The sequence below is a fragment of the Cetorhinus maximus genome, chromosome 9, assembly GCF_964194155.1.
Source record: "Cetorhinus maximus chromosome 9, sCetMax3.hap1.1, whole genome shotgun sequence".
Taxonomy (NCBI): domain Eukaryota; kingdom Metazoa; phylum Chordata; class Chondrichthyes; order Lamniformes; family Cetorhinidae; genus Cetorhinus; species Cetorhinus maximus.
Window position 1 is genome coordinate 86,726,234 of NC_135887.1, and position 72,089 is coordinate 86,798,322.

General features: G+C 43.6%; 1 protein-coding gene across 2 annotated transcripts; it reads left to right on the forward strand.

The window, feature by feature from the left end:
• The first annotated feature begins 32,707 nt into the window (after positions 1–32,707).
• On the forward strand, positions 32,708–42,808 carry gal (galanin/GMAP prepropeptide). 2 transcript variants are annotated; one of them, XM_078547862.1, is made up of 6 exons: positions 32,708–32,841; positions 32,962–33,042; positions 36,104–36,161; positions 39,139–39,225; positions 39,704–39,781; positions 42,521–42,808. In XM_078547862.1, the coding sequence occupies exons 2-6, from the start codon at positions 32,962–32,964 to the stop codon at positions 42,577–42,579; spliced, it is 363 nt and encodes a 120-aa protein (XP_078403988.1). In that variant the 5' UTR covers positions 32,708–32,841; the 3' UTR covers positions 42,580–42,808. The 2 variants fall into 2 exon arrangements, with proteins under 2 accessions (XP_078403988.1, XP_078403989.1); XM_078547863.1 differs by having other exon boundaries at positions 36,107–36,161.
• The last annotated feature ends 29,281 nt before the right edge of the window (positions 42,809–72,089 follow it).

A 72,089-nucleotide genomic window follows, 5' to 3' on the forward strand; every position in this document is an offset into this window, starting at 1 on the left:
TGGCATCAAGGAGCCCTAGCAAAACTGGAGTCAATGGGAATCAGGGGGGGAAACTCTCCGCTGGTTGAAGTCATACCTAGCACAAAGGAAGATGGTTGTGGTTGTTGGAGGTCACTCATCTCAGCTCCAGGACATCACTGCAAGAGTTCCTCAGAGTTGTGTCCTCGGCCCAACCATCTTCAGCTGCTTCATCAATGATCTTCCTTCCATCATAAGGTCAGAAGTGGGGATGTTCGCTGATGATTGCACAATGTTCAGTACCATTCGTGACTCCTGAAATACTGAAGCAGTCCATGTCCAAATCCAGCTTTGGGCTGACTAGTGGCAATTAACATTCATACCACACAAGTGTCAGGCAATGACCATCTCCAACAAGAGAGAATCCAACCATCGCCCCTTGATGTTCCATGGCATACACAAGCAGCCTGTCTGTACAGGAGGGGAAGAAGGGAGGAAGAGCAATAGTAATAGGGGATTCTATAGTCAGGGGAACAGATTGGCGCTACTGTGGCCATCAACGTGATTCCAGGATGGTATGTTGCCTTCCTGGTGCCAGGGTCCGGGATGTTACTGAACAGCTGCAGGGCATCCTGAAGGGGGAGGGTGATAAGGCAGAGGTCATGGTACATGTTGGTACCAGTGACATAGGTAGAAAGAGCGATGAGGTCTTGCATCAAGAATTCAGAGAGTTAGGCAGTAGACTAAAAAGCAAGACCTCTCGGGTTGTAGTCTCTGGATTACTCCCAGTGCCACGTGCTAGCGAGCTCAGAAATAGGAGAATAGCACAGATGAATACGTGGCTTAAGAGTTGGTGCAGGTGGGAGGGTTTTAGATTCCTGGATCACTGGGACCGATCTGGGGAAGGTGGGACCTCTACAAGCGGGACGGTCTACATCTGAACCAGAGTGGGACTAACATCCTTGCAGGCGGGTTTGCTAGTGCTGTTGGGAGGAGTTTAAACTAATTCGGCAGGGGGAGGAGACACAGAATGTTAGCAGAATAGGGACACATCATAATACAGTAAAACAATCAAGTCAGAGGGAGTACAGCTACAATAAGCTTCAAGGGAGTAAGGCAAGGCTGGATGGCCTCTACTTTAATGCCAGGAGTATTACATGTAAAACGGATGAGCTAAGGGTGAGGACTGACATGTGGAATTGTGATATAGTAGCCATCACTGAGACGTGGTTCAGGGAAGGGCAGGATTGGCAGCTCAACATCCTGGGATATAGAATCTTCAGGCGAGACAGGGGAGGGGGTAAAAGAGGAGGAGGTGTTGCATTATTAGTTAAGGAGTCAGTTACTGCAGTAAGGAGAGATGATATCTTGGAGGAAGCATCGAATGAAGATTTGTGGGTAGAGCTTAGGAATAAAAAAGGGGCAATCACATTATTAGGTGTTTATTATAGACCCCCAGATAGTCAGCGGGAAATTGAGGAGCAAGTATGTGCACAATTTGTGGAGGTGTGTAAAAACAATAACAATAGGGTAATTATATTGGGTGATTTCAATTTTCCCAACATTAATTGAGATAGACATATTGTTAAGGGCTTGGATGGAGTGGATTTCTTGAAATGTGTACAGGAGAACTTTTTAGGTCAATATGTAGAGGGTCCAACAAGGGACGGTGCATTGCTGGACCTAATTCTGGGGAATGAAGCTGGACAGCTGGCTAAGGTGGCGGTGGGCGAGCATTTTAGCGATAGCGACCACAATATGGTACAGTTTAAGTTTGTTATGGACAAAGAAATCGACAAGTTGCAAAAATATGTTTTGGATTGGGGGAGAGTGGATTTTAGTAAAATAAAGCAGGATCTGGCCAAGGTAGACTGGGAACAGCTACTTGTGGGGAAATCTACAGAGGGACAGTGGGGGGTGTTCAAAAAGGAAATGGGGAGGGTACAGGATCAACATGTTCCCTCTAGGGTGATAGGAAGGAGTAACAAGCCCAGAGAACCATGGAGGACCAGAGATATTCAGGTTACAATGATAAGGTAAAGAGAGGCTTTTTAGCAGGTACAAGGGAAGCAAATCAGCAGAGGCATTAGTGGAGTACAGACAGTGCAGGGCGGAGCTTAAGAAAGCAATTAGGAGAGCAAAGAGGGGATATGAGAAAGCTCTGGCTGGTAAAAGTAGGGAAAACCCCAAGATATTCTAAAAGTATATCAATGGGAAGAGGATAACCAGGGAAAGAGTAGGGCCCATAAGGGACCAAGGGGGCAATCTATGGGTGGAGCCAGAGGACATCGCTAGAGTGTTGAATGAATACCACGTCCGTCTTCACCCAAGAGAATGAGGATGAATGTATCGAACTTGGGGAGAGAGACTGTGAGGTTCTTAAGCAAATTGATATAGGGAGTGACAAGGTATTGGAGGTGTTGGCAGGCTTAAAAGTGGACAAATCTCCAGGTCCGGATGATTTGTGTCCCACACTGCTGAGGGAGGCAAGAGAGGGGATCGTAGGGGCTCTGACCCAAATTTTTAATTCCTCTCTGGCCACGGGGGAGGTGCCAGAGGACTAGAGAACAGCTAATGTGGTTCCGTTATTTGAGAAGGGTTGTAGAGATAAGCCAGGGAACTACTGGCCAGTGAGTCTCACATCAGTGGTAGGGAAACGATTGGAGAAATTTCTGAAGGAGAGTATCTATCTCCACTTGGACAGGCAAGGTTTGATCAGGGATAGTCAGCATGGCTTTGTCAGAGGGAGGTCATGCCTAACAAGTTTGATTGAATTTTTGAGGAGGTGACCAGGTGTGTAGATGAGGGTAGTGCAATTGATGTAGTTTATATGGAATTCAGCTAAGCCTTTGACAAGGTCCCACATGGGAGACTTTTAAAAAAGGCAGAGGCACATGGAATACAGGGTAATTTGATAAGGTGGATTCAAAATTGGCTTAGTTGTAGGAGACAGAGGGTGATGACAGAAGGATGCTTTAGTGACTGGAAGCCAGTGTCCAGTGGCGTACCACAGGGATATGTGCTCGGTCCCCTATTATTTGTCATTTATATAAATGACATAGATGACTATGTGGGGGGTAGGATTAGTAAGTTTGTGGATGACACAAAGATTGGCTGGGTGGTTAACAGTGAGGTTGAATGTCTTGAGCTACAGGAAGATATAGACGGAATGGTCAAATGGGCAGATAAGTGGCAGATGGAATTTAACCCTGAAAAGTGTGAGGTGATACACTTTGGAAGGAGTAATTTGACAAGTATTCAATGAACAGCATGACACTAGGAAGTTCTGAGGAACAAAGGGACCTTGGTGTGTGTGTCCATAGATCTCTGAAGGGGGAGGGGCATGTTAGTGGGGTGGTGAAAAAGGCATATGGGACACTTGCCTTTATCAATCAAGGCATAGATTACAAAAGTAGGGGGGGTCATGTTGGGGTTGTATAGAACCTTGGTGAGGCCACAACTGGAGTACTGTGTGCAGTTCTGGTCGCCACATTATGGGAAGGATGTGATTGCACTGGAAGGGGTGCAGAGGAGATTCACCAGGATGTTGCCTGGGATGAAACATTTAAGTTATGAAGAGAGGTTGGATAGACTTGGGTTGTTTTCGTTGGAGCAGAGAAGACTGAGGGGCGACCTGATCTCGGTGTACAAGATTATGAGAGGCATGGACAGGGTGGATAGGGAGCAGCTGTTCCCCTTAGTTGAAGGGTCAGTCACATGGGGGCATAGGTTCAAGGTGAGGGGCAGGAGGTTTAGGGGGGATGTAAGGAAAAACTTTTTTACCCAGAGGGTGGTGACGGTCTGGAATGCACTGCCTGGGAGGGTGGTGGAGGCAGGTTGCCTCACATCCTTTAAAAAGTACCTGGACGAGCACTTGGCACGTCATAACATTCAAGGCTATGGGCCGAGTGCTGGTAAATGGGATTAGGTGGGTAGGTCAGGTGCTTCTCACCTGTTAGTGCAGACTCGATGGACCGAAGGGCCTCTTCTGCACTATGATTAAGTCTGGTAGTAGACTGCAGTGGATTGCTGGTTCCTTGAGAAGAGTCCAACGCTTTTGAAGGCTCGGACAACCTGCACATTAGTGTCATGTAAATGAAATTGCTGGTTTGTGCAGGTTATTATTTTGCCATATTATTCCAAAAACAAATGATAATCTACAATGAGAATTCACAATATAAACAAAATCTCTTTGTGAGCCATGGAGAGCGTCATGGTGGCAATATTTCTGAAAGTCCCTTTTTTCTGCAATGTAATTGAGTTTTTTTGGTGGATTGTAATTGGAAGAAAATTAGAACAGGTATGAACAGGTATGATGAGGGGGCTGGACAGAGTAGATAGGGGGAAACTGTTCCTGCTTGTAAAAGGATCGAGAACAAGAGGGCACAGATTTAAAGTGTTTTGCTAAAGAAGCAAATGCGATGTGAGAAAAAACTTTTTCACACAGTGAGTGATTCGGGTCTGGAATGCACTGCCTGGAAGTTGGTGGAGCCAAGTTCAATTGAGGCATTCAAGAGGGCAATAGATGATTATTTAAGTAGAAACAATGTGCAGGGTTATGGGGAAAAGGCAGGAGAATGGCATTGAGTCATAATGTTCATTCGGAGAGCTGGTGCAGACACGATGGGCCAAATGGCCTCCTGCGCTATAACAATTCTGTGATTCCAGACCCAGGTCACATCTGCCATTTTTTTTTCAAAAAGGTCCACGGGGTCTCCACAACACCACGAAGATCCAGCCGCTTAACTCTATTTTACTCTCCACTGATATGCCTGGCCTGCTGAGTATTTCCGGTATTTTCTGTTTTTATTTCTTACAAGTATTTTCTTACCCTTCCCCAAGAACATTAGTTTACACATTTAGAAACAGTTCAACAGGGCACTATCATATTATCAGCTTTCAGAGTAAAACTCCTTTTTCAGATCAGCAATTTTGTCACTAATGTTGTCAAGGTAATTAAGGATGGGCAATAAATACTGACCTAGCCAGTGACACCCACATCCCATGAAAGAATAACAAAAAAATTACCAATGGTTGAAATTTCAACTGTACTAAATCTGCCCCTTCAACAGCCATGCTATTAAACAGGGTTTATGACACCTGCTATGACTGGTTGAACTGTTCATCTATGTCAGGCTACTACAGGGAATCAAAATGTGTCAACTAGTGCTCAGACTCATGACACCCAGGATGACCTTTATGTTCTCCACCCAAATCTTGTGATTGATCCAAGCTATGATTAGGGAAATTATAGAAAGGCATTGAGGCATCTGCCCTGCCAGTGGGATTGACAGGTTGTCTAGGCTAATGCCCAGCTTCCCCAAGCCTGAAGCATCATTCCAGTTGTTCTAGAATGGAGGACTGACGATTACCTCCAGATAGCCCTGCTGAAGGTAACTCCAAGCATTTCCAAATAGATGGTCCATTTGTGCAACTGTACTTCTCCCCTCATGAACTGTCAGAAAACTCTGGAGTTTAGTCTAGTGTCAGGGGGCTAAGACTGCACTCTATATTTTTATAACATACATATATAAATCATCCTGGCTAATCTATAAAGTTATTTTTCTTAAAACTGTATAAAGGCTTTAAACTAACTGAAGCCATGACTGGCTATGACTCACACAAAAGGAATTTTTGGCCATCAGAACAGTAGCAACCTCGTTCTCTCTAAAGAGGCACTAATGCCCCAGTGACTGCAGAGATCAAATCCCCATGAATCATAGAAAGGCCCTTTAAATTTCTAAGGCCAGGCCCCTGGGCAACGGAGACTATCGGTCTAGGAGGGCAGAAGGCCCTAGAAACCTCTGTTGAACTTATTAATGGTTTGAGATATTAACCGTCTCAAGAATCTAGACCAGGAGTATATATCCTTTGTCCAAGCCAAGGTGGAGAAGTGGGAGTCATATCACATGACATCCTCTCCCACCCTAACCCCTCACCCTTCCCCACAAGCTACCAGAACCTGTAATATTGTTTTGTGGAGCTGTAAAAAATGGCAGACTGCCACTTTCCAGCTAGTAGGCAGCAGCAGAAAAAAAGCTCTGTCCAGGTTTTTGAATAGTGGTTCCCAACCTACACTATTTTCTACTGGAACTTCTGTACCTGCGCCTACAAGACTAAATCATCTCTATGTACCTATCCCATCGTGGAAGTCATCTCTGCTGGAAACAATAATTCTTATCTTCTCTGTGGTCTTTTCCCTGTACTTCTTTCTTCCCCTTACCCCTCTTTCATTATATGAATGCACCCAGTGACAAACCCTCCCGCGTTTTGAGTTTGTGTAAAGTAAGCTAACCCTTTTAGTTCATCCTAGCTCGAGTTTGCTGTGGGGTTATTAATAGAGAATTGGATCACACCAAACTGAGGGGTGAGAAAATATGCCACCACATATAAAGGGAGAAATCAAAAATCACCTGTTTATGGATGGGTGGTGAGGGGAGAAATCAGGGCTGTTTAAATTAAACCCACCTCCTGTCCGTAACACTAGTCTGCAGGATTATTTATTCAACAGACCACAGTTACGCTCACAGCCGAAGTATTAACCTTGGAGATGTGTACCCAATACTATTAACTGAGTAACATTTTGGGTGGCAGCAGCAGACCACTGGTCCATTCTAAATAGTCTTTCTTAGTAGAAAGTCAACCAAACTTTTTTTTTTTAAACCTACCGTGGTTTTCTGTTCTGCCATCCCACCAAAAATCTGTTGCATAATTTTATCACTCAATTTTACTAAAAACAATATTACTTAAAATTTCCTATTTTCTTTTGACTCCATTAACTTTAACTGTGTGTCCCCGAATCCTTAAATTCTATGTCAACTGAAGAATTTTTCTGAATCCTTAACACTAAAGATTTTCTCCATTGGAACAGGAATAAGCCATAAATAAGAATTTATCCCCTTGAGCCCATTCTGCCATTCAATAAGATTATGGCTGATCTGCAAACTAATTCCACGTACCTGCCTTTGTCCCATATCCCTTAATACCTGCGGTTAACAAAAATCTATCAATCTTGGTTATAAATTTAGCAAATGATTTAGCATCAACTGCTGTTTGTAGAAGATAATTCCAAACTTCTACTGCCCTTGCATGAAGGAGTGTTTCCTAATTTTACTCCTGAAAGGTCTAGCTCCATTTTTTAGCCTCTGCTCCTATACCTGGATTTCCCAACTGGAGAAAATAGTTTCTCCCTATTTCCTTTGATATGTTGAAAATTTCCATCAAAGCACACTTTAAATCGACCATGTCCCTCATCTTTCTCTTAGCCAAAGAATAAATTGTCGTTTGGTAGTACAGAACTTAAGTATTGCTGAAAAGAAGACAGCGTTTTTTTGTCAAAGCTTTTCGTCTTGCACTCATCAGGACATTTCACAAGAACACAAATCCAAGAGAGATAACAAATTTATATGGAACGAGAACTGCAGATTGGTTGACAAATTGGTAGGAGCATTGCCATGGAGAATACACCAGTTGATGGGGACTGGCAGTTAACTGTCAAGCATTGTTTAAAATTTACACCTGGCAGCTTGGCTCTGATTGGTCAAGGCATTGCCCAGAGAAATGAACTAGCAAATGGTTGTCACTTATTTTGTCTAGCTGAAACAGGCGCAATATGTGTATGTGTTCTTTCTGTCGGTAACGAAAATGGCCCTGTGCATTAATATACGTAGCTCCAGTACACTAAGAATTGCTTGGCAGTTAACTGTCATTCACCATCACCTGGTGCATTCTCCATGGCAATGACTCTTTCAGTCTCCACTTGCCAAACAATCAGCACTCTCTTCTCATACAGTATAAATTTGTTGTCTCCCTTGGATTTGTATTCTTGTGGGTCCTGATGAGTGCAAGGCAGAAAGCTTCGACAAAAACAATGTCTCTGTTTACAGCAAAGAATAAATTGCTAGCGTACATGATCTTTCCTCATAACCCAGGGCGACACTAGACTCCTTCATCCTAGTACTGTCAACGGTCTGCCTCCAATTGCTGCAACTTGTATACCATCCTGCTGCACACCCAGGGAGACTTAAATTAAATACAAAGGCAAAGGAGTATATAATAACACTAATCAAAGCCACTCTTATGGTTTTCACAGAAAAATGGACAGTTGCAGTAAAAATCTCACTATACCATAGTATAAAAATGGAATTTGACATATTCAGTCACCATAAATCAGTGGCCTGAAAATTACACGATGCATTACATGGTATACAAGCCCTGTTATAAAACAGTATATTGTCTAACTAACTAAACTATATCATGGGGACCACCAGCATTACAAAACGGTACTTTGAATTTTGAGTTTTCAGGAAAAGTATATTGAAATCAAGAAATCTTCAAGGGCTGCAAAATGCCTGAATGGGAATGTTTGCAGTCTCTTAGTTGGCCTTCCTTTTGTTTACTTAACAAAAGTTAGAATTTGCAACCTTAAATGGGCATGTTACAATTTACATGGTACACTGTTCCTCATGCTACAAAACAGCACATCTACAGACTTAGCACAAGCAACACAACAGAAGATTTGACATTTCGAGTCCAATGACCCTTCAACAGAACTGAGTGTAGTTAGGAGACGGGTGAAATATAAGCTGATTTAAGGTGGGGGGTGGGGTGGGGGGAGAGAAGTTGAGGGTGGGGTGGTTATAGGGACAAGCAAGCAGTGATAGGAGCAGAGAATCAAAAGATGTCACAGACAAAAGGATCAAAGAGGTGTTGAAGGTGGTGATATTATCTAAGAAAATGTGCTAATTAAGAATGGATGGCAGGACACTCAAGGTACAGCTCTGTTCTGATGACGTTACCTTCAAAAACAGTTCCTCTGACATGTCCTCCTTCTTCCTTAACCGAGGTTTTCCACCCACGGTCGTTGACAGGGCCCTCAACCGTGTCCGGCCCATCTCCCGCGCATCCGCCCTCACGCCTTCTCCTCCCTCCCAGAAACATGATAGGGTCCCCCTTGTCCTCACTTATCACCCCACCAGCCTCCGCATTCAAAAGATCATCCTCCGCCATTGCCGCCAACTCCAGCATGATGCCACCACCAAACACATCTTCCCTTCACCCCCCCGGCGGCATTCCGTAGGGATCGTTCCCTCCAGGACACCCTGGTCCACTCCTCCATCACCCCCTACTCCTCAACCCCCACCTATGGCACCTCCCCATGCCCACGCAGAAGATGCAACACCTGCCCCTTCACTTCCTCTCTCCTCACCGTCCAAGGGCCCAAACACTCCTTTCAAGTGAAGCAGCATTTCACTTGCATTTCCCCTAACTTAGTCTACTGCATTCGTTGCTCCCAATGCGGTCTCCTCTACATTGGAGAGACCAAACGCAAACTGGGCGACCGCTTTGCAGAACACCTGCGATCTGTCCGCAAGAAAGACCCAAACCTCCCTGTCGCTTGCCATTTTAACACTCCACCCTGTTCTCTTGCCCACATGTCTGTCCTTGGCTTGCTGCATTGTTCCAGTGAAGCCCAACGCAAACTGGAGGAACAGCACCTCATCTTCCGACTAGGCACTTTACAGCCTTCCGGGCTGAATAATGAATTCAACAACTTTAGATCTTAAACTCCCTCCCCCCATCCCCACCCCGTTTCTTCCCCCACCCTTTTGTTTTTTTCAATAATTTATATAGATTTTTCTCGTCCCACCTATTTCCATTATTTTTAAATCTACAACTAACACCTTGTCAATCTTTCCACCCCACCCCCACTAGAGCTGTACCTTGAGTGTCCTGCCATCCATTCTTAATTAGCACATTCTCTTAGATAATATCACCACCTTCAACACCTCTTTGATCCTTTTGTCTGTGACATCTTTTGATTCTCTGCTCCTATCACTGCTTGCTTGTCCCTACAACCACCCCACCCTCAACTTCTCTCCCCCCACCCCACCACCCCACCTTAAACCAGCTTATATTTCACCCCTCTCCTAACTACACTCAGTTCTGTTGAAGGGTCATTGGACTCGAAACGTTAACTCTTTTCTTCTCTACCGATGCTGCCAGACCTGCTGAGTTTTTCCAGGTAATTCTGTTTTTGTTTTTGTTTTGGATTTCCAGCATCCGCAGTAGTTTTTTGTTTTTACAACAGAAGATTTGCTAGCTACAAAAAAGTTTTTCTGAAATATGACTGGTCATTTTGTTATCCTGTTGACCCGAGCCATATTCTATGCATCATCAATAATGACTATTTACATCTCCTTAACATCACCCTCCTCTCTGAACTATTACTAAAACCCTCATCCACATCATTGCCATCGCAAGGCACAATTTTCCAAAGCACTCTTCAACAATCTCAAGCTCCACTATATCTAAACACCAAATCTTCAACAACTGTTGTCTGTTATTCCTTACGAAATTCTGCTCACCTTTTCAACAACAATTTTTATTTGCATAGCACCTTTAATAGAGTAAAATGTTCCATGGTCAATAAACAATGCTAGAATTCTCATCCCAAAGTTCTCCACATTTCTACATCTTTCCCCACCTTAAAAAGTGTCTTCACCAACTCTTAAAGTTACTGCCAGAACTCTTCTAAGTCATGTTTAATGTTCGTCAACTGTTTGTCAAACACCCTCAAACAATTAAAATCTGTAATGTAAACGATAATCAGAAATCAATCTGCAATGATAATTCTGGGATGTGATTGGTTCTTTAGTCTTGGGTTCCATTAGTTCAAGAGACAGTGAGATGTGAAATGTGATTTGTTTACAATCTGATTATCAAAGGGACTTTAAAACCCAACAGCTTGACATTCACATGAGCACAGGATTGTTTATGATGTATATTATTTTTAAACTTTAGCTTTTGTTAAGTTTAAGATAATATTTCAGTAAGATTAAGATTCATACCTGTGGATACCTGACACTTAATGCTCCGAAAGAAATACCAGCAATGCAGACAATTACAGTGTATGGGAGCTTTATTCTCTTCATCAAAGTTCTGGTCACAGCTGGAAAATAAAGCCCATCAAGTGTGTTTTCAATTTTCATAACACAAGAACTAAGTAAATAAAAATAAAGATAAAAGCTAAAAAAACAAATTCAAATCAGATCCAACTTATAAAACTAAACCACATAAAACATTTCCTGTCCTGTAATCATTCTAGCCATTTCATTACTGGAACAATAATGCTAAATATTAAGATGTATTGGAAGAATTTACTTCAGAAGGAGAAAAAAATTTATATCAAATAAAACCATTGTGCTTTCCATCAATTACTGCCTACCAGAGGAATGTAGAATTTTCTAAATTTCATGTCTTAGATCTTGTTGCTAATAGAACAACCTTACTTTTTCAAGAATTATTCTCAACGTTGCTTTTTGTCAGGGTATCACACCACAGTATGGATAAAGGAATAGGAGGTGGCTGGTGAAACCGTGAGGCAGCTCATTTCAATTGTCTGGTGCCAAGTATTTAGGGGTAAGAATGTTTACAGCAGAATCAGCTGGCATTGTGTTAGATGTGATTCTCGTTAAATCTTCCAAAGAAACTTTGAAGATCAGTCACACTTAATCCCGTCACTACCAATAGCCTCCCCACCCCTACCGCACTTTTCGCCTGTAGCTCTGCAAGTTCCTCGTCCTCAAGTACTTGTTCAACTTCTTTTTAAAATTGTTTACAGAATCAGCTTCCAATATTTTTTCAGTTACAGTATTCCAAATCCTCCCTGTCACCTTTAAGAATTTGTGTACATGAACAGCAAGGTCCCTTTGTTCTACTATAAAATCATGAAATTTATAGTGTACTATCTTTCCACATTAGTCCTCCTTCTAAAGTGCAACACTTCAAACTTTTCTACAGTGAACTCCATCTGCCATGTTTCTATTTCGATTCTTGTCTTGGTCACCCTGAAGCCAATAATTATCCTCATCACTATCTAATACATTGTCAAGTTTCATAATGTCTGCAAACCGTGTAACACTGTTCTTTACACCAGAGTCGAGGACATGAGTCTACAACCTGCAGTTCCGGAGCCACGTGCAGCTCTTTAACATCTCATTTGCAGCTCCCAACCTTGCTGAGTAGTATCGCATTAAGTCAAGAAAAATAAGTGCCATACTTTTAGTGGGGATAAAAGGGCTAACCATTATGCTGCACTTCACAAATTATTATCTTAACAAAAAACATCCTGACCACACACCTCCCTGCCCCGAACCAGCCCTCCCGCCCCGCGACCCGAACTGACTAGCTCCCAAACTGACAGGTCACCCCTGACCCAACCACCCCCGGCACACCTACCTGCCTTACCACACCTGCCACCCTACCCATAACCTCACCCACCCTACCAACTTGCACATCCACCCACATACTCACCCACACACTGAAAAGCTGCTTAAATGTCCCGAACTTTTCAGTGCGTTAGTGAACACTTACCAGAATGCAGCAGCTAGTGCCATAAAAAGGGTGCGTGGCTTGTCTATTTCCCAATGATCCAGCGCTACATGGAAGCAGTTTGATGGAAGACCACTCCGTATTTCTGAAGAGGTCAAGAGGATCGGGACAGAGTAAAGTAAGAGCAGAACAGCAATCCAGCAATTCTTGCCGCTTCATGGAAAACTCAGGCCAATGCCTTTGGTTCAAGAAACAGGTTTTATGGTTGCAAATATTACTGCTTCTAGTGTACCAGATACAATAAATTATTCTGAATGTGCTATTAGAACCCTTGTTGCACCATGAGAACCAATAACCGAAAAAATTGTCTTAATTCTATGTATCTTAATTAAAATTTGTTTTAAAGGTAACTTTACTGACAAAATTATAGAAAACAAAGTTAAATGATGTGATAATTCAGAGTTAGGTCTACTTTGAATTTGATTTTTTTTATTGATACATAAATTCTATATATATATTATATATATATATTATATATATATATATATATATGTATGTATATATATATAAATAATTTTATATGCAAATTATGCTTTCCACTAGAGACACTTGGCAATTTACCAACTATTTGGTTTAGAAATGTCAAATTTTCATTTTTGTGCTGCAAAAACTTTCATTTTAGGCTTTTTTTTTAAAAATGGTTCTTCAGATAAAAATGGTTGCTGACAACTGGTCTAGGTCGTTTATAAAAACTGAAAAAAGTAACAGACTCAGAACAGACCTTAGTCAGTTCTAGAAACACCTTTGCAAATCATGACATCAGTCTGAAAAAAATCCAACCACCACCAACACCCTTTGTTTCCTATCACTGAGCCAATTTCAGATCCAAACCACCACTTTGTCTTTAATTCCATGGATTCCGTCTTACATTACTTTCATACAACTTCATGTTTGAACCTTTCCAATCAGATTTCCAGCCTTGTCACAGCACTGAAACATTCCTAATCAAAATCACTATGACCATGGGGCACTATCCCAATTCATCCTTCTTGACCTCTCTTTGATACAATCAACCACACCAACCTCATATAATAGCTTTCCAACTTTACCCAGTCTTAAACACTACCAGTTTTGAGTGGGACTTGCCTTGGCTTAGTTTCATTCTTACCTATCTGTAGTAATTGTAAGTTAAACCATTTCTTACTGTTATGGGATCATGTGACTGCATAGGCAAATCAGCCCTAAGCATGGGGAATCTTGGGGGCAGAGCTTTTGAGCCTTGGTCTTGGAACAAGCATATAGCCTCATCTGGAGTCTGTAATTAAAGTTTACTGTTTCTTACAAGAAACCCGTCCTGCACTCCAAGTTTATTCCAATTGGCGACAAGGATAAATAGCGCCGACGCAGCACCTCGCCTCACAAATGTATTTTGATTTAAGGGAAGAAAGAAGTAAACTCACCAGCAATCCCTCTCTTTGTTGACCCATACAGCTCATCCGTCAAGGTTTGGAGTCAATACATTGAGTGATTAGGTTTCTGCTTTGTAGCTAATGAAATAACAGCAGGGGAGAAACAGAAGGCTATTCTCCTAAGGAGAAGGAGCAAAGCCTATAACCTAATCTGTAGCTTGACGGCTCTGAACAAGCCAAATTCCAGATCCTTCACCAAACTAATAGACCTCGTCAAAGACATTTTCAGCCTAACCCCTCCATGATCATGGAGGGGTTCAAGTTTAACTCTCGAATAAGGACCCCTGGCGAGTCAATCGCAACGTACATTGCGAAGTTAAAACAGTTAACAGAGCACTGTGACTTCAGTGATAATTTAAACGACATGTTGAGAGATCATTTGGTTTGTGGCATAAACAATGACACCATTCAGCGCCATTTGCCTGCAGAAGTTGAGATGAACCTGAAGCGCGCCACAGAGATAGCGCTAGCAATGGAGAGTGCTGAGAGGGCCTCGCAGGCTTTGCAGAGTGTACAACATGGCATCATTGTGCAACTAGGGTGGGAACCAGCCACCAGGCATGGTACAAAGATCAGGGAGGCTACTGTGAAGCGGTACACAGTCCTTACCGCTAGAAAAATAAAAATAAATGCTGAAAGCAGCTCACCAGTAACCCAGAAGTTGAAGTGTTACCATTGTGGGTGAAATCATGCACCCGAAGTCTGTAGATTTAAAGAGGCAGAATGCCACTACTGTTGTTAAACAGTGCGGGTCTAGATCAAGGTAGCCATTCAGACATCAGGTCAAGTTAAATGAAGTGCACAATATGAGATGAGCCCGAAGTTACTGAAGCTGACATTTATTCCCTACACATCTGAAGGCCAGCAAAACTGAACCAATACAAAAACAGAATTACCTGGAAAAACTCAGCAGGTCTGGCAGCATCGGTGGAGAAGAAATCAGTTAACGTTTCGAGTCTTCATGACCCTTCGGCAGAACTGAGTATAGTTAGAAGAAAGGTGAAATATAAGCTGGTCTAAGGTGGGGGGGGCGGGGGGAGAGAGAAGTTGAGGGTGGGATGATTGTGGAGATAAGCAAGCAGTGATAGGAGCAGATAATCAAAAGATGTCACAGACAAAAGGATCAAAAAGGTGTTGAAGGTGGTGATATTGTCTAAGAAAAGTGCTAATTAAGAATGGAAGGCAGGATACTCAAGGTACAGCTCTAGTGGGGGTGGGGTGGAAAGACTAACAAAGTTTTAGTTTTAGATTTAAAAATAATGGAAATAGGTGGGAAAAGAAGAATCTATATAAATTATTGAAAAAAAAGGGAGGGGGGAGAAACGGGGTGGGGATGGGGGAAGGGGGAGTTTAAGATCTAAAGTTGTTGAATTCAATATTCAGCCCGGAAGGCTGTATAGTGCCTAGTCGGAAGATGAGGTGCTGTTCCTCCAGTTTGCGTTGGGCTTCACTGGAACAATGCAGCAAGCCAAGGACAGACATGTGGGCAAGAGAACAGGGTGGAGTGTTAAAATGGCAAGCAACAGAGAGGTTTGGGTCTTTCTTGCGGACAGACCGCAGGTGTTCTGCAAAGCGGTCGCCCAGTTTGCGTTTGGTCTCTCCAATGTAAAGGAGACCACATTGGGAGCAACGAATGCAGTAGACTAAGTTAGGGGAAATGCGAGTGAAATGCTGCTTCACTTGAAAGGAGTGTTTGGGCACTTGGACGGTGAGGAGAGAGGAAGTGAAGGGGCAGGTATTGCATCTTCTGCGTGGGCATGGGGAGGTGCCATAGGTGGGGGTTGAGGAGTAGGGGGTGATGGAGGAGTGAACCAGGGTGTCCCGGATGGAACGATCCCTACGGAATGCCGCCAGGGGGGGTGAAGGGAAGATGTGTTTGGTGGTGGCATCATGCTGGAGTTGGCGGAAATGGCGGAGGATGATCCTTGGAATGCGGAGGCTGGTGGGGTGATAAGTGAGGACAAGGGGGACCCTATCACGTTTCTGGGAAGGAGGAGAAGGCGTGAGGGCAGATGCGCGGGATATGGGCCGGACACGGTTGAGGGCCCTGTCAACGACCGTGGGTGGAAAACCTCAGTTAAGGAAGAAGGAAGACATGTCAGAGGAGCTGTTTTTGAAGGTAGCGTCATCAGAACAGATGCGACGGAGGCAAAGGAACTGAGAGAATGGGATGGAGTCCTTACAGGAAGCGGGGTGTGAGGAGCTGTAGTCGAGGTAGCTGTGGGAGTCGGTAGGCTTGTAATGGATATTGGTGGACAGTCTATCATCAGAAATTGAGACAGAGAGGTCAAGGAAGGGAAGGGAAGTGTCAGAGATGGACCATGTCAAAATGATGGAGGGGTGGAGATTGGAAGCAAAATTAATAAATTTTTCCAGGTCCAGACGAGAGCATGAAGCAGCACCGAAGTAATCATCGATGTACCGGAGAAAGAGTTGTGGGAGGGGGCCGGAGTAGGACTGGAACAAGGAATGTTCCACATGCCCCATAAAGAGACAGGCATAGCTGGGGCCCATGCGAGTACCCATAGCCACACCTTTTATTTGGAGGAAGTGAGAGGAGTTAAAGGAGAAATTGTTCAGCCAGACGGAGTAGAGTACTGGTGGATGGGGATTGTTCGGGCCTCTGTTCAAGGAAGAAGCTAAGGGCCCTCAGACCATCCTGGTGGGGGATGGAGGTGTAGAGGGATTGGACATCCATGGTGAAGAGGAAGCGGTTGGGGCCAGGGAACTGGAAATTGTTGATGTGACGTAAGGTGTCAGAGGAATCACGGATGTAGGTGGGAAGGGACTGGACAAGGGGAGAGAGAAGGGAGTCAAGATAACGAGAAATGAGTTCCGTGGGGCAGGAACAGGCTGACACGATCGGTCTGCCAGGACAGTTCTGTTTGTGGATTTTGGGTAGGAGGTAGAAGCGGGCCGTCCGAGGTTGGGCGACTATCAAGTTGGAAGCTGTGGGAGGAAGATCTCCAGAGGAGATGAGGTCAGTGACAGTCCTGGAAACAATGGCTTGATGTTTTGTGGTGGGGTCATGGTCCAGGGAGAGGTAGGAGGAAGTGTCTGCGAGTTGATGCTCAGCCTCCGCGAGGTAGAGGTCAATGCGCCAGACAACAACACTACCACCCTTGTCAGCAGGTTTGATGACGGCTAATGTCACGCCGACAGTTCTCAATGAAAAGATCAAGAGAAGATAGGAATCCAGAGGGAGGGGTCCAGGTGGAGGGAGAATATTGGAGGTGGGTAAAAGGATCCGTTGAACGGGGAGAGGACACCTGCCCAAAGAAGTGAGCACGGAGACGAAGACGGCGGAAGAAGAGCTCAGCATCATGCCGAGCCTGAAATTCACTGAGATGAGGGCGTAAGGGTATGAAGCTAAGTCCTTTGCTGAGCACTGAACGTTCAGCATTGGGGAGGGGAAGGTCAGGGGGTATAGTGAATACACGGCTGGGGCTGGGATTGGAAGATGGGGTGGGGACGGAGGGACAAGCAGGAGTGGAGGGTCCCAGATGGGTGTTGGTGTTGATGAGTTGTTGGAGCTTGCGTTCCTTAGCACTTGAGAGAAAGAGAAAAAGTTTCTTGTTGAGGCGACGGATGAGGCGAAGAATAAAATGAAACTGGGGGCACGCGCAGCTTTGAAAAAGGGTGCGGCGGTGCTGCTGGAGGGAGAGGGCCCAAACACTCCTTTCAAGTGAAGCAGCATTTCACTTACATTTCCCCTAACTTAGTCTACTGCATTCGTTGCTCCCAATGCGGTCTCCTCTACATTGGAGAGACCAAACGCAAACTGGGCGACCGCTTTGCAGAACACCTGCGGTCTGTCCGCAAGAAAGACCCAAACCTCTCTGTCGCTTGCCATTTTAACACTCCACCCTGTTCTCTTGCCCACATGTCTGTCCTTGGCTTGCTGCATTGTTCCAGTGAAGCCCAACGCAAACTGGAGGAACAGCACCTCATCTTCCGACTAGGCACTATACAGCCTTCCGGGCTGAATATTGAATTCAACAACTTTAGATCTTAAACTCCCCCTCCCCCCATCCCCACCCCGTTTCTCCCCCCTCCCTTTTTTTTCAATAATTTATATAGATTCTTCTTTTCCCACCTATTTCCATTATTTTTAAATCTAAAACTAAAACTTTGTTAGTCTTTCCACCCCACCCCCACTAGAGCTGTACCTTGAGTATCCTGCCTTCCATTCTTAATTAGCACTTTTCTTAGACAATATCACCACATTCAACACCTTTTTGATCCTTTTGTCTGTGACATCTTTTGATTATCTGCTCCTATCACTGCTTGCTTATCTCCACAATCATCCCACCCTCAACTTCTCTCTCTCCCCGCCCCCCCACCTTAGACCAGCTTATATTTCACCTTTCTCCTAACTATACTCAGTTCTGCCGAAGGGTCATGAAGACTCGAAACGTTAACTGATTTCTTCTCCACCGATGCTGCCAGACCTGCTGAGTTTTTCCAGGTAATTCTGTTTTCCTTTTGGATTTCCAGCATCCGCAGTAGCTTTTAGCTTTTTGTTTTTAAAACTGAACCAATCATCGTTACACTTCAAGTAAATGGAAAGCCTCTGCTCATGGAGGCTGACACAAGGACATCGACCACAGTGGTGGGAGAACACATCTTTAAGTAACTCAGAGAAGGTATCCAACCAATGAGTTTGGCTGCTCAGTTAAAAATGTATACAGGAGAAGCAATACAGGTGAAAAGCATCATCTCTGTGCCTGTATCATACAGGCCACAGAGAGCTCAGCTGCCAGTAATTGTTGTAACAGAAGGACCTAGCTTTCTGAGCCGTGACTGGTTGAAAGAAATCAAGCTAAATTGGTCAGAAATTTTTCAGGTCAGGACAGGCTAAATTCCAGGGTTGCTAAAAAATTATGACAGAGTATTCCAAGATGAATTGGGGAAAATCAACGGTCTACGAACTAAAATATACGTGGACTCTGAACCAACAGCCCGGTTTTTTAATGCAAGACCTGTGCCTTGCACTCTAAAAGAAAAGGTAGAAGTAGAATTATGTCGTTTGGAGAAGTTAGGAATAATACAGCCAGTGCAATTTTCCGAACGGGTGTCACCCATATTGCCCGTGCGAAAACAAGGCCAAACCATTTGCATCTGCAGAGATTACAAATTAGCAGTAAACAACGCTGCGAAATTAGACAAATACCCAATCCCAAAGATTGAAGATCTGTATGCTAAACGTGCAGGAGGAAAATCCTACACTAAACTGGACACGAGTCATGTGTATCAACAGCTCGAGCTGGACAACACATTAAGATTAGGACGAGGTCCTAATCACACGATCCACAGATGCAGACATGTGGCAATCCTGGAAGAGGTTCTGAAGAGATTTTTGGAGGCTGGCATTTGTTCAAAAAAAGTGCACTTTGCAAGCAAAGGAAGTTACATAGCTGGGTCAGCGAGTGGATGCCCAAGGGTTGCATCCATTACAGGAGAAAGTCTGGGCAACCAGGGAAACGTCCTCTCGTACCAATGTCACAGAGCTCAAGTCTTTTTTCGGCATGGTAAACTTTTTGCCTAATCTATCTACAGTATTAGCTAGCCCCTTTACACCTATTACTGAAGAAGAACCACAGATGGTGCTGGAAGGCACAGCAATAAGAAGCTTTCACAACAGTTAAACTTTTACATTCTGCTAGTGCACTATGGACCATCTAAGGAATTGATACTCACTTATGACGCAACTCCCTACAGATTGGGAGCAGTATTGTAACACAACATAGAGGATGGATCTGAAAGATCGATCGGATATGTATCTAGAACCCTTTCTGCAGCCGAGAAAGGTTACTCAGAAATTGAAAAAGAGGGCTTATCCATTGTAATGAAAAGATAAAAGCAAAAAACTGTGGATGCTGGAAATCCAAAACAAAAACAAAAATACAAGGAAAAGCTCAGCAAGTCTGGCAGCATCTGCGCAGAGGAACACAGTTAACGTTTCGAGTCCGAATGGCCCTTCAACAGAACTAAGTAAAAATAGAAGAGAGGTGAAATATAAGCTGGTTTAAGGGGTGGGTGGGACAAGTAGAGCCAGTGATAGGTGGAGATAACCAAAAGATGTCACAGACAAAAGGTCAAAGAGGTGTTGAAGGTGGTGCTATTATCTAAGGAATGTGCTAATTAAGGGTAGAAAGCAGGACAAGCAAGGTACAGATAGCCCTAGTGGGGGTGGGGTGGGGTGAAAGAATCGAAATAGGCTAAAAGGTAGAGATAAAACAATGGATGGAAATACATTTAAAAATAATGGAAATAGGTGGGAAAAGAAAAATCTATATAAATTATTGGAAAAAGGCGGGGATCGGAAAGGGGGTGGGGATAGAGGAGAGAGTTCATGATCTAAAATTGTTGAACTCAATATTCAGTCTGGAAGGCTGTAATGTGCCTGGTCGGAAGATGAGGTGCTGTTCCTCCAGTTTACGTTGAGCTTCACTGGAACAATGCAGCAGGCCAAGGACGGACATGTGGGCATGAGAGCAGGGTGGAGTGTTGAAATGGCAAGCGACAGGGAGGTCTGGGTAATGCTTGCAGACAGTCCGAAGGTGTTCTGCAAAGCGGTCACCCAGTCTGCGTTTGGTCTCTCCAATGTAGAGGAGACCGCATTGGGTGCAACGAATGCAGTAGACTAAGTTAGGGGAAATGTAAGTGAAATGCTGTTTCACTTGAAAGGAGTGTTTGGGCCCTTGGACGGTGAGGAGAGGGTAAGTAAAGGGGCAGATGTTGCACCTTCTACGGTTGCATGGGAAGGTGCCGTGGGAGGGGGTTGAGGTGTAGGGGGTGATGGAGGAATGGACCAGGGTGTCCCGGAGGGAACGATCCCTGCGGAATGCCGCCAGAGGGGTGAAGGGAAGATGTGCTTGGTGGTGGCGTCATGCTGGAGTTGGCGGAAATGTCGGAGGATGATCCTTGGAATGCGGAGGCTGGTGGGGTGATAAGTGAGGACAAGGGGGACCCTATCATGTTTCTGGGAGGGAGAGGAAGGTGTGAGGGAGGATGCGCGGGAGATGGGCCGGACAAGGTTGAGGGCCCTGTCAGCCACTGTGGGTGGAAAACCTCGGTTAAGGAAGAAGGAAGACATGTTAGAGGAACTGTTTTTAAAAGTGGCATCATCAGAACAGATGCGACGGAGGCAAAGGAACTGAGAGAATGGGATGGAGTCCTTACAGGAAGCGGGGTGTGAGGAGCTGTAGTCGAGGTAGCTGTGGGAGTCGGTAGGCTTGTAATGGATATTGGTGGACAGTCTATCATCAGAAATTGAGACAGAGAGGTCAAGGAAGGGAAGGGAAGTGTCAGAGATGGACCATGTCAAAATGATGGAGGGGTGGAAATTGGAAGCAAAATTAATAAATTTTTCCAGGTCCAGATGAGAGCATGAACCAGCACCGAAGTAATCACCGATGTACCGGAGAAAAAGTTGTGGGAGGTGGCGGGAGTAGGACTGGAACAAGGAATGTTCCACATACCCTATAAAGAGACAGGCATAGCTGGGGCCCATGCGGGTACCCATAGCCACACCTTTCATTTGGAGGAAGTGAGAGGAGTTTAAGGAGAATTTGTTCAGTGTGAGAACAAGTTCAGCCAGACGGAGGAGAGTACTGGTGGATGGGGATTGTTCGGGCCTCTGTTCAAGGAAGAAGCGGAGTGCCATCAGACCATCCTGGTGGGGGATGGAGGTGTAGAGGGATTGGATGTCCATGGTAAAGAGGAGGCGGTTGGGGCCAGGGAACTGGAAATTGTTGATATGATGTAGGGTGTCAGAGGAATCACGGATGTAGGTGGGAAGGGACTGGACAAGGGGAGAGAGAATGGAGTCAAGATAGCAAGAAATTAGTTCCGTGGGGCAGGAACAGGCTGACATGATCGGTCTGCCAGGACAGTTCTGTTGGTGGATTTTGGGTAGGAGGTAGAAGCAGGCCATCCGAAGTTGGGAGACTATGAGGTTGGAAGCTGTGGAAGGAAGATCTCCAGAGGAGATGAGGTCAGTGACAGTCCTGGAAACAATGGCTTGATGTTCAGTGGTGGGGTCATGGTCCAGGGGGAAGTAGGAGGAAGTGTCTACGAGTTGACGCTCAGCCTCTGCGAGGTAGAGGTCAGTGCGCCAGACAACAACAGCACCACCCTTGTCAGCGGGTTTGATGACAATGTCAGGGTTGGACCTGAGAGAACGGAGTGCAGCAAGTTCAGAGAGAGGCAGGTTAGAGTGGGTGAGAAGAGCAGAGAAATTGAGACGACTAATGTCACGCCGACAGTTCTCAATGAAAAGATCAAGAGAAGGTAAGAATCCAGAGGGAGGGGTCCAGGTGGAGGGAGAATATTGGAGGCGGGTAAAAGGATCCATTGAATGGGAAGAGGACTCCTGCCCAAAGAAGTGAGCACAGAGACGAAGGCGGCGGAAGAAGAGTTCCGCATCGTGCTGAGCCCGAAATTCATTGAGATGAGGGCGTAAGGGTATGAAACTAAATCTTTTGCTGAGCACTGAACATTCAGCGTCGGAGAGGGGAAGGTCAGGGGGGATGGTGAATACACAGCCGGGGCTGGGATTGGAAGACGGGATGGGGACAGAGGGACAGGCAGGGGTGGAGGGTCCTGGATGGGTGTTGGTGTCGATGAGTTGTTGGAGCTTGCGTTCCTTTGTACCTGAAAGAAAGAGACAAAGTTTCTTATTGAGACGTCAGATGAGACGAAGAATAAAACGAAACTGCGGGCACACGCAGCTTCGAAAAAGGGTGCGGCTGTGCTGCTGGAGGGAGAGGTCGAGTGTGTTCATATGGCGGCACATGGCACTGAGTGCGGATCTCAGAATGCGACGAGAGCAGCAGTCCGAGGAGCGTTGTATGTCCCGGAGATAGCTGTAATCCTGGGTGGGTTCAAAACATGAGGGATGGAACTTCAGTTGAAATCCACGTAGGGTAAGTCGGAGACGGAGACAGTCACTGAGGAAAGAAATATGGCTGTGAAAGCGGGTTTTAGTAAACACCTTGTCAAACACCAGGAGAGAAATGGAAAGCAATAAAGGTGAACAAGGCAAAAGAGAGATACGGAAATCCTGTCGGAGAGGAGAGCAATACTTCTTCAAGGTAGGCATTCCTTGAAGAGAAGTGGCAATCAATTAAACACTAAGATAAAAGCAAAAAACTGCGGATGCTGGAAATCCAAAACAAAAACAAAAATACCTGGAAAAACTCAGCAAGTCTGGCAGCATCTGCGCAGAGGAACACAGTTAACGTTTCGAGTCTGAATGACCCTTCAACAGAACTAAGTAAAAATAGAAGAGAGGTGAAATATTAGCTGGTTTAAGGGGGGGGTGGGACAAGTAGAGCCAGTGATAGGTGGAGATAACCAAAAGATGTCACAGACAAAAGGACAAAGAAGTGTTGAAGGTTATCTACGGAATGTGCTAATTAAGGGTAGAAAGCAGGACAAGCAAGGTACAGATAGCCCTAGTGGGGGTGGGATGGGGTGAAGGAATCGAAATAGGCTAAAAGGTAGAGATAAAACAATGGATGGAAATACATTTAAAAATAATGGAAATAGGTGGGAAAAGAAAAATCTATACAAATCATTGGAAAAAAAGGGGGGGTCGGAATGGGGGTGGGGATGGTGGAGAGAGTTCATGATCTAAAATTGTTGAATTCAATTTTCAGTCTGGAAGGCTGTAAAGTGCCTAGTCGGAAGATGAGGTGCTGTTCCTCCAGTTTGCGTTGAGCTTCACTGGAACAATGCAGCAGGCCAAGGATGGACATGTGGGCATGGGAGCAGGATGGAGTGTTGAAATGGCAAGCGACAGGGAGGTCTGGGTAATGTTTGCGGGCAGACCGAAGGTGTTCTGCAAAGCGGTCACCCAGTCTGTGTTTGGTCTCTCCAATGTAGAGGAAACCGCATTGGGACCAACGAATGCAGTAGACTAAACTGAGGGAAGTGCAAGTGAAATGCTGCTTCACTTGAAAGGAGTGTTTGGGCCCTTGGACGGTGAGGAGAGGGGAAGTGAAGGGGCAGGTGTTGCACCTTCTGCGGTTGCATGGGGAGGTGTCGTGGGAGGGGGTTGAGGTGTAGGGGGTGATGGAGGAGTGGACCAGCGTGTCCCGGAGGGAACGATCCCTGCAGAATGCCGCCAGGGGGGTGAAGGTAAGATGTGTTTGGTGGTGGCATCATGCTGGAGTTGGCGGAGGATGATCCTTTGAACGCAGAGGCTGGTGAGGACAAGGGGGACCCTATCATGTTTCTCGGAGGGAGAGGAAGGTGTGAGGGCGAACGCGCGGGAGATGGGCCAGACACGGCTGAGGGCCCTGTCAACCACCGTGGGTGTAAAACCTCGGTTTATCCATTGTATTTGGAGTAAAAAAATTGTATCAATATTTGCAGTCAACACTTCACCATAGTGTCAGATCACAAACTAGTGTTAGGTTTGTTTAGCAAAGATAAGGCAATGCCACCAATAGCCTCTGCTCGAATTCAAAGATGGGCTTTAATTTTGTCGGCATACAAGTATATGCACCGTCCAGGTGTGCATGGAGCAAATGCAGACACCCTCAGTCGTCTCCCTTTGCTAGATAGTATTACACACATACCAGTACCTCAGGAGGTAGTACTTGCGTTGAATTTCTTAGACTCCTCACCAGTCTGCACAAGACAGATAAAGAAATGGACAAATGGGGATCCAATTTTTGCAAGAGTCTGTGAACAAATATTACAAGAATGGTCAAATGCACAAGTCCCTGAAGAATTAAAACCGTTCTTTGTACATAGATCTGAATTAAGTTGCCAAGATGGTATCTCATTATGGAGAGAAAGGAATGGTTCCTTTGCATGGAAGAGAACCATTTTTGGAAGAACTCCATAGTGCGCATCCTGGTATTTCAAAAATGAAGATACTCACACGAAGTTATATCTAGTGGCCAGGTATGGACAGTGATACTGTTGCCGTGCGAGCAACAGCAGCAGAAGTTGCCCATTTCAGCTCCACTGCATAGTCTCTGTGCAAAAACCAAGCCAATGGGAGTGGCCTGGTACAATCTTTCGTGATTATCAACGCACATTCCAAATGGATGGACTTGGTTGAAATGAGATCACCTACTTCATCTGTAACCACTGAAAAATTGCGCCAGAGTTTCAGTGTTCATGGTTTACCTAAAGTAGTATCAGACAATGGTACTGCTTTCAGTAGCACTGAACTTCAAAGATTTGTGAACTTAAACGGGATTAAACATGTCAGAACTGCACCTCTCTCGTCCAATGGGTTAGCAGAAAGAGCAGCACAAACCTTTAAAACAGACATGAAGAAACTACCAGTGGGAACATTGGAAATGCAAATTTCAAGATTCCTGTTCAGCTATCACACAACTCCTCATGCAACCACTGGTTTAACACCTTAAATTATTAATGAAACGCTGACTTCGTACAGGATTGAGTCTAGTATTCCCTAATTTAGAGGGGAAGGTGGAGATAAACCACAGTAGTCAAAAAGCGAATTATATCCTTCACAGTAAAGATTGAGAGGTTACTGTGGGAGGGAAAGTTTTTGTAGGAAATTTTGCAACTCGACTGAGATAGGTTCCTGGTACAATCGTCGCTAAAACAGGACCTTAACCTTATCAAGAAGAAGTGGAAAACAGGATCGTTAGGAAACATGTGGATCATCTCAGAAGTCAAGAAACCCTCCAACAACCAGTTATTTCGCCTGAAATCGAAGTCAAAACTTCGACCCCTGAAGTGCCAGATCGACAAAGAATAGATATACCAGATGTCTTTGTTGAAGTAAATAATTCTAAACTGCCATTGTCTAGGGATGTCCCTGAAGCTGCAGTTCCTGTTCAAGTTGATGCAATGGAAGAACCTCCAGTTGTAGAGTTGAGTCGCTGTACCAGAATCCAAAAACCTCCTCAAAAGACTAAATTTATAATGGCATGAGCCTTCCAGAAGAGACAGCCGGACCTGTGAGAGACACCTCCACTCAGGCAGTAGGCTGAGTTTGAAAAAAATCCAAGAGTGACATCACAGGAAAACTAAGTTCATTGGTTGGTGAGAAGCTACTGTTAGGGAGTGTGGTTAAATGGCTTAAAACGAGAAAAACATATCATTCATAAAGAAATAGCTACTTGGATTTCAGTAAGGAACTCTAGCAATAGGGAAGTAAAGTTAAATCAAGTCAAAGTAAAGTAAACCAAAATAAGATAAAGTTAGCGTAAGTATAGTAAAGTTAAGTTACTGGTAATTTATTCTACTCATTCTACTTACGCTAAGTGCAATAAATAGTTTTTAGAATTACGGAAGGGCAGGTCAGCTCGGCCAAGTGAAGTGTACATCCTACGGTATGTGTGAAATTGTGGTCGCACCATGTGTCACAGACAAACACATCTGTAGGAAGTGTCACCAGCTGCACAAGGTTGAGCTCCAGGTTTCAGAACTTGAGCGGCGACTGGAGTCACTGCTGTGAATCCGCGATGCAGAGGACTACGTGGATAGCACGTTTAGGGAGGTGGTCACACCACAGGTCAGAAGTGTACAGCCAGAGAGGGAATGGGTGACCGCCAGGCAATCTAAGAAAACCAGGCAGGTAGTGCAGGAGTCCCCTGAGTCTATCCTACTTGCTAATCAGTTTTCCATTTTGGATGCTGATGAGGGCGATGGTTCCTCAGGGGAGTGCAGCCAGAGCCAAGCCTGTGGTATCATGTGCAGCTCAGCTGTATAGAGGTTGGGGGGAGGAAGAAGAATGGAAGGGAAATAGTGATAGGGAATTCCATAGTCAGGGGATCAGGCAGGCGTTTCTGCGGCAGTAAACATGACTCCAGGATGGTGTCTTGCCTCCCTGGTGCCAGGGTCAAGGGTCAGGGAGCAGCTGCAGGACATCCTTCGGGTAGAGGGGGATCAGCCAGAAGTCATGGTCCACATTGGTACCAACAACATAGGTAGGAATTAGGATGGGTCCTGAAAACAGATTTCAGGGAGTTAGGAAGGAAATTTAAAAAGCTGGGCCTCAAGAGCAGTAATCTCAGGATGATTCCCAGTGCTCCGTGCTAGTGAGGATAGGAATAGGACGACTGATCGGTCAAATACATGGCTGGAGAATTGGTGTATGAGGGAGGGCATCAGATTTCTGAGGCATTGGAACCAGTTCTGGTGGGACCTGTACAAGCTGGATGGGTTACATCTTAACAGGACTGGGACTGATCTACTCGCAGGGAGATTTGCTAGTGATGTTGGGTGGGTTTCAACTAGCTGTCAGGGGCGTAGGAACCTAAGGGGTGGACCAAATTGGAAGGAAGTAAAGTTGGCAACAGGAAGTAGTAGTGTGACTAGAAGGCAGGAGAAACAAAGCAGAGCATTGAGTATGTTTTGAATGCGGAATGACGTCAAAAAAACAAAGTTAAGGGCACTCTACCTGAATGCACGCGGCATTCGCAGTAAGGTAGATGATCTAAAGGCACAAATAGAGGTAAATGGGTATGATATAATTGCCATTACGGAAACATGGCTGCATGGTAACCAAGACTGGGAACCGAATATTCAAGAATACTCGATGTTTAGGAAAGGCAGACAAGAAGGGAAAGGAGGTGGAGTTGCAATAATAAGAGATGGGATCAGTGCATTAATAAGGGAGGATCTCAGATCGGAAGGACAATGGGTGGAATCTGTTTGGGTGGAGCAAAAAACAGCAAAGGGCAGCAGGCATTGGTTGCAGTTGTTTATAGGCCACCCAACAGTTATGGCAATGTGGAGCACTAATCAGGAGATGAGAGAAGCATGTAGCATGGACAATACAGTAATCATGGGTGACTTCAATCTGCATATAGACTGGGTAAACCAATTGAGCACTAGTGCTGTGGAAGACAAGTTTCTGGAGTGTGTTCGGGATGGTTTTCTAGAGCAGTATGTTGAGGAGCCAACTAGAAGACATGCTATTTTAAATCTAGTATTATGTAATGAAAAAGTGCTAATTAATAATCTTGTTATAAAAGAACCTTTAGGGGTGAGTGACCACAATAAAGAATTTTACTTTATGTTTGAAAATGAGGTAGTTCACTCTGAAGCAAGGGTGTTTAAGTTGAATAAAGGAAATTATAGGCAATGGATAGTCTTCAAAGAACTATTATGTAGCTTACTGCACCTACACATTCCTTCAAAGTACAAAAATCCAAAAAAGTTAGTCAACTGTGGCTGACAAAGGAAGTTAAGATTAAAAGAAAAGGCTTACAAAGCTGTCAGAAGTAGTGGTAAACCGGAGGATTGGGAGCTTTTTGGAATACTGCAAAGGAATACCAAGAAACAGGTAAAGAAAGGGGAATAGAATATAAATGCAATCTAGCAAAAAACATAAAAACGGAATGTAAAACCTTCTATTAGCATGTAAAAAGGAAGCATTTGGCTAAGATAAATGTGGGTCCATTGCAGGCAGAGTCAAGAGAATTCATAATGAGGAATAGGGAAATGGCAGAGAAGCTAAATAATTACTTTGTGTCTGTTTTCACTGAGGAAGATACAAGAAATCTCCCAGATTTAGAGATCCAAGGGACTAGGGAGAATGAAGAGTTGAAGGAAATTAGTATAAGTAAAGAGGTTGTATTGGAGAAATTAATGGGATTGAAAATTGATAAGTCCCCGGGACCTGATATTCTGCATCCCAGAGTATTGAAGGAGGTTGCTATAGAGATATTGGATACATTGGTGATAATTTTCCAAAATTCTATAGATCCTGGAATGGTCCCTCAAGATTGGAAGTTAGCAAATGTCACCCCACTATTTAAGAAGGGAAGGAGAGAGAAAACAGGGAACTACAGACCTGTTAGCCTTACATCAGTTGTAGGGAAAATGCTAGAATCTATTATAAAGGATGTGATAAATGGATACTTAGATAGCATGGATTTGCAAATGGGAAATCATGTTTGATGAACTTGTTGGGAGTTTTTTGAGGATGTTACTAATAAAACTGATAAAGAAGTCGATGGACGTAGTATACTTGGATTTTCAGAACGCTTTTGATAAAGTCCCCCACAGGAGGTTGATTAGCAAAATAAAAGAACATGCGATAGGAGGCAATATACTAGCATGGATTAAGGATTGGCTAACAGGCAGAAAACAGAGAGTAGGAATAAACAGGTCATTCTCACGTTGGCAGGCTATGACTAGTGGGGTACTGAAAAGATCAGTACTTGGGCCCCAGCTGTTCACAATATATATATCAATGATTTGGATATGGGGACCAAATGTAATATTTTCAAGTTCACGGATGATACAAAACTAGGCAGAAATGTGTTGTGAGGAAGATGTAAAGTGGCTACAGGAGGATTTGGACAGACTTAGTGAGCGGGCAAGAACATGGCAGGTGCAATATAATCTGGAAAAATATGAGCTTATCCACTTCGGTAGAAGGAATAGATGTGCAGAGTATTTCCTAAACGGTAAGAGATTAGAAAATGTAGATGTACAAAGGGACCAACAAGTCACTGAAGACTAACATGCAAGTGCAGCAAGTTATTAGGAAGGATAATGGAATGTTAGCCTTTATTGCAAGAGAATTTGAGCACAGGAGTAATGAAGTCTTGCTTTAATCGTATAGAAGCTTGAACGGACAGCACCTGGAGTACTGTGTGCAGTTTTGGTCCCCTTCCCTCAGAAAGGATATTATTGCCATAAGAGGGAGTGCAACTAACGTTCACCAGACTTGTTCCGGGGATGGCAGGACTGTCTTATGATGAGAGACTGGGCAAACTGGGCCTGTATTCTCTAGAGTTTCGAAGACTGAGAGGTGATCTCATTGAAACCTACAAAATACTTAAAGGAATAGACAGGGTAGATGCAGGTATTATGTTTCCCCTGGTTGGGGAGTCTAGAACCAGGGGACACAATTTCAAGATAAGGGGGAAGCTACTTAGGACCAAGATGAGGAGAAATTTCTTTACTCAGAGGGTTGTGATCCTTCAGAATTCTCTACCCCAGAGGGCTGTGGAGGTTCAGTCATTGAGTATGTTTAAGGTAGCGATTGATAGATTTCTGATTAACAAAAACATAAAGGGTTATGAGGATAGTGTGGGTAAAAGGCATTGAAGTGTTCGATCAGCCATGATCATATCGAATGGTGGAGCAGGCTCGACAGGCTGAATAGCCTTCTACTGTTCCTATGATCCTATTTAATAGTACATAATATGAGTTAAGATATTTTTGTAAATAAGAGGGTAAAACAAAATTAAAGGAGGAGGAATGTAGTAATTGTAAATTAAACCGTTTCTTACTGTTATGGGGATCATGTGGCTGTACAGGCAAATCAGCCCTATGCATAGGGAATCTTAGGAGTGGAGCTTTTGAGCCTTGGTCTTGGAACAAGCATGCAGCCTCATCTGGAGTATGTAATTAAAGTTTACAGTTTTTTTACAAGAAACCCATCCTGCACTCCAAGTTTATTACACTATCCAAACAAAGCTAGAGCATCTCCATCAATAAATCTCTGCCCTCACACCAATGAAGACTGCAAAGATCTAAACTTGGCCCCACCTTATGGATTACCCCTCAATGACATCATCTAAAGACATGGCATCAAGTTCCAAATGTTCGCTAATGATACACAGATCTACCTCTTTACTTCTACAACAATGTTGTCAACTTGTTTGTGTGACTTCCAGTCTGAGACGAGCCACAATTTCTTCCAGTTAAATCTTGAAGCTGTTGTGTTCAATCTCTACTACAAACTCCATACCCTCACCAGTGCCCACTGATTCTATCAACCCGAGCCCCTGCTTCCGACTAAACCAGAAGACCTTGCAAGCTCAGAATCCTCCCCATCCTCATGACGACCATGACTTTACCTCCGAACAGAAAGGTTCCAAAGATGAAGAGAACGACGTGCGGAAGATTTTCATCGAACACGTGCAAGAGGGTCCTTTTGAAACGTAAGTTATTCTTCATTTTGTCCCTTTCAAGTGCTTCGAAGTCCAAGCTGGTCATGTTCAACAGGTCGTCGTCTTCAATAACGGCACCCCATGGCGGGCCCCACGATACGTTGTGCACCACGCCCATGATTTTTCACCCTGTTAATGGTTCCCTGTCCGGCAGTTCGCCAAGACCCACGCGCGCCGAATGCCAAACCCGTTTGAACGAAGTAAAGCATTGCGAATGCGACTTGGACACCAAACGCGCGCCCTAGTCTTCGCTGTCACGTGATCTCGAACATAACACGTGACTTTCTGTAGGCTTCTCCTCACGTGTATCAGTTGCCCTGTTTTCCATCTCCATATTTGTCGTTCTCTTTTTCGGTCCGTTTGGGTTTCTGTGCGTTTCTTTCTCTTTTCTACATTTATATTTTTTCTCTCTATCCCTGTTCCGTGTGTGTGGCTCACTCGGTTCAAAAGCAAAATACTACAGTTGCTGGAGATGTGAAATAAAACAGAAAATGCTGAAACAGACAACAACGACATAGGACGTTAACTCTTTCTTTCCACAGATGCTGTCTAACCTGCTGAGTATTTCCAGTGTTTTCTGTTTTTACTTCACTCTGTCGGTTCCCTGTGATTCTCTCTTCCGTCCCCTCATTCAATCTTCGTTACGATGTGCATGGTTTGCCCGCTCTACCTGAAGAAGAGTTCTCCCAGTGTACTGACCAAAATCATGTCTCTCCTTTGCTGTTTATGAGACCTTGCAGTACACAAATTGTTTGATACTTTGCTTCAACATAGTACAATTCAAAAGAAACAATTACCTGGATATGAAGTGTTTCGAGACATTCTGAGGACTGCATGACTATAAAAAAGCAAGCTCTTACTGTAACAAAGAAGAAGTCTGTCCTGCTACTGTTTTAAACTTCATATATTGCCCGCTACTATGTATGTCCCTAGTGGAGGTCCTGTGGCCCAGTAGGTAACGTCCCTGCTTCTGAGTTAGAAGCTCTAGGGTTCCTGGCCACAGAAGGTGTGTTCATAATGCAGCCAAACAGGTTGATATCAACCTGCAAATCCTTCCAATAGCAGGCAATAAGTACGAGAGAAATTCCTGGTCAGACATGTGATAGAAAGAAAATTGGAACTTCTACCATCACTTTCCATAGCTACAGACTGCAACGTGAATGTTACAGCAACATGGACTCCCTGAGTGACACATCCCTGCTATGTTGAAATCAGGGTCCATTACACCATTACATTTTTTTCCCAGAACCTTAAAGGTGGAGTCCCACATGTCCCTCAGCATCCCCTTCTACCTAAAACCTGCCATCTTTTAATCCTCAAGATTAGATCATCTAAATGCCACTGCTTGATATACCTCAATAGATGCTTCGCGTGAACTATGATTCCGGGCTCCACATTAAAGCTTTTAATAATTTTAAAATGCCCAATCCCACGAACCAGTGAAAAGGTGCTTCTGAAGTCTGCAAAACCTTGAAGTAGAAATTATGGTCAGCTCTGGAGTTACTAGTGACAGGAAACAAAGTGTTTTTAAATCCAACCTATATCCAAGATTAAAAGTATTGAAATCGCATTTTTTAAATCTTTAGTACCGGTTCACAAGCCATGTGGAAAAGGAGTAAAGAAATATTTTTGATACCCAATTCTGAAAAAGGAGTGTTAACATTTTAGTAGTATTTAGAAAGTATTTCCGTCGCGCACGACAAATATAAAATAAAGTTCTGAAGGGGATAGAAAATATTTTCTAAATAGATATACCTGTAGATACAAAAGTGTTTGATTTGAAGAGAGAGATGGTAATTGAAACTAGTGTACACCGGGCAACTTACGCTTTGGGCAGCGCACTCGTCAAATGTAATTACCTGCTTCGTGTCCATCTGCAGCCAAATTACCTCAAAGTATATTTCATTTAATTGGTGCAATTTTGGTTCTAATGGGGGTGACATACAGAGAAAATAGAGCTCGTGACGCGGGAGTGAGATTGGTGATGCGATTTGCTTCCCATATAAAAGTACACATTCCGCTCCGCTCTCTGCAACAACTTCTGTGTTATAGCGGCTATTGCTCTAGTCAGGAGGCAAACTTGTTAATTCAGCAACTCTCTGGGCTTCAATCATTAAGAAAATACATCAAACCATCGAGTTTAGAAGAAAACACACTAACAGCAAAATAGGGTAAGATAACAATAGTCAGATAAATCATTTTCTATGTATTTTATTATCTTAAAATGATTTTCACCCTTTCTGAGATGTTCCTTCGGGAATCTGTTTTTTTCTCTTCCCCTCCGCTTTTAGATGCCTCGCTTTGCCAGTATCCTAGGTCTGTCTCTAGTCTTGTGTGTCGCCGTTTCCCAATGTTTTGGGTTAGTCCTCTCGGTGAGTTCTCTTTAAAGTTACTACTCTCTCCTTCAGGTGCTTCATTGTCTCGTTTAATTCAGCGATTGTGTCTGTTACTTTGCACCTAGAGCTGTCCATTTAGCGCCCTTTTCCTTCCCTGCAGAATTTGAGGATTGTCTTAAAAAAACGCAAAGAAACCTGTCAATCAGTATAGTCTCACGGAAGATTATTTAATGCTGACAAGGTGAAACCAAAAGAGTGTTTCAAACACTTGGCAGATTTCTTAACTTCAGAAAAGGGAAAGGTTAGTACCCAAAAAATTATGAAGAGTCTGATTAAAATCTCTGCTGAAAACAGCCTGTTTATTTATTAGTGTTGAGATGTCACCATTCAAAATGTTAATTTATCCTTTTTAATGCTATTGATGTGTTTTTATTTCTGATTTTGAGTATTGTAACTATAAATATAGGGTATACTATAGAATAAATGTTACTATGAAACATTTGCATTTGATATCTCACTTGTGGTGATGGGAATGGGGTCGATTAGCTCAGTTAGCTAGATGGCTAGTGTGTGGTTCAGAATAATGCCAACAGTGCACGTTCCATTCCCAATCCAACTGTGTAGACTTGGGACTTACCTTCTCATTCTGCCCTTGAAAGTGAAAGGTAACTGACAAAAAAACTGTCAAGGAAACTGCTCATGTTGAAGAAATCAGCAGACAATGAGCCAAGACCTGCCTTTGGGCACAGCATGTATACAATCATCATATAGGGGGAACTTTAACCAGGAGAGGACTTGGGTAGGGGTGGGGTGAGCACTAAATGTATATGGTATTGTGAGTCTGCAATTTCAACTCCATAGACAGTAGTAGCTGCTTCCCCAAAAAAGTGACAGTGATAACTGGCCAATGTGTATGTGTGGAAATTTGGGCAGCAGAAGAATATTCATCTGGACAAAGAAAAGGATAATTGGAAAGAAAGTAAGTCATGAGCAGGGGATTTTGGGAGGGGCTCATGTGAGGGAAGAGATCAACTCCAGGCCAGGATGGCCTAAACTTTCCACGTGAGGTCTGGAGAAACACTCCTGCTCCTCCTGGCATGATAAGGAAAGGTTTTTTAAAAATCATTAGTGGTCTCTTCTGGTCCCAGACCATCTTCTCATTGCTTTTATCTGCCAGGAAAGTTGCAGTGGTTTCTTTACTCAGGTTAGAGTTTAACAGTGCAACTGTGACCCATGACATTTTTGCACCCCACCAGCTTCAGACAGAAACCATTACCATCTACTCAGAAGAGCATATTAAAATCAAGATTAGCACAAAGCAGGTGGGTAAATCACCAGGCTATATTAACTGCCTATCTGCCCGGTTCCTACCAGACACAGGTTTAAATGTGCCCAATATACCTCCATGTTCTGTGTCAATTTTCTCTGCTGAGGGTAAGGACTGTTGCTGGGGTAGTTTTATGGGTGCTAGTTAATCTGCAGTAACTTTTCAAATGTGAACTTTTCTTTTTGCAAACGTCATTGTATTACTGAAACGTGTGACTGCTGCTCTGCCTATTTATTTGGACACACATCTTTTCAAATGACTGTCAACACTCCATTCTTTTATTCAAAATTGTGTTTGGAAATTGTTTCAGTCCCCAACTTATAAATATTTTTTTTCCATTTTTTAACTATTCATTCAAGGGATGTGGGCTTCACTGGCTAGGCCAGCATTTACTGCCCATCCCTAATTGCCCTTGAGAAGTTGGTGGTGAGCTGCCTTCTTGAACCACTGCAGTCCATGTAGGTACATCCACAATGCTGTTAGGGAGGGAGTTCCAGGATTTTGACCCAGCAACAGTGAAGCAAGGGCCATATATTTCCAAGTCAGGATGGTGAGTGGCTTGGAGAAGAACTTTCAGGTAGTGGTGTTCCCATGTATCTGCTGCTCTTGTCCTTCTAGATGATAGTGGTCATGGTTTTGGAAGGTGCTGTCTAAGGAGCCTTGGTGAGTTTCTGCAGTGCATCTTGTAGATGGTACACACTGCTGCCACTGTGCATCAGTGATGGAGGGAGTGAATGTTTGTGGATGGGGTGCCAATCAAATGGGCTGCTTTGTCCTGGATGGTGTTGAGCTTCTTGAGTATTGCTGGAGCTGCATTCATCCAAGCAAGGGGAGAGTATTCCATCACATTCCAGACTTGTACCTTGTAGATGGTGGACAGGTTTTGGGGAGTAAGGAAGTGAGTTACTCGCCGCAGGATTCCTAGCCTCTGACCTGCCCTTGTAGCTAGTCCAGTTCAGTTTCTGGCCAATTGGAACCCCCAAGATGTTGATAGTGGGGGATTCAGCAATGGTATTGCCATTGAATGTCAAGGGGCGATGGTAAGATTCTCTCTTGTTGGAGATGGTCTTTGTCTGGCACTTGTGTGGAGTAAATGTTACTCACCACTTGTCAGCCCAAGCCTGGTTATTTTCCAGGTTTTGCTGCATTTGGACATGGACTGCTTCAGTTTCTGAGGAGTCATGAATGGTGCTGAACATCGTGCAATCATCAGTGAACATCCCCACTTCTAACCTTATGATGGAGGGAAGGTCATTGATAAGCAGCTGAAGATGGTTGGGTCTCACACACTACCCTGAGGAACTCCCGCAGTGATGTCCTGGAACGGAGATGATTGACCTCCAACAGCCACAACCATCTTCCTTTGTGCTAGGTATGACTCTAACCAGCGTAGAGATTTCCCCCCCTATTCCTATTCACTCCAGTTTTGCCAGGGTTCCTGGGTGCCACATTCAGTCAAATGCTGCCTTGATGTCAAGAGCAGTCACTCTCACCTCACCTTTTATGTGGCTCACCGGTTTCTTTCATTTGTTATTAGTTATCAATGAAGTCCAGCAAACTGAGTTTTAATTGTGCAATGAATAGCAATGTAGTTTGGTTCTGTGCTCGGCCTGCATTATAGTCACCCTTTTTAAAAGGTTAACAAGAATGCTCAATACTTCCTTGCCTGCAAGACCTGATTTTTTTGTTTTGAAATAAAGATGGATTTGGTGTTTATTATTCTGGTACATTGCATGCTACAGAAAAGGTAATATTTAGATATTTCTCCAGCAGGCAAAAGAAAAAAGGGGCTGGACATTAAACAGTGTGGGGTACCTACTAGGAGCACGTGAGTATGCTTTGTGCAAATGGTAAATGTTACAAATTTGTATTACCTGTTTGAGAAATGTCAATCCTTCATCCCTATCCTAAACTGTAATGTGTCTTGTCAATTAAATATCTCATCAGTATTTCAATCTGTGGCACACTCTACTTAACATCACTTGGGTGGCAGTGGTTCAAGCAAGTGGCCCACCACCTTCTCCAGGGCAACTAGGAATGGACAACAAATGCCAGCCTTCCAAGTCATGCTCATATCCTGACACTGTATAATTGAAAAAAAAAACTCAGTTCTCTAGGTATGGCTAGATATAGTATGAGTGGCATGAGGTTTTTAGTGGGCTCCAGCCTGGAAAAAAAAATCTGAGATATCTCAATTCTTACACCTTTATTGCTGTCTTTCATAAAGACTATTTCGAACATAATTCAACCTCCAATGCCTCCCCAACATTCACATTTATGCACTTTTCAGCAGGAAGCATTAGATAATGATCAGATGTGGGTACCTCAAACATTACAATTACCTTAGTCATGGAGAAAGAATAATGTTCACATACCTATCCTGGCTGACGTCATCTCATTTATGCAGTAGATCAAACTTGGGAGCTTGCTGCTTTATATAACTCAATTTCATTCTTTTTTATTTGTTCATGGATTGTGGATATTGCTGGCTAGGCCAACGTTTATTGCTCATCCCTAATTACCCTTGAGAAGGTGGTGGTGAGCTGCCTTCTTGAACCGCTGTAGTCCATGAGGTGTAGATACACCCACAGTGCTGTTAGGGAGGGGGTTCCAGGATTTTGACTCAGCGACAGTGAAGAAACGGCAATATATTTCCAAGTCATGTTGGTGAGTGGCTTAGAGGGGAACTTGCAGGTGGTGGTGTTCCCATGTGTCCTTCTAGATGGTAGTGGTCATGGGTTTGGAAGGTGCTGTCTAAAGGGCCTTGGTGAGTTCCGGCAGTGCATCTTGTAGATGGTACATATTGCTGCCACTGTGCGTTGTGGTGGAGGGAGTGAATGTTGGTGGGTGGGGTGCCAATCAAGTGGGCTTCTTTGCCTTGGATACTTTTTGACTGTTCGAGCTGCACTCATCCAGACAGGTGGAGAATATTCCATTGCACTCCTGACTTGTGCCTTGTAGATGGTGGACAGGCTTTGGGAAGTCAGGAGGTGAGTTACTTGCCTCAGGATTCCTAGCCTCTGACCTACTCTTGTAGCCACAGTATTTATATGGCTAGTCCATTTCAGTTTCTGGTCAACGGTAACCTCCAGGATGTTGATAGTGGGGGATTCAGCAATGGTAATGCCAATGAATGTCAAGGGGCGATGGTAAGATTCTCTCTTGTTGGAGATGGTCATTGTCTGACACTTGTGTGGCGTGAATTTTACTTGCCACTTGTCAGCCCAAGCCTGGTTATTGTCCAGGTCTTGCTGCATTTGGACATGGATTGCTTCAGTTTCTGAGGAGTCATGAATGGTGCTGAACATTGTGCAATCATTAGTGAACATCCCCACTTCTGACCTTATGATGGAAAGAAGGTCATTGATGAAGCAGCTGAAGATGGTTGGGTCTAGGACACTGCCCTGAGGAACTTCTGCAGTGATGTCCTGGAATTGAGATGATTGACCTCCAACAACAACAACCAACTTCCTTTGTGCTAGGTATGGCTCCAACCAGCAGAGAGTTTCCCTGATTCCTATTGACACCATTTTTGCTGGGGCTCCTTGATGCCATACTTGGTCAAATGTTGCCTTGATGCAGTCACTCTCACCTCACCTTTGGAGATCAGCTGTTTTGTCCATGTTTGACCCATGGCTGTAATGAGGTCAGGAGCTGAGTGGCCCTGTCAGAACCCAAACTGAGGGTCAGTGAGCAGGTTATTGCTAAGCAAGTGCTACCTGATAGAATTGATGACAGTGTATCTGCCAATTCAGCTGTTTAGGCAGCTAGATTTATGATTTTAATAAGAATGAAATGGTGGTTATACTGTTGGAATCATTAATGGCTTTCTGAAAAAAAACCAGGGACAACAAAACACTTCCCTCAATGCAAAAACAAAAGATTGCAGATGCTGAACATCAAAGATAAACAGAAGATGCCAAAAGTCAGACAGCATATGTTGAGATAAAAATAGTTAATTATTTAGGTCAATGACCTTTCAGACTGGGAAAAAGTTAGATGTAATGGGTTTTAAAGAAGTATCCAGGTGAGGGGAGGACAGAACAAAATATTAGGTCTGATGGGTGGAAGATTTGAGTAATTAAATAACAAAATATTTCATTGCAGTTTACAAATTCTTTTCAGTACATCATTGTGATCATATGTTGTGAGTTGATCATATGTTTTGATTTGCTTTTTTTTGCAGTCTTTTTTCAAACTAGTTGACATGCATATTGTCAAACTGTCACAGAACCTGCAGATCTCTCTCTTCCCAAAATGTGTACTGCTTGTATGGTCATAGAATTAACCCAAAAGTTAGCTCATTACAGCTGGATTAGAGAATGTACAAAGCAGCTAGGATTCTTGCTACATGTTGCTATCCAGGCTCCTGCTGGAAACTGTAAATAGGCCGATATCTGAGCTTGCCTCTTTGGCCTCCATAAGTGAACAACCTACCAAAATGCATTATCTATGTTCAGTCATTTAAAATGGGCATCTGGACAAGGCTTCCAAATGCTTGAAGAAATACAATTCCAGCACGATTCACTGTCTTCAAAAGATAAGAGCAGAAAAAAATGGACAAAGAATTCCTCGCATGTTCTAGTATCTTAAAATACAAAGTATACATGCTAGGTGGATATTAAACCATTTTAACCATATTAACTACATTTGGTTAGGCTTACTCAATCTAGAATTAAAGCACTAATTCTCTAGGAAAATTCAATAGCCATAAATGTTTAGATTTCTGCAATTTTGTTGACCAGTTTGTGTTGCAGATGAATAGAAATTCTCAATGTTGCATTTGGTAACTGTCCTCCTCATAGATGCTGTGGAGAATCGCCCAATCTTAAACAAAAAGAAGGCCCCTGCTGGCAAACGTGAACTGCAGTTTGAAGATGAAATTAAACATGGTAATAGAAGTTATTCCACTTTTTAAAAAAACATTTATTCCTTCCTGCATTATTGAGCAAAACAGAACTGACTCAAATTACCAGTTTTGCATTCCATATGAATGCAAAGGAAGGAGCGAATAAATTGTCATTGACACTTCCATAACAATGTTTGTGTTGGATGATTTCTCAATCAAAACAAACTGAATGATTTGTTCCCTCATCATTGAAAAGAGCTGCATGTAGGATGTTTTAGATTGGATACGGTTTGTTAATTGAGGATTGGAGTGAAAAATTGATTACACATCAATGTTGTCCTTTTTAAAATACTATGTGGAGTGTGTGGGGTTTGTCTAAACTGCACCTGATTCATCAATGCAACTTAGGAGCATCTGTTATGATAAATTTTCACAATTTATATTCTATGCATTTACTATACAAAGAAATGAAAAAGAAAACATTTCTAGACTAAATATGAACCTTAATGTGCACTTTCTAGGTAACTTGCTACAAACTCTTGATGACGAAAGTGTTGCTCAAATAGCCATTGAATTTCTTATGTACTTGCACCTAAAAGGTAGGAATATTTGATATTGAAAACACATTTGCTATCCCAAATGGTACAAGAGAATATGGAGCCATTGAATGGCAGTACAAGCTCAGGGCTGAATGGCCTCCTCCTCCTGTTCTATTACTATAAATAGTATCCTATTACTAATATATGATACACCAGCATGCAAGCCATGCTCTTCCTTATTTATTGTTTATTTTTCTTTTTTTAGTCTGGTGGATATTTACAGATTATCATTAGTATACAGACTATTTAAAACAGTTTCCAGTTAATCATGTTTAATATGTACCAATTAACTGTTCATAGGCTTTTTTTGGGCTCTTGTAATTTCCCAGCTTGTAAATTAATATTATTCAATGAATACATGTGTAAGCATGTAACAGGAATTGAGGAAAAAAACTGACCGGGGGGGTCAGGAAGCATTTGGAGCCCATAGAAGATCGGCAAGTTTGGCAATTCCATCAATTATTTGAGCTAGGTAAATTAATGAATGTTTAGGTGGTAGTCACATTGAAATTTTGTTAGATATTACATAAGTAGGGTGATTACAGATAAAGTAAAGGCATGATTTGTGACTGAGCACCAAAATATGCTAAATTGATCACTGAATTGGTTAAGGTCAGGTAAGAGGCTCCCAATCGAAACATGGCTGCATAGGAACTAAATGAATCAAACTATGATTGGTAAGGAGTTTGGATTATGGATATAAGTAGGTGAGATTTCAGATTCAATATAACTTGGTTGAAATTAGCTAGGTGTAAAGTGATACTAATGATTCATTGGTGCTGAATACTGCACGTTGTTAGAATCATAAATAAATTGTTTCAGTGTGAAACTTGTGGCTAGTTGGAAAGTGAGTGATATTAGAACCACAAGACAGTAAGATTGACTAGATTGGAAATAAAATGAGCAAGATTGTACACATTTGTTGGATAAGGTTAATAGACTAGACCATTTGGCCTATTGAGAGGCAGGCCTTTTTACTGTAATTCATTAATTTCCAACCCAGTTGGTCACAAATCTATTTAATTCAACTCAATTGCCAATCTTGTATCCAACTGTCAATCACATCCACCTCAATTATGCGCCATTTGATATTAACAACTTGATGTCAATCCCAAAATCAAAACTGATCCAATGTACATCTCAATGCCATGCTTCAATTCAGAAATCTCATGTATGCAGTGAATTATTTTACCCAGTTTGTATCCAATGAAATCTAGTCACTAAGTTCACTCACCTTGCAGAAAAACACACAAACTGACCAACAACTTCAAAAAGTTCAAATATTGGTTTCTTGGCAAAAAGAAATGCAGTTTACAGACGGACGATTGTAGAAATTACCAAAGGCGATGCGATTGCTTAAACTAATTTTTGTTCCAAAAACAATTTCTACAATTACCACAGCTGTAAACTGCATTTTTTGTGTTTTTAGACTTTTTAATCTGTGCAATATATATGATTGGTGTAGTCTTAGCTCCAGGCATGCCCAACATTCAAACACCCCACTGTGCTTTCTCTCTAACTCCTCATTGAGATGTATGTTGGATTTGTTTTGAGTTTGTGATTCACTGATTATTAGATTATCATGAATTCAAAAGCTAGGTAAATTGTAACTTGATAGGGTTTGCTGAAGTTAATGAATATATATGATCTGGACGACACTGGTATCAACATGGAGGTCGGGTAGATGAGAGTGACATTCTAAACTAGAAGAATCAGAATGGAAGATTGGCATTGAGTTGTGAATGTGATTGACAATTGGATACAAAATTGGCAAAATGGCATTGAGTTGAATTAAAATAGATTGGTCACCAATTGTGTTGGATTGGGTATCCAGCTGATGTTCTATTGAAAGCAATGAGTGTAGAATAGTTGAGGCAAGATAGGCGAGACTGGTGAATGGATAAATTGTGTATATAAAAAATGGTGTTAGATTAGACAGTAGGTAACTAAATATCTATTAGAGTTGATTGCATTGGGTGTTTGTATCCTATCCAATATAAATATCAATGTGGGAAAGGTTGATGGTTTGATTTATTACTAAGTAGACAACAGGCAGTTGGGATAGATTTAACACCTGGATACAAGATGGGTGAAGTAAGATTCATACCTGAATTGACATTGTGGAAAAATTAGTAACAGATTAGAAATGGGCTAGGTGAGTGGTGACCTGAGTTAGTGAAGATTAGTGACTGAACATGAATTAGATGAGGTTAATACTTGGATTGTAGACAACAATGATTGTGATTAAATACATATTGCTAAGATTAAAACATGGTTTGGATATGGGATGAGTGATTTGTAATGGATATAGTAAGTGAGAATCTAATCTCAGTGAAATTAGGAGCTGAATTGGCAAAAGTATGAAGATGCTACAATTAATCACATTTCTTTTCTTCATTTCCACTTTTTCTCATGAAAGAAATTTGCATTCTCCTCCTGGATTTTGGGGATAATCTCACATCACCTTAGGATGGTGCACGATGTATGAGTGTCATATAGGGAAGAGAGGTTCAAACATTTTTGAAGATTATTTTGGTTGGGTGATGTTTTTGGCTGCTATTTAAAATGTGAATGGAGATATGAAGTGCCCAGAAGAGTATGACCACTTGTTTTACAATTAGCGCATAAAGTGGAAACCGCAAAAAAAGACAGCTTTGGTTGCATTGTGTTGTCATGTTATGCTTATAAAATTTTGTTCCGTGTTCCAAACTTGACACGACTGAACATTATTTGTTTCAGAGATTGGTGCACTTGACAACCTGCCACCACTGTTATCATCTGAAGTTTCCCAGCCATGATCTCTCACAGCAACCTTTCTGGAATGCATAAACCACAGAATTAGTGACTGCAACCTCTACGCTGAACAAATCGAAGATTACTGAAGACAAAAGTTAAATTGTAATTAGGTTTCTGAATATTTTGATCACCTTTTAGTACCTTTGACTTAGTATTGAGATCTTTGTGAAATTCTTTGCATTCCCACATGGAAGAAAACGTGTAAACAAATAAAATTAGCAGCTGCAACAATTGTATTTTACAGTTTGGAATTTCTTTTCACAAGGTTAATTTTCCTCTGCAACAACAGTACTGAAGTAACTGAGGAGTCCATAAGCTTCAAGCTTTTACTCCTACTCTAGTGAGTCCATAAATGTACCTCTAGCCCTGAGAAGAACTGTCAGCTGCCTCTTTTCATTCCTCAATATTAAGGACTTATAGTACTTGACACCTAAACACAACTAATTTATATTCCCATACTGAAGTTATTAGATTCGACGATTAACAACATCCATTACTCTAAGCACAGTGAGCGCATTTAAATATTTCTTAACCTTCCCTGCTTTCTTATTTGCATATCTGTGCAATTTTAAAGACCTGTTTCATGTCACTTTCAATTGTGTTTATCGTGTAAGAAGAAACCTAGTCACTTCAGACTTGCTTGACTTAATTCCTTGAAAGCTACAATAATTCTGACTACTCTTCTCCACAGCTGTTTTAATGTAGTAATATCTTTGAGTAGTGCAACCAAATTGCTTGTCACCTGGCATTTGGTAACTCATAGGAGGGAAGTCTAGCGTGTGACAGTATTGGAGTAGCATCCAGCAGTTTTGCAACACTGGGAGGAGGGTTTGGGGAAAGACTGAGTAATGATCTTTGGGCCATCCTAGGAGGATTCCTTGGATTTGACAGCACTATGAAGGGGAACCTTGAGGTTGGGTGCAGGGCTCGTTTCTGATAGCATAGGAGAAACCATACAGCATTTCAGAGCAAGTCATGGGTCTGACAGCACTGGATACATTTTTAAAGACTGCCAGAAAGGGGAGGGAAAATTTCTCATAGCAAATCAGAAGATGTGCTGTTTTATAATGAGTGGAACATAATACTTAATTATGCACAATGCATTATTCAACTGCTAAGATGGAGTTCTGCTCAAGTTAGACCCCTAATGCAATTTTACATTGTCCAGCTTCTAGTCTCCACACGCCACTTGGGTGTATCCAGGGTGCCTCAAGGGCCTAATTGTAATGTAATAATAGTGTCTCCATGGATGCATATATATCAAGTTGCCAATACGAATAGATCTGGTTTTTCTAGTTTAAGGTTTACCTATAAGTGATAGTGCTAATGATAACTTGTCCCAAATCTCCAGGCCCACAAAATTCAAACCAGCAAAATCACTAATTAAGAAATCTATGGGCAACTAAGGCTACATGCTTTTGTTTGGAGGAGTGGATTACTAAGAATATGGGTCATTGCTTGGACTCTGTTTTGATCGCACAGTCTAATTTTTTCTTTTTTTTTAGCCTTTTTTTGTTTTCCTAAAGCGTCATTAATGCATTTGTTTTAATAACTTGTTCTCCTTCGTTCTTGCTTTCACCTTGTATTTCTATTTCCAGCTTTCACTATATAAACTCATTAATTTTTGAAAGCCAGTTTGCCGTACTTCTTAAGGCTGTCCCAGTTTTGAATTCCCCCTTTTCCTCTTTCTTTCATCGCTAAAAGTCAGTAAAAGTAAGTACAGTCTGAGGTCAATCTGGGTTTAATAGCTGCTTGGTAAGGAAATGCAACATACTGGAAAAAATGATCAGTTTTAGGTTGCAATTCAGAAGTACCCAGTATTTTAAGACTGTTTTCATCAATCGTGAATGGTAGTGGACAATTAAACAACTCACTGGAGGAGGAGGCTCCTCAAATATCTACATCCTCAATGAATGGGGACCCCAGTATATCAGTGCAAAAGACAAGGCTGAAGCATTTACAACCATATTCAGCCAGAAGTGCCCAGTGGATAATTCATCTCTGACTCCTCCTGAGATCCCCAGCATCACAAATGCCAGGCTTCAGCCAATTCAATTCACTCCATGTGATTCCAAGAAATGACAGAAGGCAGTAGATACTGAAAAGGCAATGGGCCCTGACAACATTTCGGCAATAGTACTGAAGACTTGTCCTCTAGAACCAGCCATACCCCTAACCAAGCTGTTCCAATACAGCTACAACACTGGCATCTAAGCAGCAATGTGGAAAATAGCCCAGGTAATATCGTGTCCACAAAAGGCAGGACTAATCTAAACCATCCAATTACCCTCAAATATTAGCAAAATATTGCGGATTCTGGAAATCTGGAATAAAAACAGAAAATGCTGAAAAAGGCCTGGCAGCCTCTGTGGAGAGAGAAACAGAGTTAATGCTTTGAGTTCGTATGACAGTTCTTCAGAGCTCCAATTACTATTCCATCTGTCTACTCTTGATCATCATAAAAGTGAAGGAAGGGGTCATGACAGTGCTATCAAGCGGCACTTGCTCAGCAATAACCTGCTCGCTGACTCTTTGTTTGGGTTCTGCCAGTGCCACTCAGCTCCTTACCTCATTATAGCCTTGTTTCAAACATGAACAGATGAGCTGAACTTAAGAGGTGAGGTGAGAGTGATTGCCCATGACATTAAAGGAGCATTTGACCGAATGAGGCATCAAGGAGCCCTGGCAAAACTGGGGTCAGGGGAAAACTGTCCGCTGGTTGGATTCATACCTAGTACAAAGGAAGATGTTTGTGGTTGTTGGAGGTCAATCATCTCAGTCCTGGGACATTGCTGCAGGAGTTCCTCAGGTTAGTGTCCTAGGCCCATACATCTTCAGCTCCTGCATCAATGACTTCCCCTCCATGATAAGGTCAGAAATGGGGATTTTGATTGAAAGATTGAATCCACCCATCTCCCCTTGACATTCAATGACATTACCATCGCTGAATCCCCCTCAACATCCTAGGAGTTTTAATTAACCAGAAACTGAACTGGACCAGCCCTAAGAATGCTGTAGCTACAAGAGCAGGTCATGGGCTGGGAATTCTGTGGTGAATAACTCACCTCCTGACTCCCCAAGGCCTATTCACCATCTACAAGGCACAAGAGGAGAGAGCGAGAGGAGGACTCTGGGACAGGCAGTCAGCAGCACCTAGAGGAGCCAGGAGTTGAAAAGAAGCGCGAAAGGAGTCAGGAGTTGAAGAGGAGCTGGGAGAGCAGGGGTGACTGAGGGAGTTCGGTGAGGAGGGAACAAGGTGATCCTTTGAGTACCGTGAGTACGGCCGGGTAAGCATTTACTACTTTTATTGCTTATAGTTTTTAAGGTCTTATTTTGTGGTTCATCTTTTGTAGGGGCTATATTCTGTAACAACGAGGAGCAGGGAAAAAGGGCCCGAGAGTAATTGATATTAAGTATCTTCCAAAAGGTTTAGTTTAATTTAAAGGGGTAAGTCATGGCAGGCGAGCTCAAAGCCGTGGTGTGCTCCTCCTGCTCTATGTGGGAAGCCGGGCACATTTCCAGTGTTCGGGGCCAGCATGTGTGCGGGAAGTGTCTTCAGCTGCAGCTCCTGGGAGCCCCGGTTTTGGAGCTGGAGCGGCGGCTGGGGACACAGTGGAGCATCCGCGAGGCAGAGAGTATCAAAATAGCACGTATAGCGAGGTGGTCACACCACAGGCTAAAAGTCCACAGGCAGGAAGGGAATGGGTGACCACCAGGCAAAGCAAGAGGACTAGGCAGGCAGTGCAGGAATCTCCTGTGGCTATTCCCCTGCAAAACAGATATACCGCTTTGGATACTGTTGGGGGGGAATGGCCTCTCAGGAGAAAGCAGCAACAGCCAAATTCATTGCACTGCGGTTGGCTCTGCTGCACAGGGGAGGAGTCAAAAGTGTGGGAGTTGCAATAGTTATAGGGGATTCAATTGTAAGGGGAATAGATAGGCGTTTCTGTGGCCGGAAACGAGACTCCAGGATGGTATGTTGCCTCCCTGGTGCTAGGGTCAAGGATGTCTCAGAGCGGCTAGAGGACATTCTGAAGGGGGAGGGTGAACAGCCAGTGGTCGTGATACACATTGGTACAAACGACATAGGTAAAAAAAGGGATGAGGTCCTAAAAGCAGAATATAGGGAGTTAGGAAGTAAGTTGAAAAGTAGGACCTCAAAGCTAGTGATCTCAGGATTACTACCAGTGCCACGTGCCAGTCAGAGTAAAAATAGCAGGATATATCGGATGAATATGTGGCTGAAGAGATGGTGTGAAGGGGAGGATTTCAGATTCCTGGGGCACTGGGACAGTTCTGGGGGAGGTGGGACCCGTACAAACTGGACGGGTTACACCTGGGCAGGACCGGGACTGATGTCCTAGGGGGAACATTTGCTAGAGTGGTTGGGGAGGGCTTAAACTAAAATGGCAGGGGGATGGGAACCGATGCAAGGAGTCAGAGGAAGGGGAATCAAAGACAAGAACAAAAGACATAAAGCGGAATAAGAAAAGTGATAGTCAGAGAAATCAAGGGCAAGAATCAAACAGGGCCTCAGTGAAAAATAGTGGGAACAGGACAAGTAATGTTAAAAAGACAAGCCTTAAGGCTTTGTGCCTTAACACGAGGAGCATTCGCAATAAAGTGGGTGAATTAACCACGCATATAGATGTAAACAGGTATGATGTAGTCGGGATTACGGAGACATGGCTGCAGGGTGACCAGGGATGGGAACTGAACATCCAGGGGTATTCAGTATTTAGGAAGGACAGACAAAAAGGAAAAGGCAGTGGAGTTGCATTGCTGGTGAAAGAGGAAATTAATGCAATAGTGAAGAAAGATATTAGCTCCGATGATGTGGAATCTGTATGGGTAGAGCTGCGAAACACTAAGGGGCAAAAAATGTTAGTGGGGGTTGTATATAGACCCCCAAACTGTAGTGGTGATGTTGGGAATGGCATTAAACAGGAAATTAGAGTCGCATGTAATAAAGGAACATCTGTAATTATGGGTGACTTAAATATGCATATAGATTGGCCAAATCAAATTAGTAACAATATCGTAGAGGAAGAATTCCTGGAGTGTATATGGGATGGTTTCCTGGACCGATACATTGAGGAACCAACGAGAGAACAGGCCATCCTCGACTGGGTATTGTGTAATGAGAAAGGAATAATTGGCAATCTAGTTGTGCGAGGCCCCTTGGGTTGAATGACCATAATATGATAGAATTCTTCATCAAGATGGAGAGTGACGTAGTTGATTCTGAGACTTGGGTCCTGAATCTTAATAAAGGAAACTACGATGGTATGAGGCACGAGTTGGCTATGATGGATTGGGAAACGTTACTTAAAGGGATGATGGTGGATAGGCAATGGCAAACATTCAAAGAGCGCATGGGTGAACTGCAACAATTATTTATTCCTGTCTGGCGCAAAAGTAAAACAGGAAAGGTGGCCAAACCATGGCTTACAAGGGAAATTAGAGATAGTATTAGATGCAAGGAAGAGGCATACAAGTTGTCCAGAAAAACAACAGATCTGAGGATTGGGAGCAGTTTAGAATTCAGCAAAAGAGGACCAAGGGATTGATTAAGAAGGGGAAAATAGAGTATGAGAGTAAGCTTGCAGGGAACAGAAAAACTGACTGTAAAAGTTTCTATAGGTATGTGAAGAGAAAAAGATTGGTGAAGACAAATGTAGGTCCCTTACAGTCAGAAACAGGGGAATTTATAATGGGAAACAAAGAAATGGTTGACCAGCTAAATACATACTTTGGTTCTGTCTTCACAAAGGAGGACATTAATAACATACCAGAAATGTTGGAGAACACAGGGTTTAGTGAGAGGGAGGAACTGAAAGAAATCAATGTTAGTAGGGAAATGGTGTTGGGGAAATTGATAGGACTGAAGGCCGATAAATCCCCGGGGCCTGATAATCTACATCCAAGAGTACTAAAGGAAGTGGCCCTAGAAATAGTGGATGCATTGGTGGTCATATTCCAAGATTCTATAGTCTCTGGAACAGTTCCTACAGATTGGAGGGTAGCTAATGTAACCCCACTATCTAAAAATGGAGGCAAAGAGAAAACAGGAAATTACAGGCCAGTCAGCCTGACGTCGGTAGTGGAGAAAATTCTACAGTCCATTATATAAGATTTAATAGCTGAGCACGTGGAAAACAGTGGCAGAATTGGACAGAGTCAGCATGGATTTATGAAAGGGAAATCATGCTTGACAAATTTTTCAAGGATGTAACTAGTAGAGATGATGAGGGGGAGCCAGTGGATGTGGTTTATTTGGACTTTCAGAAAGCTTTCGACACAGTCCCACATAAGAGATTGGCGTGTAAAATTGAAGTGCATGGGATTGGGGGTAGTGTATTGAGATGGATAGAAAACTGGTTGGCAGACAGGAAACAAAGAGTAGGAATAAACGGGTCTTTTTCCGAATAGCAGGCAATGACTAGTGGGGTACCGCAGGGATCGGTGCTGGGACCCCAGTTATTCTCAATATATATCAATGATTTAGATGAGGGAATTAAATGTAATATCTCCAAATTTGTAGATGACACAAAGCTGGGTGGGAGGGTGAGCTGTGAGGAGGATGCAGAGATGCTTCAGTGTGATTTGAACAAGCTGAGTGAGTGGGCAAATGCATGGCCGACGCAGTATAATGTGGATAAATGTGAGGTTATCCACTTTGGTAGCAAAAACAGGAAGGCAGATTATTATCTGAACGGCTATAAATTGAGAGAGGAGAACGTGCAACGAGACCTTGGTGTCCTTGTACACCAGTCGCTGAAGGTAAGCATGCAGGTGCAGCAGGTGGTAAGGAAGGCAAATGGTATGTTGGCCTTCATAGCCAGAGGATTCGAGTACAGGAACACGGATGTCTTGCTGCAATTGTACAGGGCCTTGGTGAGACCACACCTGGAATATTGTGTACAGTTTTGGTCTCCTTATCTGAAGAAGGATATACTTGCTATAGAGGGAGTGCAGCGAAGGTTTACCTGACTGATTCCTGGGATGGCAGGACTGACAAACGAGGAGAGATTGAGTCGATTAGGATTATGTTCGCTGGAGTTCAGAAGAATGAGGGGGGATCTCAGAGAAACCTATAAAATTCTAACAAGACTAGACAGGGTAGATGCAGGAAGGATGTTCCCGATGGTGGGGAGTCCAGAACTAAGGGTCACAGTCTGAGGATACGGGGTAGACCATTTAGGACTGAGATGAGGAGAAATTTCTTCACCCAGAGAGTGGTGAGCCTGTGGAATTCGTTACCACAGAAAGTAGTTGAGACCAAAACATTGTATGCTTTCAAGAAGGAATTAGATATAGCTCTTGGGTCGAAAGGGATCAAAGGGTATGGGGAGAAAGCGGGAGCAGGCTATTGAGTTGGATGATCAGCTATGATCATAATGAATGGCAGAGCAGGCTCGAAGGGCTGAATGGCCTACTCCTGCTCCTAGTTTCTATGTTTCTAAGTCAGGAGTATGATAAAATACTCCTCAGTTGCCTGGATGAGTGCATTTCCAATAACACTCAAGACGTTTGACGCCATCCAGGACGAAGCAGCCTGCTTGTTTGGCACCCCATCCACCACCTTAAACATTCAATCCCTTCACCAGAGTGGCAGCAGTGTATACCATGTACAACTCATCAAGGCTCCTTCAACAGCACCTTCCAAATCTGTGACTTCTAGCAACACAAAGGACAAGGGCAGCAGACGCATGGGAACACCACCATCTGCAAGTTCCCCTCCAAGCTACACACAATGCTGACTCGGAAGTATATCGCTGTTCCTTCACAATCACTGGGTCAAATTCCTAGAACTCCCTTCCTAACAACACTGTGAATGTACCTACCCCAAATGGCCTGCAGTGGTTCAAGAAGGCAGCTCACCACCATCTTCTCAAGGGCAGTTAGGAATGAGCAATAAATGTTGGCCGAGCCTGCAATGCCCACTGAAATAATAAATTATTAAAAAGAGAGTGATTGGGTGCATTAAATGTACTATTTAAGCATATTAAAAGATTATGTGTATATACAGAGCTACAGGAATGTAATAATAGATGCTGCTGTATAACATTCCTGTATCACATTTAGCTAGCGAAATAAATCCAGTTATTCTGACCAGTTCAGCTAAATAGCATAATATCCAAGGACATCACAAGCTGGATTTTATGGTCACATGGGTCTTAAAACATTAAGTTAATCTTTTTAACTTTGTTAATTTGCAAGTGAACTCTGACCAGCTGTTCTGGCACCTGAGGAATGATTCCTCCTCCTTTAAGCACCTTGGCCTAAGAGGGCATTGGTGATCTTGGGCTTCCATTGGAGTGGTCCATGATTATGCTTGGCAAAGTACTGCAGTGGTTTACCATTGCCTTCTGCAGTATGGCATACCAAGAAAATCTCTCACTCACCATCAGGCATATTGGAAGGATTTACAGGCTAATAATCAACCTGTTTTGCCAAATCATGAACACATCTTCCATAGCCAACTAGTCCTGAATTGAACCAGGAGCTTCTGGCCTAGAAGTAGGGATGCTACAAGTACACTACAAGACCTCCAGAGGGAATGATTAAGCAAGCTATATATTATTCAGATCCTCTATTCACGAGGTGAGAAAAGGACAACCCAGTATCACCACCATCAACACCCCTTCGACCTTTGGTTTATGACATCTTTTGCAATCTCTCCTTTGCCTCCACCTATCACTGGCCTTCTATCCAGCTTCATCTGTCGCACCCCCCTTAAACAGTATATATTTCACCACATTTCTACTTCTCTTTAGTTCTGAAGAAGAGTCATCCGGACTCGAAACGTTAAAGCTGTCTTTCTCTCTATGGATGCTATGAGAACTGCTGAGATTTTCCAGCAATTTTGTTTTTGTTTCAGGTTTCCAGCATCCACAGTATTTTGCTTTTATCTTAGTGTTTAATTGACTGCCACTTCTCTTCCAGGAATGCCTACCTTGAAGAAGTACTGCTCTTCTCTCCAACAGGATTTCTGCTTGTCTTTTTTGCGCTGTTCACCTTCATTGCTTTCCATTTCCCTCCAAGTGTTTGACAAGGTGTTTACTAAAACTTGCTTTTATGGCCATACTTCCTTCCTGAGTGACAGTCTCCGTCTCCGACTTACCCCACGTGGATTCCAACTGAAGTTCCATCCCTCTTGTTTCGAATCCACCCAGGATTACAGTTATCTTCGGGACATACAACGGTCCTCGGACTGCTGTTCTCACCGCATCCTGGGATCCACACTCAGTGCCATGCATCGCTATATGAACACACTCGACCTCTCCCTCCAGCAGCATCAACTCACCCTATCTCAAAGCTGTCCTTGACCCAGTTTCATGTTATTCTTCGTCTCATCTGACGCCTTAACAAGAAATTTTGTTTCTTTCTTTCAAGCGCTAAGGAATGCAGGCTCCAACAACTCATTGATACCAATGCCCATCCAGGACCCTCCACCCCTTCCCATCCCTCTGACCCCATCCCGTCTTCTAATCCCAGCCCCGGCCGTGTATTCACCATAGCCCCTGACCTTCCTCTCTCTGATGCTGAACGTTCAGTACTCAGCAAAGGACTCAGTTTCATACCCTTACGCCCTCACATCAATGAATTCCGGGCTCGGCACAATGCTGAACTCTTCTTCCACCGCCTTCGTCTCCTGCTCACTTCTTTGGGCAGGAGTCCTCTTCCCATTCAATGGATCCTTTCACCCGCCTCCAGTATTCTCCCTCCACCTGGACCCCTCCCTCTGGCCTCTTACCTGCTCTTGAGCTTTTCATTGAAAACTGTCAGCATGACATCAACCGTCTCAATTTCTCTGCTCCTCTCACCCACTTTAACCTGTCTCCTTCTGAATTTGCCGCACACCGTTCTCTCAGGTCCAACCCTGACTTTGTTATCAAACCTGCTAACAAGGGTGGTGCTGTTTTTGTCTGGCGTACTGACCTCTACCTCGCAGAGGCTGAGCGCCAACTTGCAGACACTTCCTCCTACCTCCCCCTGGACCATGACCCCATCACCGAACATCAAGCCATTGTTTCCAGGACTGTCACTGACCTCATCTCCTCTGCAGATCTTCCCTCCACAGCTTCCAACCTCATAGTCTCCCAACCTCAGACAACTCGCTTCTACCTCCTACCCAAAATCCACAAACAGTACTGTCCTAGTAGACCGATCGTGTCAGCCTGTTCCTGCCCCAAAGAACTAATTTCTTCCTATCTTGACTCCGTTCTCTCTCCCCTTGTCCTTTCTCTTCCCACCTACATCCACGATTCCTCTGATGCCCTACATCATATCAGCAATTTCCAGTTCCCTGGCCTCAACCGCCTCCTCTTCGCCATGGACGTCCAATCCCTCTACACCTCTGTTCCCCACCAGAATGGTTGAAGGGCTCTCTGCTTCTTCCTTGAACAGAGGCCTGAACAATCCCCATCCACCGCCACTCTCCTCCATCTGGCTAAACTTGTTCTCTCATTGAACAATTTTGCCTTAAACTCATCTCACTTCCTCCAAAAAAAGGTGTGGGGTACCTGCATGGGCCCCAGTTATGCCTGTCTCTTTATGGGGTAGGTGGAACATTCCTTGCTCCAGACCTACTCAGGCCCCCTCCCACAACTCTTTCTCCGGAACATTGACGACTGTTTCAGTGTGGCTTCATGCTCTCACCTGGACCTGGGAAAATTTATTAATTTTGCTTCCAATTTCCACCCCTTCATCACTTTCATATGGTCCATCACTAACACTTCCCTGCCCTTCCTTGACCTCTCTGTCTCAATTTCTGGTGATAGACTGGCCTCCAATATTCATTACAAGCCCACCGACTCCCACAGCCTCGGCTACAACTCCTCACACCCTGCTTCCATTCTCTCAGTTCCTTCGTCTCCGTTGCATCTGTTCCAATGATACCACTTTCCAAAACAGCGCTTCCGACATGTCTTCCTTCTTCCTTAACCAAGGTTTCCCACCCACGGTGGTTGACAGGGCCCTAAACCACGTCCGACCCATCTCCCACGCCTCTGCCCTCGCACCTTCCTCTCCGTTCTAGAACCATGATAGGGCGCCCCTTGTCCTCACTTTCCACTCCATCAGTCTCCGCATTCAAAGGGTCATCCTCCGCCATTTCCACCAACTCCAGCATGATGCCACCACCAAACACATCTTTCCTTCACCTCCCCCCGTCGGCATTCCGGGACACCCTGGTCCATTCCTCCATCACCCCCTACACCTCAACCCCCTCCCACGGCACCTTCCCATGCAATTGCATAAGGTACAACACCTGCCTCTTTACTTTCCCCCTCCTCACTGTCCAAGGGTCCAAACACTCCTTTCAAGTGAAGCAGCACTTCACTTGCACTTCCCTCAATTTGTTCTACTGCATTCGCTGCTCCCAATGCGGTCTCCTTTACATTGGAGAGACCAAACGCAGACTGGGTGACAGCTTTGCAGAACACCTTCGGTCTGTCCACAAGCATGACTCAGACCTTCCTGTTGCTTGCCATTTCAACACACCACCCTGCTCTTATGCCCACATGTCCGTCCTTGGCCTACTGCAATGTTCCAGTGAAGCTCAACGCAAACTGGAGGAACAGCACCTCATCTTCCCATTAGGCACTTTACAGCTTTCCAGATTTAACATTGAGTTCAACAACTTCAGATCATGAACTCTCTCCTCCATCCTCACCCCTTTTTGATCCCCATTTTTCAAATATTTATTTTTAAATTTTTACATATACATTTTCCCCGTCCATTTCTATTATTATTTTTAAAATTTATTTCCATTCATTGTTCTATCCTCACCTTTTTGATCTTTTGATATTGATCTTTTCTCCCACACCATCCCCGCCCCCCCCACCCCCACTATTTCCATTCATTGTTCTATCCTCACCTTTTTGATCTTTTGATATTGATCTTTTCTCCCACACCATCCACCCCCACCCCCCCACCCCGCCCCCCCCCCCACCCCCACTACTCTTTCTGTCACCATTAGCACCTCCTTTAGCCAGTATCACCACCATCAACACCCCTTCGACCTTCTGTTTATGACATCTTTTGCAATCTCTCCTTTGCCTCCACCTATCACTGGCCTTCTATTCAGCTTCATCTGTTCCATCCCCCCTTAAACAGTATATATTTCACCACATTTCTACTTAGAACCTGTCGCGGAAAACGGAGTGAACACTCAGACCCAGGAGGTTTGTCTCGGAAGCCTTTATTAAATCGTGATATCACGGAAAGCCCAGCAGCGTACAATGGAGCTAGCTGACACTCTGAGGAAGCATCAGAGCACACACGTATTTATCGTAAAAGTTGTACATATCAAAGAGCTTGAAGGTGATAAGACTGTCTAACCTTCAATAATTAATTACATTGAGAATCATTGTCTTTGGCATGCAACACACAATTAGTCTATTCTAATTTATGACTATACAGGATATTGGGGGAAGCCCATCTGGTAATAAAAAAGTGAGACAGAGAATAGATAACCATGCTTGACCTTATCTTTAGTGCTAGGGGGTGTACACTCTAGAGAACAGATGACCATTGCTTGATCCTGTCTCTTTGTGTTGGGGGCAGACATCCTAGCCTTGTCTCAAGGATTCTAGGAAGCTTGTTTATGATACTCCTTTTCTCCTTTCCTGCTCAGTTAGCTGGCAGCTGCAGGTGTACCTGCTAGAACAAAAGAGGGAACTGTGCTGTAGTATTCCACTACGGTTTTAACTGTTTAACCCTTAGTTGTCCTGTAGATGTATTTTATTCTTCCACAGAACCATAGAACACTACAGCACAGAAAACAGGCCATTCGGCCCTTCTAGTCTGTGCTGAAATATTATTCCGCTAATCCCATTGACCTGCACCTAGTCCATAACCCTCCAGACCTCTCCCATCCATGTATCTATCTAATTTATTCTTAAAACTTAATAGTGAGCCCGCATTTACCACGTCAGATGGTAGCTCGTTCCACACTCTCACCAACCTCTGAGTGAAGAAGTTCCCCCTAATGTTCCCCCTAAACCTTTCCCCTTTCATCCTAAAGCCATGTCCTCTCATGTTTATTTCTCCTAATCTAAGTGGAAAGAGCCTACTCGCATTTACTCTGTCTATACCCCTTACAATTTTGTAAACTTCTATCAAATCTCCCCTCATTCTTCTACGCTCCAAGGAATAAAGTCCTAACCTGTTTAATCTTTCCCTGTAACTCAACTCCTTAAGACCCGGCAACATCCTAATAAATCTTCTCTGCACTCTCTCAATCTTACTGATATCCTTCCTGTAGTTAGGCGACCAGAACTGCACACAATACTCCAAAGTTGGCCTCACCAATGTCTTATACAACCTCACCATAACATCACAACTCCTATACTCAATACTTTGATTTATGAAGGCCAGTATACCAAAAGCTTTCTTTACAACCTTGTCTACCTGCGTCGCCACTTTCAGGGAATTATGTATCTGAACTCCCAGATTCCTTTGTTCCTCCGCACTCCTTGGTGCCCTACCATTTACTGTGTATGTCGTACCTTGGTTTGACCTTCCAAAATGTAATACCTCACACTTTTCCGCATTAAATTCCATCTGCCATTTTCTGGCCCATTTTTCCAGTTGGTCCAGATCTCTCTGCAAGCTTTGAAAGCCTTCCTTGCTGTCCACAATGCCTCCAATCTTAGTGTCATCAGCAAACTTGCTGATCCAATTCACCACATTATCATCCAAATCATTGATATAGACAACAAACAACAATGATCCCAGTACAGATCCCTGAGGCACACCACTAGCCACAGACCTCCAGTCTGAGAAGCAATCATCCACTACCACTCTCTGTCTTCTCCCACACAGCCAATTTCGAATCCAGTTTACAACCTCTCCATGAATACCAAGTGTCTGAACCTTTTGAACTAACCTCCCATGTGGGACCTTGTCAAAGGCCTTACTAAAGTCCATGTAGACAACATCCACAGCCTTTCCTTCATCTACTTTCTTGGTAACCTCCTCGAAAAACTCTACAAGGTTCGTTAAACACGACCTATCACACACAAAGCCATGCTGACTTTCCTTAATCAGCCCTTGGCTGTCCAAATAATTATATATCCGATCTCTCAGAACACTTTCCAATAATTTACCTACTACTGACGTCAGGCTCACTGGCCTGTAATTACCTGGTTTACTTTTGGAGCCTTTTTTAAACAATGGAACAACATGAGTTACCCTCCAATCCTCCGGCACCTCACCTGTGGCTAAGGACATTTTAAATATTTCTGCCAGGGCCCCGCAGTTTCTACACTGGTCTCCATCAAAGTCTGAGGAAATATCATGTCAGGCCCGGGGGATTTATCTACCTTTATTCGCTGTAAGGCAGCAAGCACCTCCTCCTCTTTAATCTCTATATGTTCCTTGAAACTACTGCTTGTTTCCCTTCCTTCCTTATACACTATGCCAGTTTCCTGAGTAAATACTGATGCAAAAAAACTGTTTAAGATCTCCCCCATCTCGTGAGGCTCCACACATAGACGATCACACTGATCTTGAAGGGGACCAATTTTGTCCTTTACTATCCTTTTACTCTTAATATACTTGTAGAAACCCTTCACATTATCTGCCAAAGCAACCTCATGTCTTCTTTTTGCCTTCCTGATTTCCTTTTTTAGTATTTTCTTACATTTTCTATACTCTACAAACACCTCATTTGCTTCTTGTTGCCTATACCTGCTATACACCTCTCTCTTCTTCTTAACCAGATCGCCAATATCCCTTGAAAACCAAGGTTCCCTATGCCTGTTAACTTTGCCTTTAATCCTGACAGCAACATGCAAACTCTGCACTCTCAAAATTTCGCCTTTGAATGCCTTCCACTTACTGAACACATCCTTGCCAGAAAACAACTTATGCCAATCCACTCTTCCTAGATCCTTTCTCATTTCCACAAAATTGGCCTTTCTCAGATTTAGAATCTCAACTTGAGGACCAGACCTATCCTTATTCATAATTAGCTTAAAACTAATGACATTGTGGTCACTGGACCCAAAATGTTCGCCTACACATACTTCTGTCACCTGACCTGTCTGGTTCCCTAATAGGAGATCAAGTATTGCATCCTCTCTTGTTGGTACCTCTATATATTGATTTAGAAAACTTTCCTGAATACATTTGACAAACTCCAAGCCATCCAGCCCTTTTACAGTATGGGAGTCCCAGTCAATATATGGAAAGTTACAATCTCCTACTATCACAACTTTCTGTTTCTTACATCGGTCTGCTATCTCTCTACAGATTTGCTCCTCCAATTCTCTCTGACTATTGGGCGGTCTATAATACAACCCTATTAGTGCGGTCACACCTTTCCCATTCCTCAGCTCCACTCATATGGCCTCTGTAGACGAGCCCTCCGGGCTGTCCTGCTTATGCACAGCTGTGACATTTTCCCTGACTAGTAATGCCACTCCTCCCCCTTTCATCCCTCCCCCTCTATCATGTCTGAAACAACGGAACCCTGGAACATTGAACTGCCAGTCCTGCCCCACCTGCAACCAAGTCTCACTAATAGCAATAATGTCGTAATCCCACGTGCCAATCCACGCCCTAAGCTCATCTGCCTTTCCGACAATACTCCTTGCATTGAAATAGATGCACCTGAGAACATTTCTATCATGTACGGACCCTTGATTTCTGTCTATACATGCATTCCTCGCTTGACCTTTATCCTCCTCCACCTCACTATCTGCTCTAACACTCTGGTTCCCCTCCCCCTGCAAATCTAGTTTAAACGCCCCGGAGCAGCACTAGCAAACCTACCCGCAAGGATGTTAGTCCCCCTCCAGTTCAGGTGCAAACCATCCCGTCGGAACAGGTCCCACCTTCCCTGGAACCGAGCCCAATTGTCAAGAAACATGAAGCCCTCTCTCTTGCACCATCTCCTTAGCCACGTATTTAGCTGCATTATCCTCCTATTTCTAGCCTCACTAGCACGTGGCACGTGTAGCACTCCTGAGATCGTAACCCTGGAGGTCCTGTCCTTCAACTTTGCACCTAACTCCCTAAACTCTCTTTGCAGGACCTCCTCCTCCTCCTTCCTATCCGCGTCATTGGTCCCTACATGGACCACGACATCTGGCTGCTCACCCTCCCTCCTGAGAATACTGAGAACTCGATCCGAAATATCGCGGACCCTGGCACCAGGGAGGCAACAGACCATCCGGGATTCTCGATCTCTCCCACAGAACCTCCTATCTGTCCCCCTAACTATCGAATCCCCTATCACTACTGCTCTCCTCTTTTCCCTCCCTCCTTTCTGAGCTGAGGGTCCAGCCTCGGTGCCAGAGACGTGACCACTACAACTTGTCCCTGGTAGGTCGTCCCCACCAACAGTATCCAAAACGGTATACCTATTGTTGATGGGAATGGCCACAGGGGTGCTCTGCTCTTTCTGTCTATCCCCTTCCCTCTCCTGACATTCACCCAGCTTCCTGCCTCCTGACTTTTAGGTGTGACTGTCTCCCTGAAACTCCTGTCTATTACTGCCTCTGCCTCCCGTATGATCCGAAGTTCATCCAGCTCCAGCTCCAGTTCCCTAACTCGGCTTCTCAGGAGCTGCAGCTGGATGCACCTTTTGCAGGTGTAGTCATCAGGGACAATTGTGCTGTCCATGACTTCCCTAACTTCTCTTTAGTTCTGAAGAAGAGTCATCTGGACTCAAAATGTTAACGCTGTCTTTCTCTCCACAGGTGCTGTCAGACCTGCTGAGTTTTTCCAGCAATTTTTGTTTTTGTTTCAGACTTCCAGCATCTGCAGTATTTTGCTTTTATCCTTGTGCCCCCTTTACCTCCTTGGGTAGATGTAAACGATCCCATGGCACTTCTCCAAGAAAAGCAGTGGAGCTAACTCCCATGTCCTTACCAATATTTATCCCTCAAGCAACATCACGAAAACAGATACCTGGTTATTATCACATTGCTGTTTGTGGGAGTTTGCTGTGCACAAAATTGGCTGCCATGTTTCCTACATTACAACAGTAATAAACTTCAAAAGTACAAATGGCTGTAAAAAGCTTTGAGACGTCCAGTTGTGGTGAAAAAGCACTATATAAATGCAACTCCTTTTCTTTTTCCGTTCAATTCAGACATTTCAACTGAATGACTCTACCCAATCTTCTCCCTTGTCCCCAGCACTATATCTTCCTTGGTATTCTTATCGGTCTAGTCATTTCTTCCATCTCTCAGGTCTTTTTTAAATTCTTTCCTCCTTTTGCACCCTCACTGCGCTCTCCCCATTCTGTTCTAAGTGGTTCCCTATTGGCCATCTGCTCATCTCTCTCGCACTGGACATTGGATGGTGCCATTGTGACGTTACCGATGACGCAGGTCGATCCCGGCGTTAATCAGTCTTGCTGAAGATGGCACAAAGATTGGGAGCAAGCGGGCTGAAAGCTAGCAGAATTTTGGCGGCAGCCAGCCAGGCACACGGGCAGCAAGCAGGTAAAAAAAAAATACAGCACCAAGCAATCAATAATCACCACACTAAAACTGAAATGATCAAATGAATGGGTGCAAGGAGGGAAGCTGACACTGACCATCGCAGAACACGCGGAAGCCACGCGCTCCGTTGGTATTTGAAAAGTAACCGTTAGCGGCAGCGGCACGTGCTGCAGTCGCCGTGCCAAGATTTAAATAATCTCGGCGGCTGGCCGAGAGGCAGAGATATACTGACAGGATGGGGTAACTCTCGGGGGTGACACCTGAGGTCAGGAAAATGACCTCCAAACTCATTTATAAGCTTTGGAGCTGAATCTGAGTGACCCGAATGAAAATGATCCACCCCACCATATGATTAACATTTGCAAGATCTTGACATTGGCTGCCAGAAAGAAAGATCAGATACACGGTGGAATAATCTGTGTATGTGTAATGCACAGGCACACAGAACGTGAACACAAATGCAATTGGGGGGAAGAGATGGCTAGACTGTACCTGACGTGGTACAATTTTCCTTTTTGTTTCTTTCTTAAAACTTGAATTATTGAGATATACGATAGGTTACATCTTCCTTGCATTATAATACATGTGGTGATAACTGACCCCTATCCTTCACCTGATATTGCCTCTGAGTCAGAAGACCATGGGTTCTTTTCCACCGCATAGACTTAAACACAAAATCTATGTTGACAAGAGGGTGCTGCACTGTTGGAGTGCAGTCTTTCAGAGAAAACATCAAACCAAGGCTTTGTCTGTCATTAGGTGAACGTACAAGATCCCATGGCTTTATTCAGAGAAAAGCATGGGAGCTCTCCCAGTGTTCTGACCAATATTAATGCTTCAAGTAACATCACTAAAACAGATATCTGGTCGTTATCACATTGTTGTTTGTGGGAGTTTGCTGTGAGTAAATTGGTTGCTGCGTTTCCTACAATAAAAAAGTGACTACACTTCAAAAGTACTTCAATGACTGTAAGGCACTTTGGACGTACTGAGTTTGTGAAGGGCACTATATAAGTGAAAGTTCTTTATTTTGCTCAGTGGCTAACAAAACAGCTAATTTTTCCAGCACTCCTGTGGTCTAGGTAATGAAAGACTTGCATTCTTGTACAGTATCTCAAAGCACTTGACATAAAGTGAATTTAGTCCCCTCCCAAAGGTACAAGCCCTTCAAATTTAGAGTTTTAATTTTAAATAATGACCAGATGTTTATAATGTGTAAACAAGGCACGAATAGCAGGCAATATGAAAGCATTAGTTATAAATCAACGTCTATAAAGATATCAAAATTCTGTCCCCCTCCATTAACTCTTGGATTTACAAATGGTTATCTCAAATAACGGTCCTTTCCAGAAGATAAAACCATTTGGATTTTGGAAAATGCTACTTCGTCATTAAGAGAATTTATGCTGATTCTGCTTTTGTCTTTTGCCACTATAAAGAAACCATGTATTACAACGTGATTTGAAGTATTATCTGGTACCATGAATCCTACCCACTGAGCTGCTTGTATGATTGCTTTCTCTTCTGTTATTCTGCTTCACCAAGGAAACAAAGTGACATTTTTATCCTATTTGTAAAAGCAGTTTGGAATATCAAAAATATTGCCTTTTTTCAGCATCACTGCACACAAGTAAAATAAAACATGCATGCCAATAACAGTAACCATTCCCTTTTCTCTGATTGGCATCTCAAACACCTCATTTGGTGACGTGGCTAACTTTGTAATGGAACACTGCTATTTGATCTTGAATTAAATAAAATAACAGAATATTAGCATTTTGGTTTTTGACATGGAGTGCACTGTTACAGAGTGGAATTGCTGCAAATTTGGTGAGAAGAGAGTTCAGGGAGGAGGAGAGGGAGGTGCTGTTCTCTTTTTCTTTCCCTATCTTTCTCAGCATGCAGGAGACCAGGAGTTGAAAAGCTCCATGAGAGGGCTGAGTTTTAAAAACATCCAAGAGTGACATCACAGGAGGAACACAAGTTCATCGGTTGGTGAGAAACTACAGCTAGGGAGGGTTTTCAAGTAGCTGAAAATTAGAAAAACACATTCTTCTGAAAAGAAGGAGCTACTTAGATTTTAGTAAGAAACACAAGCAATAGGGAAGTACAATTAAGTCAAGCCCGGGTAAAATAAAGTAGTATAAGTAAACTAAAGTAGAATAAGGTTAACATAAGGGAAGTAAATTGAAGCAATGGCAGGACAGCTTGGTTGTATGGAATGCATGTCCTGTAATATGTGGGAAGTCATGGACGCTACCAGTGTCCTAGACGACCGCGTGTGCAGGAAGTGCCACCAGCTGCTGAACTCTGAGTGGCGGCTGGAGTCACTGTGGTGCATCCGCGAGGCTGAGAGCTACGTGGATAGCCACGTTTGGAGAGGTGGTCACACATTTTGGATACTGGTGAGGGCATTGGTTCCTTGGAGGAATGTAGTCAGAGCCAGGTTTCTGGCACCACAGACGGCTCTGCTATACAGGAGGGGGGGGGGAGGAAGAAGAGGGGAAGAGTAGTAGTGATAGGGGATTCATTAGTTAGAGGAACAGAGAGGTGTTTCTGTGGCCTTGGACGTGACTCCAAGATTTTATGTTGCCTCCCTGGTGGCAGAATCAAAGATATCACGGAGTGGCTGCAGGATATTCTTTTGTGGGAGGGTGATCAGCCAGAGGTCGTAATCCATGTTAGCATCAATGACTTAAATAAGAAAGGGGATGAGGTCCTGAAAGCAAATTTCAGGGAGCTAGGAAGGAGATTGAAAAGCAGTACCTCTAAAGCAGTAATCTCAGGATTACTCCCAGTTCCACATGCAAGTAATTACAGAAATAGGAGAACAGAGTGATTGAACACATGGCTGGAAAGCTGGTGTAGGAGGGAGGGCATCAGGTTTATGAGGCATTGGAATAGTTTCTGGGGAAGGTGGAACCTGTACAAGCTGGACGATCTACTGCTGAACAGGACTGGGACAAATATCCTCGCAGGGAGATTTGCAAGTGCTGTTGTGGGGGTTTATACTAGATTGGCAGGGGGCTGGGAACTTGAGGGCAAATTCAGAGCAGGGAACGGGAGATGGAGAATTAGTGAATGACTCTGAAAGCACAGGTTAAAATGTGTTTGGCAGTGTTTAAAGGTGCATATGTAAACGCAAGGAGCATAGCAAGTAAAGCCGAAGAGCTGAGGGCACAGATATATATGTGACAGTATGATATCATCACTATAACGGAAACTTTGCTTAAAGAAGGGTAAAAGTGGCAGCTCAAAATCCCTGGACATAGAGTTCTCAGGCAGGATGGAGAAGGGGATAAAAAAGGTGGGTGTGTAGAATTTTTGATTAAAGAAACAATTACAGTTGTGAGAAGGGATGATATGCTAAATTAAGCACCAAATGAGGCCATGTGGGTTGAGCTCAGAAATAAAAAAGGGGCAGCCACATTGCTAGGAGTGTACTATTGCTCCCCGAATATTGGAAGGGAGATAGAAGACCAAATATGTAGGCAAATTTAGAGTTCAGAAACAATAGGGCTGTAATAGCTGGAGACTTAACTACCCTAATATCAATTGGGGTACAAAAAGTGTGAAGGGCATAGAGGGCACAAAATTCTTGAACTGCATTCAAGAGAACTTTTTCAGCCAACATGTAACAAGCCCAATGAGAGGGGGTGCAATTCTACGTTTAGTCTTAGAAAATGAAGCTGGGCAAGTGGATGAAGTAACAGTTGGGGGGAACCATTTTGGAGACTAGTGACCATAATAGAGTTGGATTTAGCATAATTATGGAAAAGAACAAAGATAGAACAGGAGTAAAAGTTTCCAAATTGGGGGAAGGACAAATTTTACAAAGCTAAGAGGTGAACTGGCGAAAGTGGACTGGATACAGCTACGAGAAGGGAAAACTGTCAAATCAGTGGGAGGTATTCAAAAGCGAGATTCTACGGGCACAGTGTAGACAGTGTACTCACAAAGAAAAAGGGTGGTACTGCCTATTCTAGAGCCCCCTGGTTATCCAGAAGCAGACAAGAGTAAGATAAAGCAGAAAAAGAAAGCTTATGACGGTCACAAAAAGCTTAATACTGTAGAAAGCATAGAGAAGTATAGAAAGTACAGGGGTGAAGTAAAAAAGGAAATTCGGGGCAGAAATTTCCCCCCGTCAGGGGGTTTGTGCAGGGGCGGGTGCAAACCTGATCGGGGCTGTGTCGCCATTTTATGTGGGCAGGCCAATTAAGGCCTGCCCAGTGTGATGCATGCCTGGAAGTGCTGAGCGCTCCATATACGGGGTGGGGGGATTTCCTGAGTCGGGCATGCGCGTGAAAGAGCGCAGGAATCTCCCTGAAGCACAGAGGTGCCTCAGAGAGATTAGTTTAAGGTTTAAAAATTTAAATGAAGAAAACAAAATATTTTATGACGTGTCACATGAGCTGGGACATGTCAATGAATTTTTCAAATAGTTTTATTTAATTAATAAACCCTTCATGAAACCTCATCCCGCCCGTGGATGAGGTTTCATGAAAAATGTGAAGGCCGCCTGGGCTCTTCACCTGCCCGCCAACCTTAATGCTGGATGGACAGCATCCTTAACAACTTCAATTACTTTCTTAATGGCCTTAATAGGCCTTTGACAGTTTGGCGGCACGCCTGCCGAACTGACAATCTAAATGATGCACGGTGACATCAGGGCGCACACCTGAAAATTCTTCCCGAGGAAAGCAAAGAGAGGATACGAAAAATATTGGCAGGTAAAATCAAAGAAAACCCAAAGTTGTTTTACCAGTATGTTAAGAGCAAGAGGATAACTAAGGAAAGGGTAGGGCCTATCAGAGATGTACATGGTAACTTGTGTTGATGCTGGAAATGCGGGCAGGGTACTCAATGAGTACCTTGCCTCTGTCTTCACTAAGGAGAGGGTAGATATTCTAGTTAAAGAGGAAGATTGTGAAATATTAGATACAGTAAGCATAACGAGAGAGGAAGTAATGGATTGAATGGCATCCTTGAAGGTGAATAAAGCACCAGGGATGGATGGATTGTATTCCAGGTTGTTAAAGGAAGCCAGGAAGGAAATAGCAAATGCCCTGAGGATCATTTTCCAATCCTTACCAGATACAGATGAGGTACCATAGGATTGGAGGTCTGCGAACATTGTACCAATATTTAAAAAGCCTGCGAAGCATAGGCCAGAAAATTATAGAGCAGTCAGTCTGACATTGGTGGTGGGAAAATTATTGGAATCGATTCTGAGAGAAAGACACAGCTTGATCAGGGATAGTCAGCATGGTTTTGTTAGGGGAAGATCGTGTCTTACTAGCTTAATAGAATTTTTTGAGGAAGTAACAAAGAGGATTGATGAGGGTAATGCAGTGGATGTTGTCTACGTGGATTTTAGTAATGCATTTGACAAGGTCCCACATGGCAGACTGGTCAGAAAAGTGAGATCTCATGGGATACAGGGGAAGGTGGCGAGTTGGATCCAAAATTGGCTCAGTGACAGGAAACAAAGGGTAATGGTCAACGGATGTTTTTGCGAATGGAAAGCGGTTTCAGTGTTGGGTCCCTTGCTGTTTGTTGTGTCTATTAATGATTTGGACTTAAATGTGGGAGGTATGATTGGGAAATTTGCAGATGGCACAAAAATTGTTAGTGTAGTTGATAGTGAAGAGGATAGCTGTTGTCTCCAGAATTATATCAGTGGTTTGGTTGAGTGGGCGGAAAAGTGGCAGGTGGAATTCAATCTGGAAAAGTGTGAGGTAATTCATTTAGGGAGGGCAAACAAAGCAAGGGAATTCTCAGCAAATGGGAGGATATTGAGAGCGGTTGAGGAAGTAAGAGACCTTGGATTGCATGTCTGCAGGTCGCAGAAGGTGGCAGGACAGGTGGGTAAGGTGGTAAAGAAAGAATATGGAATGCTTTCCTTTATTAGACAAGGTATTGAATGCAGGGATGTAATGCTGAAACTGTGTAAAACGCTGGTTAGGCCATAGCTAGAATTTTGTGTACAGTTCTGGTCACCACACTACAGGAAGGACATAATAGCTCTGGAGAGAGTACAGAGGAGATTTACGAGAACGTTACTGGGGCTTGAAAATTGCAGCTATAAGGAAAGATTGGATAGGCTAGGGTTGTTTTTCTTAGAACAGAGGAGGCTGAGGGGTGACCTAATTGAGGTGTATAAAATTATGAGGGGCCTAAATAGGGTAGACAGGAAAGAAAGATATGTTTTCTCCGAGCTAAGGGGTCAATTAACAGGGGACATAGATTTAAGGCGATTGGTAGACAAATTAGAGGGGACATGAGGAAAAACTTTTTCACTCGGAGGGTGGTGAAGGTCTGGAATTCTGGATAAATTGGTGGTTGTGGCTGAAACACTCAACTCATTTAAAAGGTACCTGGATATGCACCTGTATGATATAACCTGCAAGGTTCCTGACCAGGTGCTGGAAAGTGGGATTAAAAACGAGCGGCTAGCTTCTTTTTTCTCTTCTTGTGACCGGCGCAGAAACAATGGGCTGAATGGCCTCTTTCTGTGCTGTAACCTTTCTATGGTTCCAAACACCAAATCGTAAAAGCCCCTTGACAACAATAATATTAATGTATGTTATTATTCAGCATATTACCTAATCTTTTAGCTTTTGAAATAAACCTGGTCAGAGGCTATTTTAATTGCTTCTTTGTGAATGTACTTAACATACAAAGCCCTTGACTTTTGTGCATTCTTCCCACTATCTCTGTTTTGTGCAGTACTATAACGAAGGTCAATCAGTTCTAGTAGAGTTCACATCCGATATGTTAACATTTCTCTTTTCATATTATGACTGAGCTGTGTATTCCCAACATTTTCTGCCTTAAATTCAGAGTTCGATGTCCATCAGTTTAATCAATTTTGAATTGGTGTGCTGCATGTTCTTGCGACCTTCTCAGCCATTTCTTTTTCGCTGTCTGCACCTGCCCTTTTAGCCGAATCTCATTTCAGTTTATCTCCTCGTGTAATTTTGTCTCCATTTCTCTTTTGTAACCCCAAACCTGATCTCGCCTCTATTTCCTTCTGTTAATCCTTAGCTAGTTTACAATATTCAAATATAGCTTTCAGCCTTAAGGGATCTGATACAGAAATTCAGCTTCTTTATTCAACAGAAGTTTCAGTTTTCCTTAAACATTTTGTATTATTACAAAATGGGGAGGCGATGGCATAGTGGTATTGTCGCTGGACTAGTAATCCAGAGACCCAGGGTAATGCCATTATAGCAGATGGTGGAATTCGAGTCCAATAAAAATCTGGAATTAAGAGTCTAATGGCCGTGGAACCATTGTCGATTGTTGTAAGAAAAACCCATCTAGTTCACTAATGTCCTTTAGGGGAGGAGATCTGCCGTCCTTACCTAGTCTGGTCTACATGTGACTCCAGACCCACAGCAATGTGGTTGACTCTTAAATGTCCCCTGAACAAGGGCAGTTAGGGATGGGCAATAAATGCAAGCCTAGCCAGCTACACCCACATGCCATAAATGGATTTAAAAAAAGATAAATGAGAATATATGCAGAAAAAGACCATATCCACAAGAGAGGACCTAACTGTGGGGGGAAGGGGAGAAATGAGTACAGAAGACCTTTACTACAGATCTCTCTGTTATCTCTAGTTGCCTAAGTCCCAAGCCCTGGAATACCTTCCACCATTCCACCTCTGTATCTTGCATTATTCCTTTAAGATGTATCTTAAAACCTTGGTCTTTTGACCAAATATCTCCTTATGTGGCTCGGTGTCATACTTAGTTTTATAATGATGCTGTGGAACGCCTTGGGATGCTTTATTATGTTAAAGGTGCTATATAAATATGTTGTTGTTGATTGCACTGAGTTGGCGGAGGAGATGTCTTGATAATAGGCAGCTGCCAATCTGACCTCACTACGAGCAGGCTTCAGTCTTGCAAAGTGGGATATTGTGTTGGAAGAAAGTTTGTTTTGTTAGTTTCTACAATAGTGAGTCAGTAAAATATCCATGAAAAATTATATAGTTCTGTGATGCTATATTCTTTTATGTGGCAAGGTCACCATATTTCCAATCAGTTGATGAGTCCATAAGACATAGGAGCAGAAATTAGGCCATTCGGCCCATTGAGTCTGCTCCGCCATTCAATCATGGCTGATAAGTTTCTCAACCCCATTATCCCGCCTTCTCCCCGTAACCTTTGATCCCCTTACCAATCAAGAACCTAACTATCTCGGTCTTAAATACACTCAATGACCTGGCCTCCAAAGCCTTCTGTGGCAATGAATTCCATAGATTCATCACTCTCTGACTAAAGAAGTTTCTCCTCATCTCTGTTCTAAAAGGTCTTCCCTTTACTCTGAGGCTGTGCCCTCGGGTCCTAGTCTCTCCTACTAATGGAAACATCTTCTCCACGTCCACTCTATCCAGGCCTTTCAGTATTCTGTAAGTTTCAATCAAATCCCCCCTCATCCTTCTAAACTCCATCGAATATAGACCCAGAGTCCTCAAACGTTCCTCATATGTTAAGCCTTTCATTCCTGGGATCATTCTCGTGATCCTCCTTTGGACCCTCTCCAGGGCCAGCACATCCTTCCTGAGATACGGGGCCCAAAATTGCTCACAATATTCTAAATGTGGTCTGACCAGAGCCTTATAAAGCCTCAGCAGCACATCCCTGCTTTTATATTCTAGTCCTCTCAAAATAAATGCCAACATTGCATTTGCCTTCCTAACTACCAACTCAACCTGCAAGTTAACCTTAAGAGAATTCTGGACTAGGACTCCCAAGTCCCTTTGCACTCCAGATTTCCGAATTTTCTCCCCATTTAGAAAATAGTCTATGCCTCTATTCTTCCTACCAAAGTACATAATCTCACACTTCCCCACGTTGTATTCCATCTACCACTTCTTTGCCCATTCTCCTAACCAGTCTAAATCCTTCTGCAGATTCTCCGCCTCCTCAATACTACCTGTCCCTCCACCTATCTTTGTATCATCTGCAAACTTAGCCAGGATGCCCTCAGTTCCTTCATCTAGATCATTAATGTATAAAGTGAAAAGTTGTGGTCCCAACACTGACCCCTGCGGAACTCCACTAGCCACCGGCCGCCATCCTGAGAAGGAGCCTCTTATCCCCACTCTCTGCCTCCTGCCAGACAGCCAATCTTCTGTCCATGCTAGTACCTTGCCTCTAACACCATGGGCTCTTATCTTACTGAGCAGCCTCCTGTGCGGCACCTTGTCAAAGGCCTTCTGGAAGTCCAAGTAGATAACATCCATTGGTTCTCCTTTGTCTAACCTACTCGTTACCTCCTCAAAGAATTCTGACAGATTTGTCAGGCATGACCTCGCCTTGATGAAACCATGTTGACTTTGCCCTATTTTACCATGCACTTCCAAGTATTCTGAAATCTCATCCTTAATAATGGACTCTAAAATCTTACCAACGACCGATGTCAGGCTAATCGGCCTGTAATTTCCCGTCTTTTGCCTCACTCCCTTCTTAAACAGGGAGGTTACATTAGCGATTTTCCAGTCCTCTGGGACCCTCCCTGACTCCAGTGATTCCTGAAAGATCACCGCTAATGCCGCCACTATCTCTTCAGCTATCTCCTTCAGAACTCTGGGGTGTAATCCATCTGGTCCAGGTGATTTATCAGTTTTCAGTTTTCCTAGCACCTTCTCCTTGGTAATGGCCACCAAACTCACCTCTGCCCCCCGACTCTCTTGAACTTTGGGGATGTTACTCGTGTCTTCCACCGTGAAGACTGACGCAAAGTACCTTTTCAGTTCCTCCACCATTTCTTTGTTCCTCACTACTACTTCTCCAGCGTCATTTTCCAGCGGCCCAATGTCCACTTTTGCCTCTCTCTTACCCTTTATATATCTAAAAAAACTCTTGCAATCTTCTTTTATATTACTGGCTAGTTTACCCTCATATTTAATCTTCTCCCTCCTTATTTCTTTTTTAGTTGTCCTCTGTTGGTCTTTGTAGGCTTCCCAATCCCCTGGTTTCCCACTGCTCTTCACCGCATTGTATGCTTTTTAGCTTTTATGCTGTCCCTGACTTCCCTTGTCAACTATGGTTGCCTCGTACTCCCTTTAGTATGCTTCTTCTTCCTAGGGATGAATTTTTGCTGTGTCTCCCAAATTACTCCCAGAAACTCCTGCCATTGCTGTTCCAATGTCTTTCCTGCTAGGCTCATCTCCCAGTCAATTCTGGCCAGCATCTCCCTCATGCCTCTGAAGTTGCCTTTATTCAACTGTAATACCGTTACATCTGATTCCAGCTTTTTCCTCTCAAATTGCAGGGTAAATTCTATCATATTATGGTCACTTCCTCCTAAGGGTTCCTTCACCTTAAGCTCCCTTATCAAATCTGCCTCATTACACATCACTAAATCTAGAATTGCCTGTTCCCTAGTGGGCTCCACCACAAGCTGCTCCAAAAAGCCATCTCGTAGACATTCCACAAATTCCTTTTCTTGGGATCCACTACCAACCTAATTTTCCCAGTCTACCTGCATATCGAAATCCCCCATGATCACTGTAACCTTGCCTTTCTTACACACCTTTTCTATCTCCTGGTTTATCTTGTGCCCCACATCCTGACTACTGTTTGGAGGCCTGTACACAACTCCCATTATGTTTTTTTTACCTTTGTGGTTCCTCAACTCTACTCACACAGATTCTACATCATCTGACCCTACGTCGTTTATTGCTATCGATTTAATTTCATTTCTTACTAACAAAGCAACCCCACCCCCTCTGCCAACCTGCCTATCTTTCCGATAGGATGTATATCCTTGGATATTTATCTCGCAGTCCTGATCCCCTTGCAGCCATGTCTCCGTGATGCCCACCACATCATAGCTGCCAATTTCAATCTGCGCCACAAGCTCATTTGCCTTATTTCGTTTACAGCGTGCATTCAGATACAACACCTTCAGTTCTGTATTTCCCGTCCCCCTTCTCATTGTCGTCCCTTTATCTGATGTGCTTGAAGTTAGATTCCTAGCCCTTTCCAAACACTCTGTCCTATTTTGTGTTCTGGAGACTTTAATAGCCTCTCTTGGGCTCTCCTTTCTTTTCATTTTTTTCAAAACTTTCCATGAAGTTGAATCCACACACACACACACCCCCCCACCCCACATGCTAACCTGCTGCTTTGTTTCTCATTAGTCATACTTCTTGGAGTTTTACCCTTCCCTTCCCCCCCAATTTCTAGTTTAAAGTCCTGTTGACCACCCTATTTACCCTTTTCACTGGAACATTGGTCCCAGATCGGTTCAGGTGGAGACCGTCCCAACGGTACAGATCCCTCCTGTTCCAATACTGATGCCAGTGCCCCACGAAATGGAACCCCTCTTTCCCGCACCACTCCTTTAGCCACGTGTTTACTTCCCTTATTCTCGCGTCCCTATGCCAATTTGCACGTGGCTCGGGTAGTAATCTGGAGTTTATAACCCTTGAGGACCTATTCTTTAATTTAGTTCCTAGTTCCTGATAATCCCCAAACAGGTCCTCCTTCCTAGTCTTACCTATGTTATTTGTTCCGACTGGACCACAACAATTGGATCCTCCCCCTCCCTCTTCCAATATCCTTTCAAGCCGGTCAGAGATGTTCCTCACCCTGGCACCGGGCAGGCAACATACCATGTGGGACTCTCGATACCCCTTACAAAGGATTCTATCAATTCCCCTAATTATAGAATTCTCTACAACTACCACTTGTCTTTTTGCTCCCCCCTCTTGAATGGCCTCCTGTGCCACGGTGCTGTGGTCAGCTGGTTCATCCTCCCTACAGCCCTGTTCCTCAACCACACAGGGAGCAAGTACCTCATACCTGTTGGACAAGGTCAAGAGCTGAGGCTCCTCTGTTCCTGAACATAGGATCCCTCTACCTGCCTCACTTGCAGTCACACCCTGCTGATCCTGACCACTGACTGAATTTGAGGTACTTAATCTACCGGGTGTGACCGCCTCCTGAAACAAAGTGTCCAGGTAACTCTCCCCCTCCCGGATGTGCTGCAGCGTCTGGAGCTCGGACTCCAGCTCATCAATTCTGAGC

Coding starts and splice junctions, on each gene's coding strand:
- gal (XM_078547862.1), top strand. CDS start 32,962: ATGCCTCGCTTTGCCAGTATCCTAGGTCTGTCTCTAGTCTTGTGTGTC. Junction 39,226..39,703: donor TGAAGATGAAATTAAACATG/GTAATAGAAGTT, acceptor TGCACTTTCTAG/GTAACTTGCTACAAACTCTT. Junction 39,782..42,520: donor TATGTACTTGCACCTAAAAG/GTAGGAATATTT, acceptor TATTTGTTTCAG/AGATTGGTGCACTTGACAAC.